Genomic DNA, 72089 nt, shown 5'->3' with positions numbered 1-72089 from the left:
AATTAACTAACGGTTTATTAATCGAAAAACCAAAATACAACATAAATATAGTTATTTAATATTTCAAGGCCAAAAAAAAATGGCCTAAACCGAATGAGGCATCAAGCTTAAATAGCTACAAGTCAAAAGATGTACTCTATTCATAAGCTCATGTGTGTGTGTGTGTGTGTGTGTGCGCGCGCGCTACAAAGGAAAAAAAAAATAGTAAAAGGGTTTTGGGAAGTACCTTGAGATGCTGCCATTTCAACATCTTCCATGCTAACTAGACCCTTCTCTATAGCATCCTTCTGCCCCTAATTTTTTTCCCAAAAAAAAAAGAAAAAAAAAAAACAAAATCTTAAAAATCAATAACAGAAAATAAGTGCAACAACCATTCACTTCACCAAATCCAAACCCTAATTTCACAAAAATCATAAATAAATAAATAAAATTAAATAAAGAATTTACATGTTACAACAAAAAATCCAAACCCATATTTCACAAAAATCAAAACTAAAAATTAAATCACCTAAATGTTAAATATCTAAATCCAAACCCAAATTTCACAATAATCAAAACAAAAAATCAAATAAATAACTTACCAAGCAAAAATCAAAATGGGTATGGGTATAGGTATGGTGAGGAAAAAGGAATAGGTATAGGGATGGCAGAGGGCAGCGGAAGGATTGAGGACGAGAGGAGTCGATAGGCTGGGTTTTGCTCGGTGTTGGCACTAGGTTGGGCTGGGATCGACGGCACTGGGCCAGGCTCTACTCAGCTTGTCGACACTGGGCTAGGCTTTGCTCTTCGGCGCTAGCAGAGCTGTGTGTGTGTGTGTGTGTGTGTGTGTGTGTGTGAGGCCATGTGAGATACAGAGAAAATGAGAGGGAGTTTTGTGTAGTGGGAAATGAAATATTTGTGTAGTGGAAAATGAAAGGTTAAGGCCCCGTTTGGTACACTTACTCAAACACATATTTTCAGTTTTTAAACAACATTACACATATTTCCACACATTTTTTCACCCAAACATATTTCTACACATGTTTTCAGTTTTTAAGTGCATATACCAAACACCCCCTAAGTGGGAAATGAAAAATTTTAAGTGGGAAATGGAAGCTGGGTTTGGATTCCACTGAAAATGCGCCTCTGCATTTTTTCTATGGGTTCTGTGCACTGTTCATGGGACCCACAAGTACGAATTTCAGTAAATTTTTCTTTAAAATTGGGTCCCACAGCATTATTTATACATTTAAAAATTATTTTGCTGCAATGTATTCAGTTTTCAGCTTTCAGTAATAAGCGGCATATACGTTTAAAAATTATTTTGCTACAGTGTTTTCAGTTTTCAGCTTTCAGTTTTCAGCAATAAGTGGCATCCAAACCAGGGATGGAGCCATACATTTAAAAATTATTTTGCTATACTGCTTGATCTCAGAAGCTCATAAAAAAAGAAAAGAAAAGGCCTATAAAAAATTATTGATCTAAAATTCAAAAAACAAATTAGATAGCCCAAAAATATTAACTCAACAACAAAATCAATAATAAAAAGTTAAAGAAAACTTAACCCAATCAACAAATTTTACCAAAAGATTAGCCCAGCCCTTAAAAATATTTGAAACAAAATCAATGTGAATCTTACATACCAAATCATTCCATCAAATTCGAAAAAAAATTAAATAAATAAACTAAAGTAAACTAAACGTGAGAGACAGATAGAGTGAAAGATGCAGCAGCTGTGAGCCTGAGTGTTGAGACTTGAGCTCTTGACAGTGAGTGTCGAACCTGATGAGCTTCTGAGATCGAGCAGTGTATGGATGCAACAATGGTGAACTTCTTAGATCTAACAGTTAAGGAAGTAACGAACACAAAAAAAAAAAAAAAAAAAAAAAAAAAAAAAAAAAAAAAACGTTAAATTTTCAAAATTCACACCCGAAAAAGAGATATATGATAAGTTTGAAGGGTTTTTCTCCAAACTAGTTTGGAGATAAAGTTTGTTCATAAATAAATAATTTTTTTCAAAAACCAAGATAATGGGTAATGGCTATAACCCAGTAACTATAAATAACATGTTTTTTTTTTACTTGACACTATTTTTTGTTTGTTAACTTTTTTATAAGTATTTGTTTACTTTAAACTTTATTGACATTTTTTGTTTAGGTTCGTGGGCCATATTTATTTGGTTTTTTTGGTTAGGCATTAATTTCTAGTAAAGTATATTTGTAAGACATGAAAATAACGAAGCATCTTAAAAATAAATAAGTAAATAAATAATGGTTTTACTTCAATGAAATTGGTAATACTTCATTGTAGCATTATAGTGAAAGTGAATGAGCTTACATCAAGCTTGCTCCCCAAGATTCGATTCCTGGCTCCGTCCCTAATCCAAACAAATCGAGAATCTGTTTTAAAAAAGAACTTGAATCTGATTTGAGGCCTCGTGGGTAGGTGGTAAAGTGTGGTTACAGATTTAAGGGAAATATAAAAATAAAAAAAAAAACAAAAAAAACAAAAAAAAAAAACAAAAAACAAAAAACAAAAACAAAACAAAAATAAAAAAAAAACAAAAAAAAAAAAAACAAAAAAAAAAAACAAGAGTAAACGTGTGTGAGTCAATGAGTGTGACAATTGCTATAAAAGTATGTTATGAAAGTAAGAAAGGTAATGAATAGTCTAGTCATTCTGACATTTAGAACTTTGGTTTTCATATATTTTTTTAATAAACAGTTAAAAGTTGAAAGTTAAATATCAAACTAATATTTATATAATTCAGCAAAAAAAAAAACTATTATTTATAATATATATATATATATATATGTGTGTGTGTGTGTGTGTGTGTGTGTGTGTGTGTGTGGAACTTAAATAGCAAATTATACTTTTTCAACAATTATTAATTAGGAAAAAAAATGAAAAATAAAGAAAATCTTTCATTTTTTTAAAATATTTTCTTAATATAATTTATGAAAAATAAAAATTCACATAAAATTAATTAAAATATTGTAAATTAAATTATTTTTGACATCATCAGTTTGACCATCGATTCAACCTCAGCCGGACCATAAAATCAGTAACCAGTCTCTTTACTGGTTCATTGACCATACCGGTTTTTAAACCATGGTCCCCCTCGCGNAAAAAAAAAAAAAAAAAAAAAAAAAAAGATGGTTTGATTGTGATTTGATTTGATTTCTAGACTTCAAGTAGGTTCAAATAAGAAAGAAGAATAGCTCGTGAAAAGCTTTGAAAAGGTTGTATAGAGAAAGAACAAAGTTTCTCTCCAAACTAGTTTGGAGAGAAATCCTTCAAACTTATCATATATTTTTATATTGAGTACGAAATTTGAAAATCTAACCACTGGATTACATGTTCTTATTATATCCTTCATGCTTGCAAAATTTCAAGAATATCAAAAATCAATTGCTATGTCATCAAACAAATGTTAAAATTTCAAATTTTTGTAATCTAAAATTATGCATAAAAAATAAGTTCATTGATCGAATAGTAAATAACATCCAAATTGAACGAAATTTGACATGCATATTAAGAACATAAGGAACACGAAATTCAATGGTTAAATTTTCAAAATTCACACCCGAAAAAGAGATATATGATAAGTTTGAAGGGTTTTTCTCCAAACTAGTTTGGAGATAAAGTTTGTTCATAAATAAATAATTTTTTTCAAAAACCAAGATAATGGGTAATGGCTATAACCCAGTAACTATAAATAACATGTTTTTTTTTTTACTTGACACTATTTTTTGTTTGTTAACTTTTTTATAAGTATTTGTTTACTTTAAACTTTATTGACATTTTTTGTTTAGGTTCGTGGGCCATATTTATTTGGTTTTTTTGGTTAGGCATTAATTTCTAGTAAAGTATATTTGTAAGACATGAAAATAACGAAGCATCTTAAAAATAAATAAGTAAATAAATAATGGTTTTACTTCAATGAAATTGGTAATACTTCATTGTAGCATTATAGTGAAAGTGAATGAGCTTACATCAAGCTTGCTCCCCAACCCCCCCCCCCCCCTTTTTATTTCATTAAGGTAATCATGATATAAAAAAAATAGTGGTTTTAATAATTAATTAAGTAGAAAATCTTAAAATTCACTTAATTTTTCTTTAAAATGAATGCATAATATATATAGACCATTTTGAGGGAAAAAACTAAACCTAAAAGAAGGGTGTCACTAAATGTTATGTTTTGAAAATAATTTTTGGTTATTGTTTATTTACATTTGGTTATTAGCGTTTTCTACATGTAAGATGTAAAAACTCACATAATTTTTTTAGAAAATATGTTATATATATTTTTTTAACATAATATTATATGTAATAATCTTATTATATATTTTATTGACTATTTTTATAATTTTAAAATTATTAATTAACTATTTATGACATCACCGATTAATGTTGTCTGAAGAATGTGTCAAAAAAAAATGAAAACAAAAAAACCACATTCCGATTAATGTTTCTCCAAATTTTCTACAAAATGCATATGGGTTTCTTAATCGATTCTTGAAAATAGAGGCACATGGACAAATAAAGCCAAATAAAAACTCATGAGATGCTTACAAGAGATTGGTGAGGGCGTGAGTAGCAGTGGGTCCCCAGCGAGCTAAGGTCTGGAGATTTTGAGAGTGAAAGAGATTTTGACAGAGAGAGAGTGAGTGTGTGGGTTTTTTCTTAGAGCTAACGAAGGGAAAATGAAAAGCCACTAAAATGAAACGGCAAAAGTTGCATGTCTATCTCTCTTTTTCTTTTTCTTTTTTTCCTTTTTCTTTCATTCCTTCACCCTTTTTTTCCTTCAATTCATTACTTTTTTTTTTCTTTAGTTCATTCCTGAATGGTTAGTATCTATTTTGAAAACCATTGACTTTTCATTAACCTATCCTTAAAATACCACACAAGTTTTTAAAACATTTCTTCTAAATTAAACCCAATTAACATTAATGTTTATTGGGTTCTAATTGGGTACCCAATTAGACCCAATTATAATTTTAGAGGTTTCAGGTTGTTTGTGGCCATTTTAGAGGTTTTGGGTTTATTTGGGCCTTTTTAAAGGTTTAGGGGTATTTTCATCACTTCATAGGTTTGAGGGTATTTTGGTCCTTTTTTAGGTTTTAGGGGCATTTTGGTCATTTTCTTTAAGGTTTAGGGGGTATTTTGGTCATTTTTTGGGTTTTAGGAGTATTTTGATCACTTTTAGGTTTCGGGGTTATTTCCATCAATTTTTAGGCTTTCGGGTTATTTTGGTCATTTTTTAGATTTTGGGGGTATTTTGGTCATTTTTAGGTTTCTAGGTTATTTTGGTCAATTTTAGGCTTCGGCGTTATTTTGGCAATTTTTTAGGTTTCGGGGGTATTTTAGTCATTTTCTTAGGTTTCAAGGGTATTTTGGTCATTTTTTGGGTTTTAGGGCTATTTTGGTAATTTTCTAGGTTTCGGTGGTATTTTGGTAATTTTTAGGTTTCAGTGGTATTTTGTAAATTTTTAGGTTTTGGGGGTATTTTGATATTTTTCTTTTCGCTAAACCACTACTATAACTAAATCAAACGCTGTTAAAATTGATATATTGCTACAGTTTTATATACCACTGCTATAACATGCCGCAAAATGGTATATTTATTGTGACGGGGTTATAAAGCGCCACTATAGCTATGTCTAATGCCACTAAAACACGTATATTGCGGCAGTTCTATGTCCCATTGCTATAGGGCACTACAAAAGACTAGAGCTACTGCAGCGACCCAATAAAACGCTGCAATAGACCCTATGTATAGCAGCGGTCACAAAAAACGCTGCAATATGCGACATATAGTGGCGGTTTTTGCACCCACCACAAGAAACCTGCTGCAATACTATAGATTTCTTGTAGTGAAACCATGACAACCAATTCACTATCAAACATATATTTATTATTTAAATGGCGATACTTATTGCACATTAGCATGTACGATCAAACAAATGTACAGACAATTGAAATTGTGAGTTGAAAATTCCATGACAACCAATTCAATATCAAACATATATTTATTGAAATTTTGAGTTAAAAATACCATGACAACCAATTCACTATCAAACATATATTTATTACTAAAACAGTAATACTTGTTGCCCACCAATATGTACGGATACATAGATGTGCAAACAGTTGAAATTGTGAGTTGAAAATACTATGGAAATATATGGGTTGTTTCTAGTCTTCTAAAACCAAAATGTTGGATATACAATTAAATGAACTTAACATTAATAAGCACAAAGCTCAACCACGAGGAAAGGCATAAATGAGCAACAAATTTACATTTAGAGTAGGTGAGGTAATCTTTTTGCAAGGAACTAAGGTTACCACATGCTACAATCAATTCCTCTATATGCATCAGATTCAATATTTAGAAAGTTTCTATGAACAAGTACTTGATGCTCATAGCTTCAAATAGTTTTGGGACTGTATTGTCCAACTATCCAAGTGAAATTGAGATTAAATGATGGCATTAATCATATTTATAACCCATATCTGGAGACTTATTTATGCAAAATATTCTTAGCATTGAAGTCTATCAATAAATAAGACATGTGAACATTTGAAAAGCCAATGAACAATATATAAGGTCACACCTAATACATATAAAAAAAAGAGGTCACAGTTAATGAATCTCATACAATAGGGCAAAACTTAAGAGGAACTTGCTTTATAGGTTATACAAAAATCTTAATTAACCTAAGAACAAAGAACTATAATTAAGAGAATGGCAACTCAAATCATGGTGTCCTACTCTCAGTCACTTTATTGAATCTATCGCAAAGAGATTTTCAAAGTAAATCGTTGCAATATATGAAATTTATTGCAACAAAAATCTAGTGTTGCACAAATCTATTGCTTTTTTTTTAAAAAAAAATAACCTATTCCAACGATATTTTCAAAGTAAATCATTGCAATATATAAATCGTTGCAATACATGGAATTTATTGCAACAAAAATATAGTGTTGCGTAAACCTATTACTTTTTTTAATAAAAAAAAAAATAACCTATTGCAATGAGATTTTCAAAGTAAATCGTTGCAATATATGAAATTTATTGCAACGAAAATCTAGTGTTGCTTAAACCTATTGCCTTGGAGTTTATTACAATAGCTTGCATTGACTTTTTTGTCATCGTATTAACACCTATCACAATGACATTACTTGTTATTGCAACAACTTTTTTCGTTGTATTAAGTCTTTTTTCTTGTAGTGTTTGGTTTATCCCAGACATTGTAATTTGACTTAGTTTTAATGAAATTTTCGGTTTACCAAAAAAATAGTAAGTTTTGCTCTCTCTCTCTCTCTCTCTCTCTGAAAAAAATTAAAAAAGTGAATTGATGTTAAGGTCAATATTAATTTTGAAATCACTTATTTTAAGATGGGTCAAAAATTCAAGAAAAGAGAAAAAGTAGAAAGATTCTTTGCAATGCAATTGGTTTCAATAAAACCATACCCAAAAATGGCTTCATGTCCTTTTCTTAGTCTTAGCAATGAATTATTATTTTTTGGCCTCTGCTCCATCCTTTCACCCAAGAACAAGAAGAAAATCCCTTGGTTTAAAAAAGAATCAACTGTCCCAGAAATAACACCATTAACCTATGTACATACCAATATAAAATATGTATCTGGTCTAAAAATATTACGCATAAATCAAATTCCAACATTTTACCCATACTAGTTTCTCTCTCTTATTCTTCCTCTCCACTTGATCACAACTCTCCTTTGGTGGCTTGGCAGCGTGGCTTCACTTCTCCTCCGATCTTATTCATTGCTCACACCCACACGCTAGTTGAATTGGCTGAGGAGGTATGCTCTCCTTTCTGATATGAATTTTTTTTACTCTCATGTCTCACCTCTCTGATCTGAATGATCTCTCTCTGACTCTACACTAAGACTAATTAAAATACATGAATCACTATCCCAATGTATTGATAAGAAATTTTCTCAAATTCTAAACAAAAATGTGACACGTTTTCACTCTAATTAAACGTTTAAGATTCAAATACATGATTCCTTGCATGTTTTTGAGTTTTTATTCCTTGGATATTGATAGATTTTATTGGTTTTGTATATAATTTATACCTTGATATTGATTTTTTTTTTCAATTTTTTTGTATTAGGGAAGTTATGTGTTAATTGATTGATCCATCATTATCAATAGTTAGTGCCTAGTGTGGTTCCTGAGACTTTGCTATTGCTGAATAGTTTTGGAAGTTGGGAAACACTGTTTTAAAGCCGTGTAACAAGGGTGCTTCCAAGTTGGCATCCCTGTTATGAACCCAAAAAAAAAAAAAACACTTAGTGGGTCCTATTTTTAAACTATTGATGCATATCCCACATTTTTTTTCATGAGTGAGGCCATATCCACTAGCTATTCAAAGACCTACCTATGTTGTATTGGTGTGAGAATTATCATTAGAGAGTAGAGAGACTGTGAGGGTACAGTATTAGACTATTAGTAGGAATGAAATTGATTTTGAATTTTTTTTTTTTTGAGAAATAATTACAACATGCTGCTAACTCCACAACTCGAACCCTTTCCCCCCTAGACCCCTAAGCACTTTATGCACTGGGAGGCGCCAATTCAGCTACAAGGCCTTTGGCAAATTGATTTTGAATTTAGTTGAGATGAATGAAATTGATTTTGAATTTATTTTTGACCATAGTAGTCTAATGTGGTTGAATTTAATTGCTATTTATTTTATAGTTGCTTATAGTGACTCTGTTATATTTAATTTCTATAAATATTATTTCTTGTAAATGTCGTCTAATTTTGGTTAGATTTAATGTTTTTTTTTTCCTAAAACTAATGTAGGAAGACATGTATATATGTATATGGGTCATTCTACGGTACCCACCTATTTTTTTAGTGGGTACAGTACCCACCCAAATCTTAGCCGTGTATTTTTACAGTTTCAATCCTGACCATTTATTTAAGTTAAGTAGTAAACCTATTACCGATTGAACGGGTAGTGTATAAATAAAAAACCAAAAAGAAAAGAAAGAAACAGAGAATGAACGATTGGTTAAAAAAAAAAAAAAAAAAAGAGAACGAAAGAGGGCCAAAAAGATGAATGAGAGACCAAGCAAGCAATATTCCACCTTCAGATCATCTGCCACTGTCATTGTTAATCATTTTTTTAGTATTTGAGAAGATGTTTATTTACTTATTTGCTGTGGTTTTTTGGATTGATTTCTTAGCTTCTTCGTGCTGATTCAAATTGATTTTAATTCTGATTCAAATTTCTCGTTTTTGTTTGGCTTTGATAATTTTCTTTTTTTGATTTGAATTCTAGGGTTTTGGAAAAAAATTATCGCTGGAGCACCCAATTTTTGCTATGCTTTTTTGAATTTGTTGTAAGTATTCTATTTTATTCCTGATTTTTTTTTTTTCAAAATTATTGTTTTGTTTTAGGTAATATATTTGATTGATTTTTCTTAGGGTTTCTGTTAATTGTGTAGTTGATGTATATACTGTGTTAATTATGGTTAATAAATGATGATTGAGAATATGCGGTAAGAAGAAGTTGTAATTCCATTGCGACCATTTTAGAGTCTGAAATGCCTTACAATCTGGATCCTTTTGTCCTTGTATGTTGTGGCCCTTGAGCCTTGACGAGTAATTTAAGTCTCATAAACTTTATGTTGTAGTAAATTTTACATTGTTGGATGGTAGAACCACAATGTGGAAAGGAGGGAGGAGTGTATATTATTTATCAAATTTATTGTCAGCATCTTTGCTTCCCTATAAAAGAAAAAGAGAAAAGTCTAAAGGCTTAAGTTTAACGCAATATACGGAAGTTGAGTACAAACTATATTGTGTTCTGTGTTTGGTATTCAAATCGGGATTTTGATTTTTAATCCTTTTCCTCTCTATTTGTTGAAGTCACCCTATAACATGTTACTTTTATTACTAAGATTTGTAAATATCAAATTTCATTTGTGGTTTCATAAGTAATTTCTACTGTTGTTTTATAATGTTCATTTCTATGCATAGATTTGGTTAATGTAGTTCCTGATGAGCAGAACTGATTTGGTCTGGGTGCACAAAGAGGTCGGTATCACTTTGGTTGTTGTTCCTTCTTATTTTTGCAAACCCCTAGTGAGTTTGTAAACTATGAGAATAAAATCTTAAATTTAGTAGGCTTCTTTATTTTTTGGGTTCAAATATCCTCCATTTAATTTTTGTTTCTTTTTGTCCAACTTGTATGTATTACTATGTTATTTATTTGTACACACTATAAAGTTTATAACTTTGTGTTATTTAATTTGCAATGTTTTAGTGGGCATACGTGCTAGGTGTTTGGGAGAATGACTAAATATGTATACTTGCAATTAGCATGCTCTATTTCTGTTTTGTTAAAACTTAAAAACTCTGTGGTCATTGTGTGGTTTAGAACTTTTTAACTTCCATTCGAGTAATATAGACTCATAGACTTTGAAGGAGATAGTGAACCCCATATTTTGTTTTCATTTTAAACTGGTTCCTATCTAATCTATAGGTTTTTTTTTGTTCTCCAAGTCAAGAATATTTCATCTGGGTCTTACTGTTTTTTGTTTTTGTTTTTGTTTTTTTGTTTTCTTGTTTTTTTGTTTTGGCCTTTAAATATAATAAACATGATTACTACTTAGTTTTTGAATTTGATTGAGTTTTCCAGGTTCATATTTCATAGTTTTGGAGATGCTTGAGTCTCTTCCACTCATTGAGTGCAACAACCTGAGAAAAAAAAAAAAAAAAAAAAAAAAAAAAAAAAAAAAAAAAACTGCAGCAACTTGAGGGTTTTTTGATAAACTGCAACAACCTGAGGTTTTTTTGATAAACTGCAGCAACCGGAGGGTTTTTTTGATAAACTGCAGCAACCTATTATTTGTTTGATTAATTGTAGCAACTTGAGATTAGTTCTTTTTCTTCTTCCTTTATTTGGTGGATATATGATGGCTTGAGGGAGATCTACTTTTGGTTGTTGCATTTGGGAGTTTTAAAAAACATTTGATGATTTGTTCTAAAAATGCACACCATGTGTTTGATGTTTTGTTATATAAGCTTTGTAGTAGCCTAGTGGAGCTAGTGTGCCTATCTTATGCAATTTTAACTAACTAATTTACTTAATCATGGAGTAAAAGATTGAAAAAATTTCAATCAAATCTTGATGCAAATAATAGATAGGAGATTGATAATGTTATTTGGGTAGTGTCTTGCTGAAGTGTTATGGCTTCTTTTTCTTTCTCTTTTTCTCCCCTACTCAAAACTTACATTTAATATAAAGTTAAATCATTTTGAAGTCCATGTAACAAGACCAAGCTCTAAAACAGAGCTGAAACATTGATATGCACCTACAATCATTTACATTATTACTCAACTTTTAGATAATAAGAAACCTCTCAATGGTTCATTATAAGATTATATCCTTTTTTTAGCATGTTGTTGTTTACTAGATTTTTTTTTTTTTTTTTTAATTTAATAAACTTATTATATATGATTTTGAATTTGCTAATATTGTCAGGTTGAGCTAGATGAGCCAAAGTTCTTGAATAATAATAGTTATATAAATAAATATCTAAGGCTCTATGCAAAGAGATTTGCTGTTATGAACATCTTTTTTCTTTTTTCAAGCTCTAATAGTCATATCATGTAAATGCAGACATTTCTGTTGCCAGTGGAGTTGCAGAAGGGATAATAAGAAATTCCTACAAGTTAAAAGTTACCTTATTGAGAACTTAAGAATGAATGATCCAGAAATGCATATGCTTTTGATTGTCTCTTTCTCAATTGTTGCCATGATGTTATTCAAATATAGATGTGAACAAGACACATTGTGGTGGATTTCTTTTTAAATGAATTTTTTCCTTTAAAAATGGATTTCTTTGTAGTTTGTCTACTTCTTTTAGATACTTTGCAACAAAAGACCGGCTTGTAGTTCATGAAAGTGAGTTATATATCAACTCAAGTTATAAATATTATGATATGAAAATTACCATATTTAGATCCAAGTGCAAGTAGGTGGTCTGATTTCTTTGGATCATCTACGGCACATACAAACAAAATTAGTGAATTTTGTTATTTCATATGTGAATTTATGGAAAAGTGATTTCTTGGTAAACAAATTGTGGCATATATATGGAATTTTCCCCTTGTCAATATATTAGTGGTATACTTCTCAATGTTAACGAACCTAGTAATCATAATAGATTTAATATATTTAGAAGTAAAATCTACCCCCACCTTATTGTGTTTAATATGTGTAAGTGCTTTGTTAACTTGTTGGAACAACTCATAAAGCCTAGTTTGCCTATCCAAAAATCTATTCAAAAAGGCATTCATGGCTTCACAATGTCATGTAGTCTTGTACCTAGAAAAAAAATGACTTATCATGGAAGATAATCTTTTGTGTGATTGTCCATAATATCTAGATTGATTATGATTGTCCTCTCCATTGATAATGATTATAATGGAACAATAAAAATTATTTTTAGTAATATGATAAATTCATATTTTGCAAGTCCAAGTTGTTACCAATAGCAAATTATTAGTTTGCTATGATGACAGATTTTTACTCATTATCTTGTCAATTAGTTTATCAATGGCTTTTTCATTACCTCATGTATCTATTAAAAATGTTACTAAAATTAAAATGTAGAAGGTTTAAGAAAAATAATAATTGGAAAAAATATTTTATGATCTTAAATTCAAATTTAAATTTAGGTGTCCAAACAATGGAATTTCAAATCCTTCATTATATAAGAAAACCCAAACAAAGAATTTTAAAATTAATAGATTTCAAATCAGGGCATTTTAAATCCTTGGTTCAAAATAATCCAAAATCCAAATGTTTCCATCCAAATGAATTTCAAATATTTCGGTCATTTTTTAGATTCTAAAGGTAATCTGGTCATTATTTAGGTTTTGGGTGGGTTTTGGTAATTTTTTAGGTTTCAAGGTTATTACGGTCATTTTTTAGATTCTAAGGTTTTTTTTTTTTTTTTGTTATTTTCATGTTCTATTGGTATTTCGGTCATTTTATAGGTTTTAATGGTATTATAATCATTTTTTTAGTTTTAAGGGTATTTCGATCATTTTAAAGTTTCAGGAGGTACTTCGATCATTTTTTAGGTTTTAGGGTCATTCAGTCATTTTTTAGATTCTGAGGGTATTTTGATCATCTTTTAGGTTTTAAGAGTATTCCGGTAATTTTAGAGGGTTTCGGGGGTATTTGGGCCATTTTATAAGCTTCAAGGGTATTTCAGTTATTTTTAAGGTTTCTAGTTATTTTGGTCATTTGTGGCAAAAATACTGTCATATGTAATGTTGGTACCACTTAATGTGATAATGGAACCATCAAATGTGAGGAAAAAAAAAAGAACCACCGAATGTGACAAAAGTACAGTCACGTGTGATGTTGGTACTGCATAATGTGTGTACCATAAAATGTGAGAAAAAAAATAATGAAACCACTGAATATGACAAAAATACTGTCACATGTGATGTTAGTACTGTGTTTTTTGAGACTGGTACCATAAAATGTGAGGAAAAAAATGAGGGAACCACCGAATGTGACAAAAGTATAGTCACATGTGATGTTGGTACTGCGCAATGTGAGGATAATACCATAAAATGTGGAAAAAAAAAAGGAAACTACTGAATGTGACAAAAGTATAGTCACATGTGATGTTAGTACTGCGTAACGTGAGGATGGTACCATCAAATGTGAGAAAAAAAATAAATGAACCACCGAATGTGACAAAAGTACAGTCACATGTAATGTTAGTACTGCACAATATAAGGATGACACCATCAAATGTGAGAAAAAATAAGGGAACCACTGAATGTGAAAAAAGTACAATCACATGTGATGTTAGTACTACACAATATGAGAATGGTACCATCAAATGTGATGTTTTGATAGCCTGATATAGCAGGTTGCCTACTGGTGGGTATCGTACCCCCTAAAAAAAAGATGGGGTACTGTAGAATTACCCTATATATATATATATATATTTGTCATACTTTGTATTTTTCTTGAATTGCAAATCAATTATATACTTACTTTTTATATCATTTTTTTTTTCTTTCAGACAAGCCAGCACTCTACCTCTAATATTCCTCATCTGTGACTACCAAAGCCTTTTTAGAATGAATAAGATTCTACAAATTGTTCTTGTTGCTGCAATGTTACCTAGTTTGTTAGTGATAATTGTTGCTGTAAGCCTCCTATGTTATTGCTACAGTGACAAGCTAGAACAAATTATTGAGCACATTAAGGAGAGAGATCAGCTTGCATATGATAGAGGAGGTGCCCTTGATATAGAGGAAGGGGGTGGTGGACATGGATGAAGTGGCAACGATGGAAGTGTTAGGACATATGTGTTCTCACTTGTCAAGAACATATGCCACTTATTTATGTAAATTGGCTAATCCTTTGACAAAACGCACTCTACTTGTAATTGGGTAGTTCTAGATGTTTTTAATACTTCAAGAAACAAGGTTTCAAGATCAAGTGTTGAAGTCATTAAGTCTGTCCAAGAAAAATCAAGCTGAAGTGCAAATTCATTAAATCTCGACACCTACTCGATAGCTACCTCGACACCTGCTATCTATCGAGAATTACAAAATCAGATTTTTTTGATCTGATTTCCTTGGGATCCGTGAATATGCTTTTGGACCTTCTTTTCTCCAAACCCTAAACATATAAAATGATTGTTTTAAGAGCCGTCAAGTTGTACACAAGTTGAAAAAGTATTGAGCAATCTCTGTTCAAGCAAATTGTGATCAAAGACGAAGTTCTTGACCTAGTTCATCTTCTCTGAAGAAGTTGCTGTGCATTTGCACCAAAGGGTTTTGTGACCAAGCATCTTCCAGATCTTCATCGTGTAGGATGAACTGAAAAACTTTGCAGCCAACCTCTCCTTCTTAAGTTGGTGTTTGAAGTCGCATACTGGGATTTGCGCATTGGTTAGTCACGTACTTGGGAGCCGTGCATCAAAGGTGTGAACTGTCGCTACAGATCAAGTCCAATTGGGTATTGGGGTAAGGGTTCAACTGTAGGTTGGTAAGGTACTTGGGATTCATTTACTTGTAACCGCTTGATTTGATAATAGTAGAGTTTCGGGAATGGTGACCTGAAAATCACCCGGTGGGGTTTTTGCCGCGAGGTTTTTCCCCATTAGTAAACAAATCACCGTGTCATTTAATTTTCGTTGCATATTTAGTTTTTGGTGATTTGTTTGTGCTTCGAAGCAATTGCATGATAAATTGATTAATTAATAACTTGGCTAAGTAATTAATTGGTTTAATCATAAGGGGTCATTCAGATTGTGGCCTATCAAGTGGTATTAGAGCAGGCACACTCTAATTAGATTTAATCTTTGCTGTGTTGATCCATTGACCCCTGTTTGTCATGGATAAAGGATAGTCATTAATCATACCTCCTTTATTTGATGGCACTAACTATGCATACTGGAAAGTACGCATGAAAGCTTTCTTGCAGTCTTTAGATGAGAAGGTGTGGTAAGCTATAGAGATTGGCTGGACCAAGCCAAAAGAAGAACCGGCTGATTGGGATGACGCCAAGATCAAGGTGGCAAACTTCAACAGCAGAGCGTTAAATGCCCTATTTAACGCAGTCACCAATGAGGAGTTCAAGAAGATATCCTCAACTGAAACTGCTAAGGAGGCTTGGATCATCCTCCAAACAACCTATGAAGGAAAAAAGGCTGTCAAAGATTCAAAGTTTTAGAGGCTCACTACAAACTTTAAAGAGATTAAGATGGAGGAAGATGAGTCGTTTGATGAGTTCTATGCCAAGCTCAAGGACATAGTAAACTTAGCCTTCAATCTTAGGGAAACCATCCCTGAACCCAAGGTTATAAGAAAGGTGCTCAGATCTCTACCTGAGAGATTCCATTCCAAGATTACGGCAATAGAAGACTCGAAGGATATTGACAAAATTCCTTTGACTGAGCTGGTTGGAAACTTGCAGACCTACGAACTAGGACTATCTAGGATTGGCAAAACGGATAAAAGCAAGAGCATGGCCTTGAAGGCAAAGAGCAGTTATACAGATGAGTCTTCTGATGATGAAGATTCCAAGATGAAGTCCTACATTATAAGGCAGTTCAAGAAGTTTATGAAGAATGCCAATGGGAGGAACTTCGACAAGGACCGCAGACAATTCAGTTCTTCTCAGTTTAAGAGCCAAGACAAAGGAAAGAAGGATACTAAAGATGGCAGTCAGTACACTGTTCCTGTAGGACCAAAGTGTTTTGGATGCCATGGATTCGATCACATGAAGTATGAATGCCCAACATATCTCAAGAGCATTGGGAAAAGTAAGGAACTTGCTGCAACCTTGAGTGATACTGAGCCCGAAGATGATTCTGATAATGAGGATGACGGAATCTTAAATGCCTTCACTGCTATAGTCAATCCTACTGAAGGGATTGTTGAAGAAGTGGATGAAGAAGAAGAACTGGTGGAGTCAAAATTTGAGAATATGTATGATCAAGATGATATCCATTCAGCCTATGAGAAGTTTTACAATCTCTCTAAGAAGCATGAGAAATTGTATAGGCTGGCCACCAAGAAGCTCAGTGAAGTGGAACTTGATCGTGAAGAGTTGTCCACAAAGTTTGATGAGACGAATCAAACTATTAGAGCACTGAGGTTTAAGAACAACTTTTTGGCTGAGAAGACCAAGAAGCTTGAAGCGAAGCTGTCTCAAGTTAGAGCTCAACTAGAAAGGACTTCAAGTTCAAAGCTTAATGAGATGCTAAACATTTAAAAATCTGCTTTGGATCGAACAAGTTTAGGGTATGATCTTTCTTCCTCTCATATTGCTTCTACTAGTGCTACAATTTTTATTTCTCCTGCTAATAACACTGAAACTAAGAACATTAATGTTAAAACGGAATTAGCTAGTGAGAATTTAGACAATGGTAAATCTATCTTAGGAGCAACCCCTAAGCAAGATAAGAAAGATGCAAATAACCCTAGGGCTAAGAAGGCTAACTCTCAAAAGCCTAAACAAAAGAAGCAGCATCTCTGTCATCATTGTGAAGTTGTCGGTCATACTCGACCAAATTGCTACAAGTGACTAGCCACTCAACAGAGCAACAGCATGATAGCATCTAGAAGCCAAAATCAACTTCAATCCTCTCTTGCTCCTCTTAGAGATCTTCTTAAAGCCCTCATGTTCCTTTTGAACTTGAACAGTTTCAATTCTTCCCCCTCACCACCGGTTCAAGGTTTTAATCAAAGGAAAGGTTCTTCCAAGTGTGGAAGAAAAAAGACTCTAAGTGATTTCATCACTTTCTTTTCCCTTCTTGTTTTTCTTGTTTGATGCATTGCTTGTGTGTTTTGCATGTTTGTTGAGTTAGTCTAGTTTTATGATTTGCTTTGTTTAACATGTTTTTGTGTGTTTACTTTTAGTTTTGTTTATTTTGATTTTAATATAAAAATAAATAAATAAATTGAAAAATCAGAAAAATACAAAAACAGTGTGTATTTTGTGTACTTTGGTACTTGTGTACCTTGGCTGGCTATTGAAACAAAGTTTCTAAACTTTGTATCTCTTGTAGCTTAGATGAGCATCTCTATGCACAACTAAGCAAGTGAGTTTTGTGGCTCTTGTTTGTGATAAGTAAGATTAAGTTATCTCTTAAACTTAACACTCATATCACTCTTTTTGACGGGTAGGACTAGAAAATCCTAAGAGAAAGGCATAAATAACTATCTCACCATTATTGCCCGCCAATCATAATATGACACCTGTATACTTCAGCATAGCAAAAGTGCAGTGTCAAAGACACCTGTATGCTTCGGCATAACAAAAGTGCAATGTAAAAGATATTCGTATACTTTGGCATAGCAAAAGTGCGATGTCAAATGCCTAACATTTTGGGTATTTGTTTTCTCTCTTTTATATGCCCATGTATGGTATGCTAAAATAAAAGAAAATATGCAAAGAAAATAAAAGGCAAAAAGATCAAAAATGCTTTAAATATAGTTGCAAGTCTAGGAGATGTGGGAGTTATAGGATATATCTCGAAGGTGATGGTCCCCATCAAACAGTTATGATTGTGTGTGAGTTAAAGTTATTTTCTCATATCTCAGATCGTCATAACATGTATACACATATGCAATCTTGCAATGTTTTTCACACACAACACGCAATATTTTTTGCTAATTTTGATACATGTGCAGGTACAATGTGATTTGGCCATCACAAGTGTTTACATGTGCTAATGTATGCTCATTAAACTGTCTTGACTAGTTTTTAAAAAATAAAATGGGTTAGACTTGTTTAGTGTGTGTGTGTGTGTGTGTGTGTGTGTGTGTGTTTTTGAGGATCCATGTGCATAATTCTTTGTTGAGAGATGATTTTGAGTGCTTTATATGTTGATTGGATCAATGGTTGAGGTGTATGTTGGATTGCATTCATGTCTGTGTTTTTCACTTCTCGAAAAACTGCTTTTTAAACATATCTCGACACCTCCTTGACACCTCCTCGATACCTTGTTATCTATCGAGCCTCTCAAGCCTTTTTTCTTATCGCAATCTCGACACCTCTTCAACACCTAGTGGATCGATCGAGAAATCTCCTGTCTCCTCGATACCTTCTTAATAGCTTGTCGATCGATTGAGCTTCTGTTCTTGGTTCTGGTGTTCATTCCTCAACACCTTCAGCTGTCGACGTGCATTTTCTCGACACCTACCTTGACAGCTTCCTTGATACCTCTCGACACCTCAACTGTCGAGAATTACTGAGGTGCCTATTTAAGCTTCAATCGCGATTCAGACTTCATTTTCTCGATCTGTCCGTGGCGGTTCCTCTCCCAAACTTGATTTTTTCACTCAAAACTTCCAACCTACTTGATTTTCGGCCATTCCTTGGTTCTAATCACTTGGTAAGACCTCTTTTCCCTTCCATTTTCATGCATTTCATGTTTTGAAGCTTAGGTTTCGAGGTTTTTGAAAATGTTTGGGGTTTTTCAAAATTAATGAGTTTTTCTTGAAATTTTGGGTTGGGTTTTCACTTAAATGTGTTCAAAATGTCATACATTGTATTCCATGTGCATTAGAATGATATTTACATGCATTTAGATGTGTGCTCTATGTATGTGTGCTATTAGGATTGGATTGGGCTGAGCCCATGATGTTTTTCAATTTACATGTCACATGTTCATGCATTCTCATGCGTACATACTCTTTGTTCAATATATTTGATATATGTGAACTGTGTTAGGACTTTTCTAATTATCTCCCTCTCTATCTCTTTCTCATTCTATTTACGTTAGTAGTGTCTATGGCACCCAAACGTAAATCCACTCCAGCTCGAAACCCTTTGCGTTCTGGAGCTTCTTCATCTTCTGATTCTGCTCCTCTAAATCTTCGATTTAGTGATGGAGATGCCTACAAGGCATTTTCGAAGAACTTTTTTGGACGAGGTGTTCATTTGGAACGCCAAGTCATTTTGGCAGACTTCGCCGACACTGACCTTCCCTCTGTCATTCACAGTAGGGGATGGGAGTCACTGTGTGATATCTTGGTCACATGTCCTCTCGTGCTCATTCAGGAGTTTTACTTCAATGTACACGGGATCGATTGTTCAGTACCTCTCTTTTTCACTCGTGTTCGAGATTCGCGCATCCCTGTCACACCGCAGCTAGTTGCGAATGTGCTTAGGGTTCCTAGGATAGAGTTTCCTGACTATCCTTCCTGTGAGTGTTTGAGGACTGTGTCCAAAGATGAGCTCATTTTCGCTTTTTGTCAGCACCCAGCTGATTGGGGTGAGCATTAGTACACATCATATAGACCTTTTGCTAAAGGTCCTAGATTCCTAAACATGGTGAAGACTTTTGAACTCCATCCACTCTCTCACTACAACTCCATCACAGAGCCTCGTGCTCGATTTTTGTTATCTCTTCTTGAGTATCTTACTATAGATTTTTTTTTCTCATTTTATCCTTTCTATCATAGATGTTCATCTAGATTCGGCGTCCCGTGATAAGCTCATCTTTCCTTCTGCTATCACGAGGATCTTACGCCATTTTTCTATCTCTTTTCCTGTATCCGACCACTTCACACACATTTATGTCATAGATGCCGCTACTATAAAACGTAGTGAGGCTCAGTTTAGGTCGAGACAGACAGATTCCACTTCTTCTTCCCGTTCAGCTCCATCCAGATCTTCTCCATCTACATTTGCTCCTTCTTCCTTTATGGGCGATGTATCTCTTGCAGACATCATGGTGCAGCTGCAGCGCATGGATGCTCGCCTCGATACACTCTCCTCTAAGTTGTATCAGGTGAATGTTCGTGTCGGTCGTATTGCACGACGGCAGGCGACCATGGGTGGTTTTGCTCTAAAGGCTACTCCTTCACCACCTTCTCTAGCGGCTTCAGACTTTGAGGATGATAATGATGATGGTGATGATGATGACGCTTCGAATGATGGTGATGGAGATGCTAGCTCTACTGATGAGATGTCTACATGACATTCTACCCTTTGTCACTTGTGACAAAAAGGGAGAGTAGTTTTGGGTTATGAAAGTAGTCATCTTAGGGGGAGAGTTAGTATAGGACATTTTTGATAGGGGGAGTGTTGATATTTTGAGGGATGTAGTGAGGTTTTGATGTATCTTTTCTTTTCTATTCTTTATAGATACATTGATCTTGTATATGAGGTCTTTTGACCAGTTTTACATACATTGTACTTATTTTTTCTATATATGGATGTATGTTTCTTTCACCTCTCTCTTCATGTGTTGTTTCTTCTCTATCTTTATACACATGTTCATTATACTTGTATGCAATCTATTATTTCTGTTTCACACAAGATGCCTTGATGAGTTTTGTTTAAAGTGTTTCAGAAATACAGGTTGTCAAAGTCTACTTGCCATAAACTCTCTTCTTGCAAAGTTTTTCAAGAGTTTGTATTAGGATAGATTTTATTGTATTCAACAAGTGAATATGAGTTGAGTGATTTATGACTTCTCTCATATACTCATTTGTTTTTTTTGGTTTTATCACGGATTGCCAAAGGGGGAGATTGTTAGGACATATGTGTTCTCACTTGTCAAGAACATATGTCACTTATTTATGTAAATTGGCTAATCTTTTGACAAAACGCACTCTACTTGTAATTGGGTAGTTCTAGGTGTTTTTAATACTTCAAGAAACAAGGTTTCAAGATTAAGTGTTGAAGTCATCAAGTCTATCCAAGAAAAATCAAGCTGAAGTGCAAATTCATTAAATCTCGACACCTGCTCGATAGCTACCTCAACACCTGCTATCTGTCGAGAATTCCAAAATCAGATTTTATGATCTGATTTCCTTGGGATCCGTGAATATGCTTTTGAGCCTTCTTTTCTCCAAACCCTAAACATATAAAAGGATTGTTTTAAGAGCCGTCAAGTTGTACACAAATTGAAAAAGCATTGAGCAATCTCTGTTCAAGCAAATTGTGATCAAAGACGAAATTCTTGACCTAGTTCATCTTCTCTGAAGAAGTTGTTGCGTATTTGCACCAAAGGGTTTTGTGACCAAGCATCTTCCTGATCTTCATCGTGTAGGATGAACTGAAAAACTTTGCAACCAACCTTTCCTTCTTAAGTTGGTGTTTAAAATCGTGTACTGAGATCCACGCATTGGTTAGTCACATACTTGGGAGCCATGCATCAAAGGTGGGAACTGTCGCTACAAATCAAGTCCAATTGGGTATTGGGGTAAGGGTTCAACTGTAGGTTGGTAAGGTACTTGGGATTCATTTACTTGTAACCGCTTGATTTGATAATAGTGGAGTTTCAGGAGTAGTGACCTGAAAATCACCCGGTGGGGTTTTTGCCGCGAGGTTTTTCCCTATTCGTAAACAAATCACCGTGTCATTTAATTTTCGCTGCATATTTAGTTTTTGGTGATTTGTTTGTGCTTCCACGCAATTGCATGATAAATTGATTAATTAATAACTTGGCTAAGTAATTAATTGGTTTAATCACAAGGGGTCATTCAGATTATGGCCTATCAGGAAGGGATGGAAGTAGTGAACATGGAGAAGGCAATGGTGATGGAGAGGAGGGGAGAGGTGCACATGGAGGAAATGGCAGTGATGAAAGGGACAGTGGTGATGTAGATGGAAGGGATGAAAGTGTTGATTGAGGAGATGTTGATGAAGGGGATAATAGTGGTGGACAAAAGGAGGAGGCAATGATAGACATGGAAGAGATGAAGGTGATGGAGAGGAGGGGATTGGTGGATCATGGGAGGTAGTCTTTTTATTTTTATTTCTTTTACATAGTATAAAAGTTCTACTCTAGAGTTTTTTAAGTGTTGAAGGATGTGCGGTTGCTTAATACAACAAAAAAAAGTCATTACAATAACAACTAATGTCGTTGTAATAAGTGTTATTGCAACGATAAAAAAGTCGATGCAAGTCATTGTAATAAAACTCCAAGGCAATAGATGTTTATGCAATACTAAATTTTCATTGCAATAAATTCCACATATTGCAACGATTTACTTTGAAAATCTCGTTACAATAGGTTGATTTTTTTATTAAAAAATTTTAAAAATAAATAAATCATTTTTTTAATAATAATTTTTTCATTAACCTGTTTTGCAATTCAAAATTTGTTATGAAATAAAGATTTAACCTATTACAACAATCTAGTTTGATGTGAAATAAAAGATTACCTATTGCAACAACATATTTCAATGTAAAATAAGAGTTACCTATTACAACAACACATTTGGATGTAACATAATAATTATTCCTACAATCTCATATTAATGTAATAAATTTAAGTTACTATTACAACAAAAAACAACCTAGGGATGCAATAGCGTATATATTACATCCATTATTTTATTTTTTTTGTTGCAATAATACTTGTTGTATTATGTCTTTTTTCTTGTAGTATTATTTAATTTGATGTATATAATTAAATTAACATGTGAGGTGGTTACTGGTTATACACCCCCCCCCTTTTTTTTTTTTTTTTGATAAGCTGCGATAGTTGTATTAAACTAAAACTAAAAAACAAGAGAAGGGCAATCAACCTTACAAGCTAACTATAAAGCAATCGGAAGATTGCCATTATTGCAACAAAAAGGAGAGGAAGAAACTAAAGCTAACTTGGCAGCAGCATGAGCTACGCCATTACAACTTCTATTGATCCAGCTAAAAGAGCAAGCAGCAAAAGACACAACTAAACTACGAATATTATCAGTCATAGCAGAGATAGACCAATCTACGGACTGGTACTTTCCCGCAATTGAGTTGAAGCAAATTTTAAAGCCACCCTCTAAAATCACATGACTCCAGCTTTCAAAAACAGCTAACTGGGCAGTCCACTGGATAGCAGCAACTTCAGCAATGAGAAGAGAGCCAAGATGACATAGCTTTCTCCATGCTTTGATCACCTCGCCTTGGTGATTAAGAGCAACAACGGCTAAGGCAGCTTTAGAGGGTGTGAAAGCAACATCAATGTTGATCTTGATCATATTAGAAGGGGGAGGAAAGAATATAATGGAGATAAACATTGTGATTGTGTGTGATTAAGATTACCCTAAATCCAACATGTAAATGTGTTGAATAAAGTTTGTTAAAAACTAACACATATTTCACATTTTCAACCTAATTTTAAGATCAAAAGCATAGTGTATTGAAGAACATGTGAAGAATAATCATGAACATGTGAAAACACTCAAGAACATTCAAGCATATTCAAATAAATCAATAAACTAGCTTGCTTTGATCCTAAATTTATATTAAAACTAGCTTTTAACTTGTGCAATGCACAAGATTTATATATAAATAATTTCATATAAAAATTTAGAATAAATATTTTGTTTAGCTAATGCAATAAATAAAAAAATAAAAAATAAAAAACTTATTAAGAATTTCATATGAATACATATATAATTATCACAATCAAATTTATAAATCATTGAATTATAGTATTTTTATGATATTTGATAACTAATTAGTTAAATATGTACTTTTTTTTTTAAATGAGGCTAAGGTTTTTTTTTTTTTTTTTTTTTTTAAGAAACACAACGAAATACTCATAAAGACTAAATTTCATGAGCAACTTACTTTCTTTTATTTTTGGTTGTGAACAATTTCAAATGACAATTAAATGGGCTTGTGGCCATTGCTTTTGAAGAAAGTTATATAGGGTCTCTTTTATGGAAAATGATTCAGCAGGTTGAGCCCAGTGAAAGACGATAGGCTACTTCCTTTTTTTGTTAAAAAAAACATGGGCTTTAACTAAACTAGGTCATTCGCGTAGTTGGGCTCTTTCTCTTTTAACAAAGACTCTTACTAGCCGTCTAATCCAAGTCACACACGCTATATATATATATATATTATATGTTAATAATTTCTAATGTTGGGGTTGTTAACTAAGGCAAGGCCATCACGGAGGCCCTAGAGTTCTGCAGCCATGGAATGAGTGAACCCAATACTACTAGAGAAATTTCCAATCTAGGATCCCTTGGCAATTCCTAATGAGCATGCCTACACTGGCCCTACGTGGGCTGCCACCATTAGTGTTAAGTTTGAAGAAGCCTGTGGGAGAGAGTTTCCATTCAATGAAGATAGTGTCATTGCGTGCTCACTTGGCCAGGAGTAGAAGAATTCAATTGAACGCCAAACACCCATCCATTCACATCTAGTTGCTTGTGCAAATTCTCACCAAATGTTAAAGTAGAAAACCCATTTTTATTTTAGCTATTCACTTTTTAAATATGCCTTCCATACCCTTTTTTTTTTTTTGTGTGGGTAATACATGATACTAATATATATATAAAAATATAATTTTATTCTTTCTTTGCCACTCTCACTCCCAACTCCCATTGAAACCTGACACCACCAAATATTGGCCACCACTGTGCCCCATGTCATAGGACGCCTAAAGACAATCCTAGCAATGGCCGACACCCAGTGAAACCCCACAATCTTAGCTCAATGGAGAGAGAGAGAGAGAGAGAGAGAGAGAGAGAGAGAGAGAGAGACGCATATGTACAAAACTATAGTTCTTGACATTGTATCGAGAACAATCTTTTTTTTTTTTCTTTTTTTTTCTTTTTTTTTTGTAAAATTATGAATAGTAATGCAAAGCCAATCAAATTCTCAACATAGGAAAATGCACGAGTTATTATGTTTTAAAAAATAAAAAGCATGGATAAATGATGGATTCATATTTTCATATATGGAAAGAAATTTCACGTTTTAGAAATTGGCTAAATGTATATGGTGCTTGCTTGCGGTGTATATGAATATTGTATTTTCACTTGTAGTTACAAGGAAGCCTAGTTCCATATGGGATTGCTTTCTTGAGAAAATTATTGTCCATTGGGTTTGAAAAAATAAATGGATTTGAAAAATAAGTGAACAATATCACCAGAGAAACATCCTGGAAATTACGCATGTAGTACTTCAACAACTAGGATACAACAAATGGTGAAAATGACACATGATATAAATCTAAAAAAGTTGACAATTTCCACCATACTTTCATTTGAAGCTATTTACATCTAAGATGGCGGTGGTCTAGATCTTAATTGAACTTTTTAGCAGATTGCCAAATAATATATTACGTTTGATTAAAATGAAGAATGGGGTCTACTTGCCTTATCAACCTGGTGTTTCAGAATGAATTTCTTATAATAGATCCATGATTTTTTATTTTTTATTTTTGTTGAAATTTTAAACTAATCATTTCTTTTCCTTTTGTCTTTACATTTTTTTTTTTTGGATGATAAATCTATAGTTATAACTTATAATAAGGGAATGAGAGATAAGATTTTGAACGAATTTGTTGAAAACACAAAAGGTACTAATTGAGTTATAAAATTTTTAACTTTGTTTTTATTAGGTAGACGGAAAATTAAAAAAATAAAATAAAATAGTGTAAATTGAAATTATGAATTATAGAATCACAACTTTTTTTGTCATAATTTTGCTACAAATAATTTCTTATTATTTTTACGTGAACTTTTTTTTTTTATTATTACTTAGTTCACCACGTGACTCGCGCGCAATAATGTTGTGGTGGCAAAGTTGTTCGATGTGGTAAAGTTGTGAGAAAAATAGTTGTGTTACTATATTTTCTCTAAAACTATTGAAGCAGTTTATTTTGATTAGCAAAATGCCAAATGAATAGTTTCAGGCTTTGGACATGTGTGCTTAAACCGTCAACGTGAATTGAAATGAAACATTTTATATAGAGCTATGTAATCGCAATTATGGTAAACGCGCAATGATGGGAAAAGACATGATAGGTGAGTGGCAAGGCTGATTGGATAAGGTTTTTTTTTTTTTTTTTTTTTTTTTCACACTATTTCAAATTTCAAGCTTTTTCTCAATTTTGAAAGATTCTTTAGTCCAATATTTTGGCTGGAAGCCTGTAACAGGATAACAGCTGATAGATATTTATGTTGCTTTGGATTTTCCCCTCAAGTCCAAAGCAAATCACATCGAAGTTAGATAATAATAAAAAAGCATTGATCTACCTGCAATCACATACCGGTAAGATAAAAATTAAAATCATCACACATTCATATGCAAATTAGAAAATAGTTTACAGTTCTTAGAATAGGTTTGGTTACTGTTAGGATTTTAATATGTTATCATATTTCGTGTCAAATTTATTTATTTTTGAGTTCTTAATTTTATTGTATCATGTATAATTAGTGTACAACTTCATGCATATGCATGAGTATAATTAAAAATAATTACAATTATTTTTAACATAAAGTATACTTGTTAGGGAACTGTGATGGAGTGTATTTTTTAAGTTAAAAACCCTGCACATCTACAATTGTCACAAGCTTTATACATACTCACATTTGATTTGTTATCATGCCTTCAAAATGTTGAAGAGGTTGATGTATAGAATTGTCATTCAATAGAGGAAATCATTGAAGGGGAGGAAACCAGTGGGGTAAATTCCTATAATGATTCCTAGGTTGCGTCTCCTATACTTATTTTCTTTACCAGAGTTGAAATCCATTTCCAGAAGGGTATTAATTTGTAATTCATTAGACTCTTTTGATGTATGGGACAGAGAAGCTAAAGAAGCTTCTATTCTTAATGGACAACCTGGCTTCTTCCCTCATGCACATCAGCGGAAGTAGAAAGTGGTAGGATGAGCCTAGTTGTAAGAGCATTACAACCTTTTTTCAAGGAAGATAAATAAAAAAAAAATAGCAAAAAATTTTCTGGAACAATTATCTCTCAGGATTGGTCCCAATTAAAACCTTTACTAAGTCCTCGCATTTAGCGCCCTCGTCAAGATCTTCAATGGGTGATAATCGACCCCTTAATTGCTATAGGTCTCCCATCGCCCTAGCTGAGGATTCAGTTTGAGGCTCATGTCGTATGGCAGCCACCAAACATTGCCTGGCCGAGGATTGGTCGCCGCGGATTTCACAAACGCGCCCTTCAGATGGATATTTGATTTTTTGATGTAGAGTGGAGGAAACAGCCCCTAGCGTGTGTAACCAAGGCTGGCTACAATTGCCGTATAAGGGGAATAGACATCTACCACAATGAAGTCCACTTCAACTACTTCTGAGCCAGTCTGTACAGGCAACCGTATCTGTCCTTTCGGAGTAACCATCCTTCCCTTGAAGCTGACCAGGAGAGAACAGTATGGCGTTAAGTCATCGAGCGTGAGGTTCAGCCCCTTGAAGAGGTTAGGATACATGATCTCCACCGTGCTACCTTGGTCCACCACCACCCTCTTCACATCATATCCCCGATCCTAAGTGTGACTACCAAAGCGTCGTCGTGAGGCTGAATGGTTCCAGCTTTATCTTCGTCCGAAAGCCTAAAACGGGCGGGGCAGCTTGTCTAGAGCTCCTCGGATCTAGGCCAATGTCCTCTACTGGTAGCCGAGCCACTGATATAACCTTGGTTCGCCAGGACCCTGTTCTTCCTGGCGCTGCGAAAATGACGTTAATAGTACCTAATGGAGGTTTCGTAGAATCTCTCTTCTTGGACTCAAAATTCGCTTGACCTCCTCGGCCACTGGAGTGGTGTAAAAGATGCCTCAACCTGCCTTCACGGACTAGCTGGTCCAAATGATCCACTAGCTTCTGCAGTCTTCAGTGGCATGCCCATGGTCTTGGTGGTATTGACAATAGAGGTTATGATTGCGTCTCTCAGGGTTCCCTACCATTTTACTCAGCCACCTAAAGAATGATTCGTTCTTGTTCTTTTACAGGACTTGATGAACTGGCTCTTTGAACACTGTATTGACTGCTTAAGCATTTACTGAGCCTGACTGCCCAGCGAAATCTCTCCTCGGCTTATTGTTGCTGTAACGATCCGACCTGAAATCCTTCCTGTCCTAGGGAGTAACCTTATCCTTACCCTTCCCTTGCTGCTGATCTTCTTCAACCCTTTTATATTTCTCAATATGGTCCATAAGTTGACGCATGTTAGTGATAGGCTTGCCGGACAAGGATGTCCTTAAACCATGATCAATGGGGAGACCCAGCTTAAACGTGTTTAGGGCCATTGCATCAAAGTTGCCCTCCATATCATTAAAATCTCCCAATATCTATCCGAATATGCCTTAAGCGACTTGCCTTCATGCATGCTCAAGGATAGCAGAGAAGACAAGGGCCTGGCCACCTTTCGACATGTGACGAAACGTGAACCAAAAGCTTGAGTGAGCTCTTGGTAAGAATCGATGGAGTCTGCTTTCAGGTTGTCAAACCACCTCATGGCCACGGGTCCAAGACTAGAAGGGAATACCCTTGCACATCAGAGCTTCATCTCTGGAGTAGATAGCCATCCTTTGGTTAAAATAGCTCACATGTTCCACAGGGTCAGTTTTACCATTGTAAATAGTAAAGGTTGGCTGGTTGAAACGTCGAGGAAGCTTCGCTCCTTCAATCCTACGCGTGAACGGTGACTTGGAGATTTGGTTAAAAGCCTTGCTCATGGCATCATTTCCCACCCCTCCAGGTGATGGCCTTTGAGGTTGTCTCTTGCGAGGGTGTTCATCCTCATATGAAAAAGATTCACTGATTGGAGTTCGAGACCTCTGTTCATAAGTGATGTCTTGCTCGTCACCTGAGTCGTCATCAGAATGCGAGGCAGCACGTTTTCTCTTCGTATGGCGCAGCTCCCTTCTTAACCTTTCAATCTCTATTTGCATGCTATTTTTCTCTACATGAGAAACATGACTTCCGCCACGAGGTTGAGTTCGTTCAGTGTGTAGTATGTACACTGCCTTCACGGTCTTGTCTCCGCTCCAAATTGAGAAAGGGATCTATATATTGGGACGCCCCAGATTCTGCCGGTTGTTGCCCTGGTTCAGCCATGATCAACTGCTGCTACTTTCCCTTGCACCCAAGCTCTTTCCACAGAGGGCGCCAATTGTAGGGTTAGGATTTGTGGCCCAAGCCCAAAACAATAAACTTGTAGAGTATGAGTGAAAGAGCTAGGGTAGATATGAGATTAATAACAACGAATCACAGCTTTCAAGCACAAGTCAACATGGAACTACACGTGAAGAGCGAATATCCGAAGAGCTATATTATTGATTATATGATGAACAAAGATCTTGGGGTTACAGTCCAGTTCTCTCTTTCTTTTTTATTCTTTTCTTCTCCCCTTTTACGTTAGGAGCTTTTTTCCTTTATATAACCTCCATTCTCTTCATCTCCATCGTCCACTTGTACTTCATCCGTGAATCTACTTGAGTATGTGTCACATCAAGCATCTTCTTCAGCTCCGTGTGAGTGGCGGTAGGTGAGGATACACTGTTCAGGAGTCTTCTCCACATAAATGCGGCAAGAAAAGTTGCTGCAGAACATTAAATACGGTGGTAGCAGCTTTCCCCTTAGATATTTCTTCATCCTTATCATCTCCCAGTGTACTCAGAGCTTATCTTGATCAGGAGGAGTCCTCGGAAGACCATTTTGACCTCTTATACGTTCAATTGACCTATACTATTCTCGTTAGAGGAATATAACCTCTTCGGACAGAAGATGACCTTTTCGGATTGTAATCATTCTTCCTTCTGAGGGTCCCACTTCCAGATGGGCCTTGCCCTTACCATATCCTTCTTCTCGGTCGCACAATAGCTCTCATATGGGCTCTCGGCCCATTATGTTGGATTGAGCCCTTTTCCCTCCCCCCCATATATATATATATATATTAAATGTAGGTAGGTTGGATCGAGTTAGGTGGATTTGTGAATCTTATGACCCAAACCCAACCTGACCCACCTTAAAAAAAAAAAAAAAACTACATAACCCAACCCAACCCACTAACCCTTAAAAACCAACCTAACCTGACGAGTTGGGTTGGATCGAGTCAGTTTTGGCTGGTTTGTGGGTTCACTGTACACCCCTAACTATAGGATTTGACAAAAATTGAATAGTGAGAAATATAGACACCTCATTTTAAGGCCCAAGGTTAACCTAAGTTCCCATTCCCCAATGATGACACCACTTTAAGGCCCAATGTTGATTTTGGGCCAAATCTTGTAAATTCTTGACTTGAGAAGTTCTTTTTGGAAAATAAAACTTATTTTAGGAAAACAAAAGTGTAGGAAACCCTAAGTGTGCGTACACATACATGCGTATGTGCACACATACCCCAAGTATGCACACACATCTAGGGTTCCAGAATTATATAAAAGGAAAGTTTTTTGATATAAATTCATGTGGAGTGAATCCCACATGGTCTGGAGCTGCCCCACACCTCTATATGATCACTATAAAAAGCCCTGAAAGGCACTTTTACAAGGGAGGACGAAACATAAAAGATTCACTATAAAATAGGGAATCAAAAAGGGAGTTTTTTCACACTAAAACATTCTCAAGTCAAGTTTTACTTGATCAGGACCTATTTTGGTCTTGGCTTTTGAGTTCTAAAGCTTACTAACCTTCTTGGTTTTTTTCTTGATTAGATTGACTAAGGGGAATGGTCAAATCAAAGCTTTAGAGAGTTCTTGTGTTGAGGTAAAAGTTTCAACTTTGGCTCTTCACTTATTTTATTTTATTTTATTTTATTTTTTGTTGTTGTTTGTTTGCATGTTTTGATATACCTGTGTTAGCTTAGGTTTATTTTGTATTCATATTGTGAGCATGATAAGCTAATAGTTTTCTTGTTTTTGCTTGTTTTTCTATCAAAGTTTTATGGGTTAGTTTCTAGGCGTTATGCGTGCGCATGCTTAAAGTGTGCGTTAAGCCTAGAAACCCAGTTTCTTGTTTTGTTTGTTTTCTTTCACATGTTTAGCCTTTGTTTCCTTCTCCCCTCTCCTTGTGTGTGTGTGTGTGTGTGTGTGTGTGTGTGTGTTTTAAAAATACTTAGTATTCTTAAAAAAAAAAAAAAAAAAGTGGGTTAATGTCACATTGGAAAATGAGTGTGAGTTAAAGAGGTTTAAAGTCTGTTAGGACATATATGTTTTAACTTGTTTAAGAACATATGTCACTTAGTTATGTAAATTGGCTAATCCTTTGACAAAACGCACTTTGCTTGTAATTGGGTAGTTCTAGGTGTTTTTAATACTTCAAGAAACAATGTTTCAAGGTCAAGTGTTGAAGTCATCAAGTCTGTCCAAGAGAAAGCAAGTTGAAGTGCAAAATTTATAAAGCTCGACACCTCTCGATAGCTACCTCGACACCTGGCTATCTTTCGAGCTCTTCAGCTGATTCTTATCGCAATCTCGATAGCTTCTCGATAGCTGGTCGATCGATCGAGAAAGTTTCTGTCCCCTCGACACCTTCTCGACATCTCCTCGATAGCTGCTATCTGTTGAGATTCATTAAACCTCGACACCTCTCGACACCTCTCGATCGATCGAGGTTACGAGAAATCAGAATTTTCAGCTTTTTGATTTTTGGGCCAGACTTATGTATTTGAGTAGGGTTTCTTTTCTCACAACCCTAGACTTATATAAGGCTTATTTTAAAGGCCGTCACAAGAGAGAATACAAGGAGAACATATGTAAAAAGGTGATAGATGCCTTATTCTCTCTGAAAGAAGCTACTGCGTCTTTGCGCCTTAGGGTTTTGTAACCAAGTGCTTCTTGATCTTCATTGTTGATGAAGTGAAGAACTTTGCAGCCAACATTCTTCTTCCTTAAGTTGGTGAGTGAGTCACGTACTATGATTCGTGCAAAGGAGTTAGTCACGTACTGGGATCCGTGCAACAAAGAGGGTGGCGTTCATATATTGAAGAGTTCAGAGGTTCTGAAGCGGTAGAAGGTTTCTGCTGTGAGTTCATCTACGGGGATTGTAGAGTCTAGGGACAAAGGTTTTGTACTAGATCTGAAACTTCTCTTTTCTATAGTGGATTGCTTTTCGGGAAGGTTTCCCCCCAGGTTTTTTACTGTGAAACTGGTTGGTTTCATTGGTTTTCCTGGGTCATCATATCTTGTCTTATTTACTTTTCCGCTGCATTCATTATTGACATGATATTGATGTTTGTTTGTTTTAACAAGGTTTGTTCATAATAAATCTAATTAACAACTTGGGTTTAAAACTTGTTAATTCTATCAACCGGGGTCTATATTTCCTAACAAAGTCTGTGCAGCCTGTGCTATGTATCCAAGAGTTAGATCCTTTTGGATATACACCATTATCCGTTTCTTTAAGATATTCTCCGCTTTCTCCGTGTGTGTCTGTTAAAAATACTTAGTATTCTAAAAAAAAAAAAAAGTTTGGCCTATGTTTAGTTTTTTTTTCACATGTTTGAGTCTTGGATTTAGTAGACTAACATGTTTTGTTTTGTTTATTTATTAGATGAATGATTAGGGTTTGTACCTTGTTGAATACTATGACCATGCATATGACATGAGCATGCATTGATACATAGGTGTTGTGATGCAGAGAGGTAAGTAAGGTAAGTTATGCATATGAATATACACATGCATTTGTTTGGTTAACTTGAGTTGCGTGATAAGTATGATGAGTATGTTTGGTTGATGCCATGATTGCTATGCTTGGATGCTTGGGATATTTTTAATGCTAATACCTTGTTAATGTACTGCCATGTGATGTGATTGTCAGGGCCGGCTCTACCCTAGATGCAATTGATGCAATTGCTTAAGGCCCCCAAGTGAAACAAGGCCTCTAAATTTAAACCAATAAAATTATCTCTTTATGTGTAAAATTATTAATTAAGCTCCAAATACTAATTGATGCATATAAATAATTTTTTATCAAATAAAAAACATAAAATAAAATAAAAAAATTGTGGGCTATGTAGGAGAACTGATAATCTCTCATCTATATCAAAGAAAAAATAGAAAAAATATCTCTTCGTGAGTTGTGCTCTTGATAGTTCGATCTTTGTGTGGGAGTTTTAATTAGAGTGTACAACTCAGTCTCCCAAAACACAAACAGAAAAATCTTTCTTCCTCTCTCAACAACTCAACAAAGAAAAACTAAGAACAAAAGACCCAAAAAAATCAATCTTAAACCTTAGACTTTTATACTCATTGCTAGAAACTTTGCCATTCTCTCCATTTAAATTCTCTGTAGCAGCTTGAAATGTGTTGTGATTCTGATCTTTCTCCCTTCAGGTTTGGCTCTAAAAAACCTTTCAGATTTGTGTTAAGCTCTCACTCTATTTCTTTTTTCTCCCAAAATTTTGTTTTCTCATGGCGGTGGTAGAAGACAAAACAGAAGCCACATATTGAAAAAGTAGCTTCACTTACTGTCAAGGTGTCACCCCCTCACCCTTTTATTTCTAGTCATTATTCGGTCAAGTATTTTAGTATTTTTAATATTTCTCTTTCTAAACTTATCACACAGCCACTGAGTGACCCATGTGATGTACAGAAAAAAAAATGCTTTATTTTTATTTTTTTTACTTTTCCTCTTTTATTAGATCACATTAGCTAGGTGAATGCTGCTACAATTTTAGGATGGAGTGAACAATGAAGACTAGAGAGAGCTAAATTTTTTCTTTTCATTTTTATCATTAAATGGAAATTTTTAATATAAATTTGCTTATTTTTTTAGTCGCTGATAGTGGTTAAAATAAAATCATATATTTTGATACTTTTTTTTTTTTTTGAGAAGGATATATTTTGATACTCTGATAAATGGTTTAGATTTTTTGATAAAACAAGTTTTAAAATTTTTTTTTACCAATAAATGAAAATTACTTCAATTGACTTATTAAATAATATAAAAAGAGGCCCCATTAAACACTGTCGCCTTAGGCCACAAAATATCTCAAGCCGGGCCTGGTGATTGCTGTCCTTGGATATAATGTGATAGATGAATGCTAAGGTTTAGGGATAATATGCCATGTTGTTTGCTTTAGATGCATGTTAAAGTGTGTGTGGGTGTGAGTGTGAGTTTAGAATAACATATTAGGGGACCTTTTGATGCGATTAGGATTTGGAACATAATGAATAGATGCCGACCTACGGGTTGGGTGAGGTTGGGTGTCTAACCCCTTCCCAACCTTATACCTAAACTCCGGACATGTGCGTTGGTAAAGATTAATCCTTCCACAAGGGCACTATACATATGGTTCTTAGACCTAATCTAAGTGGTGACTCTATTTACATCTTTTGCCATAGTCTATCCTAGGTCGATGTGTACTTCCCACGAGGAAACCAATCGTCGTAGGCGCTTGCGCCCACAATGAAGAGTTAGATGTGATGTGTTTACAAGTGATTTTGAGCTATAGAATTCTCTATTTTGGCTTTTGAAGAGGCAAATGTGAATGCTCTTAATTAGATACATGTTTTTCAAATACACCTAACGTCCATCTCCCTTCTTTCTTTCTTTCCTCCTATTTTTTTTTTTTTTTTCCGTTGAACCTATGAATTAAGGTGGTTGGAAGAGTTTTATGGTCATGAGAGAGAGAGAGAGAGAGAGAGAGAGAGAGAGAGTCATTTAGCAAAGCTATAGTATTCGTTAGATTTGGCTTTGTATTGTAACTAGCAATTAATTTGGCTAGTAGTAAGCTAGCACAATTATTATTATTATTATTATTTTTTTTGGGGATAAAATTTTAATTGAACCATTCCTAATGTTCTAACCATGTATTATTCTTTCTCTTCTTTATTTCTTTTTATTTTTTTAAAGAAAAATAACATATTGTTCTAAATTTCAAATTTATTCAATTCATGCATTCCATCCAATTCCACTAAAATTTTGCTATTAAAAATAATAATTCTCACATGAAAAAATCTATAAAATTAATAAATATTTTATTGATTTTTTTATGTGAGAATATTTTTTCAATATTTTTTCATTAATTAATTGCATACATAACAGATTTTTATTTTTATTTTTTATAATTGAATTGGACAAAAGGTCTGAGTTGAATGAATTTGAAATTTTAATTGAATGAAAATAAAGTTAAACTGAAATGAATTTCAGTTAAACTTAGAAGGTGCATTTGCATTTTAGCCAATATTAAATATACTTTAATTTTTTTTTGAGTGAAAAGTGTTAGGGTCATTTTAGTGTTGGCAAATTCTATGTCAAAGTTTCAAATGTATTTGCATTGATTACTATGTAACCTTTTCATTCAAGTTGTAATCATTTGAGTCATTAAGGAAGATGAGCTAATAAAAAAGTTCAAGTTGTTGTTGTGATGATCTTCAATTGAATGAATTTTGAAGTTTCAAGTGAATGAATTAAAATTGAGCCACAGAAGTTCGCTTGACACTAGCCCTTTACCTAGATTGAGCAAACTGCCCATGAAAATTTCATAATTGTTTTCCAATTTAAGAACAGTCATTCAACCCTTGATTTGTACTCACTATAAGACAAAAAAACCTTGATTCACAAATAATGAAGGTAGAGGCTCCTATAACCTTAGAGGAAAAATCCCACATTCTCACATACCCACCCTCTCCCATTGAACATCATTGAGAGGAGAATTTCACCAAAACACCGAGTATTAGCTTGAGTACTTTGGATCACTAAAAATCACAAAGACTAATTGAAATATTCAAGAGGCCTTGGAGTTTTCGAGTGATTGGACTTACGGTCAGTGTTGTGACTAGCATTTGGAGATTGTGAAGAGAAATGACTAGTGTAGTATGTTGCTAGCATAAGTTAAATGCTTGAGTGCATGTACATTGCATAATTGGAGGTTTTGTAAGTCGGTATGTGTTATGGTTTATTTATTGTTATCTTTATCCATGACACTTGCAAACTAAAATTGAATTAATTGATCACTTGGTTTGAGTGATCTTGGTTAAAATGCAAGTTGTGCTTGGGTCTAAATTCGCAACTAGCAAAAAATATACCCTAACTTATATCCTTGAAAGACTCATTAATCAAATCCAATTTATATTTAAAGATTCATTTTCATAATACATATAATTATGGGTGGCCACCATAAGAGTTTTAAAATTTTAGTTTCGTATGTAAAGTTCAAAATCAATTAAGTTTTTACTTTTGTTTTCAGTCATATTATGCCTTTCTTGTCCCTATATTTTAGGCCTACGTTCAATTTGGTCCTTATATTTAATTACTGATTTGTGTCTCAAAAGACATAAACCTCTTGCACAAGGCATTGTAAATCTTCTTTTATGCTTCCTCCTTGCTAATTTTTTTTTTTATTAAAAAAAAAATCAACCTTGGAGAAAATAGAAATTGAGAAGAATTAAAAGAAAAAGATAAAAAAGAAAAAGAAATACCCTCCAATGACATTGGCAAGTGTTTGGATATAGTAGTTGATTATTTGTTGTTTGGTAGTACCCTTACCACCAGGCTTATCCATGACGATGAGCTAATGCTTGTAGTCTTAACCAGGAGAAGGCCATCTTGGTGGGTGGGCAATTATTGAAGTTGGACTTGAAGTTGTGTGGCGAGTAGGCCGAGCTTCCAAATCAGTTCAAGCGACAGCAAACCAGGGTAAACTGAGACGCGGTAAAGGGGATGATGATATGGAAGAGAGGAGTGAGGAGTTTGCGAGATAGGAAGAGGGTGGTGGGGATGGGAGTAGGGTGGGTATTTGCGGAGAGGGCGTGCTTTAGAGTGGTTAGGTGGTAGAGTGTAGTGGAGGAGAAGGCTTGTGCTAGGGTTAGAGCCTTTTCTTTCTTTGGGATAAGAGAGAGAGAGAGAGAGAGAGAGAGAGAGAGAGAGAGAGAGAGAGAGAGAGAGAGAGAGAGAGAGAGAGAGGGAGAAAACTTGAGATTTTGGGATTACACTTTCTTTCCCATGGGGTTGTGTTGGTAAACAAAAAAGTGAGAAAGAAAACTCGAGAATTAAAATTGGTAAAAAAGAAGAAGAAAATACTGATGTGACTACTAAAATTTAGACACGTTAGCATTGCATTTAATCTTCTAATATTAGGTTGCCAACATTGCAGACCATTTTCCAAGTAGGCACTTTTTGTAAGTGAGATGACAATAAAGACTAAATTAATTGCAAGTTTAACAATGTAAGAACTAAATTGAATGTTGAAAAAAACTTGGAGACCAAATTGAAAGTTGACCCAAAATATAGGGACGAAGGATGTCTTTTTGCCTAATTTTAACTTTCACTTATTCTTTTGAAGAGCATCACACTTATGATTTCTCTCTCTCTCTCTCTGCTAAAGCTCACACTTTTTTTTTTTGAGAAACAAACACACATGCATACACACAAGGGAAAAGAAATGTCACTAAAATTTAGACACGTCAACATTGCATTTAATATTTTAATATTAAGCAGTTAGCATTGTAGATTGTTTGCCAGGTAGGCATTTTTCATAAGTGAGATGATGGTAGGGACTAAATTAGTAGCAAGTTCGACAATGAAATAACTAAATTGAATACAGGAAAAAACTTGGTAACCAAATTGAAAATATGCCTATAGTATAGGAACGAAAGATGTCTTTTTGCATAATTTTAACTTTCACTCATCCTTTTGAAAGCACCTCATGAGCATCACACTCATGAATTCTGTCTCTTTCTTTCTTTTTCAATTTTCGCTAAAGTTCACGCACATTTATCTTTTTAAAACACAAAGATACTACAAGCTCTACTAAAAAATTATGATAACTTTTAAGGGGAGTGTGATAAGTTATATTACACATAACATAATCTCTTAAACAAATGTGGGATGATTACATTTTTTTTTTGGAGAAATAAACACACACAAGTTAGAGGGAATGAAAAACTCCGACACATTGAATATAGGTGCGAGGAATGCATGTGTTTGTATGTTTTTTTATTCAATAAATACAAGAAATTCTAACTTATGATGCTTGTTCATTATTGTTATTTGTTAATATGAAGGGAGGAATATGTCACAAGTGATGATGAGTCATCGATGTACGTTTTATAAAGTAATGTCGCAAAGAGAACCTAGAAAAAGTGAAGCAATTGTACATACACAACAGTAAATTTGGTCGATTCAATTAACTTCCTTTCACAACTCAGTAACGTTTTTTTATTTTTTTATTTATTTTTGATGCCATAATAATAACTCGTTAAAGTTTGTATAATGTACAGATCGAGAAATAAATCATGCATGTACTAAGGGGCAAGCGCTGATGGTTCATGACATGGGTCTAGATAGACAAACAGAGATTAATTAAAAAAACAAAAAAAAAACAGAGTTCAAGGTGTGGGAATGGAGAGAGAGACTTTTGATGGACATAGACTGGCACTTTTTGATACCCACCCCCACCCCACCCCACACTCTCAACTCTCCTTTTCCTTAAGAGGTGACGCCTCTCTAGTCTAGTCTCTACTACACATGAGAAAAGATTGTACATCGAACTATGATAAACTCTCTTAATTATTGGGGAAGACAACAGAATGCGGGAAAGCTACTCTTTCTCTCTCTCCTGCGTCGTACACAGCAAAACTGTCCATTGCAATTTGGGAAATGAAGTGAAAGAAAGTGCACACGCAAACACAAAAAACCCATAGGTGTGAGGTGTGAGGTAAAATACCCATGTAGACTAAACTAATGCCCCTTGCCTCTTCTTCTTCCAGCAATAATAAAACCATAAATATCTTTCTTTTTTCTCTCTTATTATAGTGTTCTCTACCATTTTGTGTTGTGCTAAAAACTAAAACTTGTTGCTGTTGAAGATGCCAAGGCCAGGCCCTAGACCTTACGAGTGCGTTAGGAGAGCTTGGCACAGCGATAGACACCAACCCATGAGAGGTTCCATTATTCAACAGATTTTCAGGTTCTGGGTCGTCTTTATTTTGATTCTTCTCTCGCTCTTTGGACCTCTAAATGTGCATTTAACTGAGTGCCCACCNCCTACCTTGTTTCTTCTAATATCTATGATTGTACGTGTCCAGCTAAGACTCATGCCATATTTGTACCAAATCTGCCTATGAATGCAACTGTTGAACAGCTTGAAGCGGTTTTCAACAATTTTGGGCCTATTAAGCTTAATGGTATTCAAGTTAAAGTAGCAAGATATGTTTCACATTTAACTTGGTTAACTCCATTTAGATTTCTTATTTATAATGATGTTCACATGTTTTTTTTATGTAAATCTTCTATCCAGCAGTAGGGGACATGTTTTGGTTTTGTGGAAATTTGAATCTGCTAGTTTGATTCAAATTGCTATTGAGGTATTGACTTTTTTGTTTTATATTCTTCGCCGCCTAATCAGTTGTTATCTTGTATATTAAACTACCATTGTACAGTTTAAGCTTCATTCTCACATTTTTCACCCAGCAAGGACACACAAAACTTCATCCTCTGTTTTTTGTATGGCTGTCAAGATTAACTTTTCGTACTTTGTGGATATGTGTGGTACGCATGTTAACTTAATGTTTGTGAAGTAACTTATGTGTTTTTGTCTCATGGATTTGGTTATTTTATGTGATGAGAGTCTGGGGTCTTTGAGTGCTTGCTGGATGGGCCATGGCTACCTTTGTGCTGTTTTTTTCATATGGTTGCTGTTTCTTGCAGCTAACAATGACAGAGGGAGGTTTTCAGGACGGGCTGGTTATTGAAATGATAGCTTTAGGAGCCGTGGAAACTTCAGTGGTGGGAATTTTAGTGGAGGCCGGGGCTATGGGAGAAATGACTTTGAGAGGTGAGGTGATTTCTCAAATCGAACTCGTGGTAATGCTGGACGGAATGAAGAAACTGGCCATAGGGTCTACCAAAATGGTGGATGGAAAAGCCACACGCCAAGACAGTCATGGCAGCATGAACTAGGCTATGACTGTGAGGTATCGTCTCCCATTCTTCTTGACGACACACCCAGTCCGTCACTTTAATAAAAAAGAACCTACTCTTCCAAGCTCTATTAGAATCTGGCATCTCAGACACCAATCTCAAATCCTTCTCCCTGACAGCAAAGTAGTACATTCCCTTGGAAGAAGAAAGGTGCCGAGGCTTGTAGCAATAAAAGAATTCGTCTAAGGAAAGCTGACGGTGTCCTCCACTCAGACGACCCCACAATATCTCAGCACCTATAAAGATCCTCCACGAGTTTGGAGCAATCTGACTAACGGACAAACCAAGAAAATCAGCCAGCTGACGGTGTAAGGCCGTCAGGGGCAGTCTAAGCCCCACAACAAACATGGCATTTTTCACCTTCCCTAGGGAGACAAATGGGAATGTGGTCGGGGATTTGGAAACGGACGTGTAACTCTTTAAAAATTTATCAGTCATTTTTGGAAGAAACTTATTTACGGTCCACTCCTTGAGAAGGATGAAAGGATGGTTACCTCCAGGACTTCCAGAAGTCCCTTCACGAGATCCCTCGTCGCCTTCATCCCCGTCACTACCTCTCTCTCCTTCCACCTCAACTTCACTCTCCTCACCTACTACCTCCTCCTGACCGTCGTCTCCATGACTTTCTACCTCCTCGTTAGGAATTTGGGCTAACGTCTCCCTCTTTGACGACCAGGAAAAGCTCCCGGACTCACTACCTGAACCAAATACCTCGTCGTAGCCCGCTCCATCGCGAATCGACGACCAGTCACTCGACGCGTCACTTGACATTTGACTACTTACAAGTGACGGGTGTATTCTAAGCACATAGGATGACGACCTCGCTTTAAAGAAATCAATCAAAATAAAGCATATACAAAGAAAGAAAAAGAACTTTCGAGTTTCTCAAAAAAGGTGATGGTTGAAGAAGTGACGGTAGAAACGTAAGTAACAGTAAGGGAGGATTGACGGAAGATGGGCGACGGATTTACTCTGCAAGAATTAGTAAAAGTGAAATAGGAAAAATAAGGAGAAGTGGACCATATATATAAAAGGGAAAACGCACAGAAGACGAAGCGACGCCTTCGTCTAGAAGCGGAGCCAACCAGAATACGCCACGTGTCCAAACATTTAATACTGGCTGCGTCGCATGTGAGTTATTTTCTCTCTCTTGGCCAAAAGTAAAAGGTAGCAACAAAAAAATATATAACTCCACCTACCCGTTAATGTAAACTGACGGGAATATGGAGTAGGAGGCAACTGATGAGTATAATTTATAGAGGCAAGGCTAACCTGTCGGTTTAACGCCTGCAGCTTATGCTGACGAGCTGAGTTATGAAGAGAGCTGAAGACCCAAAAGGCTGACGACCCTTCATGGCTGAAGGCATGAAATAGGCTGACGGGCCTGAGGCTGACGGTTCTAACAAAACCTTGACTTGGCCACCACGCATAAGTATATAAGGGAATAACTTGTATCCCACGCTGAATGTTAGTTTCCTACAAGGAAAGGGTTCCACGATCTATGGACTCCTATATGGAAAAGACTTCTACTCCAAGGAAGAAAGGTCAATCCTCGACTATTATAAAAACTCCAATACCTTCACAAATCGAGTTACGCATAATCAACCCCTCTCTAGGACTTTAGAGTTGAAGTAAGTTCTAACTTGACCTTCGGAGGGTATTTGGCTGGCACCACACCGATACTCTCTGTTAGGTCTTCTCCTTTTTGTTGTGCAAGTGCTGTTTAGTGTGCAAGTAACGTGTGGCTCACTGGTGGTTTTTCTGGCATCATCAAGCCTACAGCTACTAGGGGTTCTACATTGTGCATCCACCCAAGACCCTCCTGATTCAGATGAAGAGAATGCATTGGAAAAATGACTCATTCATGGGGGAGTTCAAGTTAATTTAGAAAGTCCTACCCAAGACCCTATCATGGCAATCCTTGAGTCTAACATTACAACCCGATTGAGCGAGCGTCCTAGTGATAGTTGTGACGAGCGTCTTAGTAAGAGTAAGCGAGAGTTAATGAGCTCCCAAATGAATGATGCCTTACAATCAATGGCTGAGGCCGCTAAGGCTAGGATAGAGGAATCTAAAGCAAAGGCTGAGAGGTATAATAGGTATACCATTGATGAAGTTAGTAGCAGTATTGCACCTACAAATGACTTCTCCTTAGGCAAGTGCATTAATATCCTTGAGACCATGGAAGAAGTCAATGATGAAATATTTATGAAGGTTGAGAGATACCATTTATGAGACTTTCGAGGTAGGATCGTCTTGAAGGTGCTAAAGAGCTTTTCAATTATAGACACTCCGCTTTTCGTAATGTAATTGAAAGATGTTTTGGCGTTTTAAAGGCACGATTTCCAATCTTAAAAATGATGCCCCGTTATAAACCATGTCGACAAGGGAATGTGATGAGAGCCTGTTGCACAATTCATAACTTCATTCGAAAGGCAACAGGAAATGATCGCTTGTTTACTCAATTCAATATTGATAACCTTACTATTGAAGGTGAAGGTGGGGATAATTTGGGTGAGCCATCGCACACTGTTGACTTAACTGATCAAGCCACTGAAGCTATGGCAGCTTATAGGGATCAGATCGCAGGATTGATGTTGGCAAATAATAGGCATCATTGATGCCACGTTATTTTTTTTCTTTTGGATGAAATATTGTCAATATTCTTACCTTACAATTAACAAAAAAAGAAAAAAAAATTATATAATTTTGAGATCGCATTTGAATATATAATATAGTTTTTTTCCCATTTCTTTTTCAGGGTGAATAATGATTCAAGTCATTTGACTAAATTTGGCTAGCTTTGTCAATTGAGAGACAGGGTAAAGGTGTGGGTCTCCAATCCAACTGCTCCAATTTGAATATATAATAAAGGTTTGGATTGGAGACCCACACCTTTACCCTGTCTCTCAATTGACAAAGCTAGCCAAATTTAGTCAAATGACTTGAATCATTATTCACCCTGAAAAAGAAATGGGAAAAAAACTATATTATATATTCAAATGCGATCTCAAAATTATATAATTTTTTTTTCTTTTTTTGTTAATTGTAAGGTAAGAATATTGACAATATTTTGAAGATTTAATTTACTATTCACAAAACATTGAATCTCCTGGTCTACCATAAATGCACCATTCATGTGAGAGAGAGACTACGCATTTATGGTGCTTCGGAGTCCTCAATAATTTTCCACTTGTTCTTCACGAGTGTATGGTAAGAAATTCTGCCAAAGATGTCAAGCACTAGATAAACAATTTACTTTCTCTCGAGCAAAATACTAGATGAAATAAATCCTTAAATCCTTCACTCTTTCTCTCCTCCTTCTCTTCCGCACTCTCATCAATATGATACTCTGTTTCAAAGCAGTGTAACAGGGGTGCTTCCAAGTTGGCATCCTTGTTATGAACAAATAAAAACAAATTCAAGAAGTTTTTAGCAAAGTGACACAACACAGAAATTCAAGAAGTTTTTAACAAATTCATCATTGTTTCAAACTACTTGAGCTCTTCAAAGGAATCAATAAAAAGATCATTTTTCTTTCCATGAGTACAAATATAATACTTTCAAAAACCGAAACTTGTGTAATAATCACATGTGAGAGAGGAATTATGCATTCATGGTGCTCCAAAGTACCTAATAATTTTCCACCATTTAGAACAAAATTGTTGTGAAGAACAATTCTTCACGAGTGATGGTTTCAAACCAAACAATTATTGGGAATATTTTTGGCAAAAAAAAAGAAAGAAATAAAGTCGTCTAGTTACACCGTGATGATGCCATTAACACAATCATTCGGAGAGACGAGAGCACTGAAACCGGAGAGCTTTTGCGGCCTTGCATTGAAGGTACTAATTTATTGTTTTGTGTTGGATCCAAGTTTGTTAATTTGCTTTCTGGGTTTTCCTCATTGTGAAAGTATATTAGCTCAAGCTTGGTTTTTTACTTTATTTGCAATGAGAACTAGTTCAAAATTAATAAACTTGAGTTTGCAATTTGTATTTGCTTCTTTTTGTTCTCCCTCCTTATGTGGTTCAGCTGCCCTTAATCTGGGCTGTGTTCCGATGAGGGCTTCGAGAAGCCAAAGGCACACTAATCCCAGGAGTTACCTTACACCGAGAACCTATGAGCTCCCTTCTGCACCTGCTGGAACTACTTATGTGTACCAAACAATTCTTTCGCGTTGTGTTCTTATTTTTTATTTTTATTTTTTTGATAAACATCATTGTCAAACTTTTCATTAACTTGAACTCAAACTACAGTGAGATACATCAGCTTGAATTTGGTCAGCTATCATGGGCGGAGTCTCCTCTACCCAGATATTACATTCATTCAAAAACTTGGCTTGTCTAGCCATGATATGAGCAGCCCAATTGCCACTCCTACGAGTGTGGGACACCTCGATGATGTCAATTTCATCCAAAAGAAAAAAAATAACGTGGCATCAATGATGCCTATTATTTGCCAACATCAATCCTGCGATCTGATCCCTATAAGCTGCCATAGCTTCAGTGGCTTGATCAGTTAAGTCAACAGTGTGCGATGGCTCACCCAAATTATCCCCACCTTCACCTTCAATAGTAAGGTTATCAATATTGAATTGAGTAAACAAGCGATCATTTCCTGTTGCCTTTCGAATGAAGTTATGAATTGTGCAACAGGCTCTCATCACATTCCCTTGTCGACATGGTTTATAACGGGGCATCATTTTTAAGATTGGAAATCGTGCCTTTAAAACGCCAAAACATCTTTCAATTACATTACGAAAAGCGGAGTGTCTATAATTGAAAAGCTCTTTAGCACCTTCAAGACGATCCCTACCTCGAAAGTCTCATAAATGGTATCTCTCAACCTTCATAAATATTTCATCATTGACTTCTTCCATGGTCTCAAGGATATTAATGCACTTGCCTAAGGAGAAGTCATTTGTAGGTGCAATACTGCTACTAACTTCATCAATGGTATACCTATTATACCTCTCAGCCTTTGCTTTAGATTCCTCTATCCTAGCCTTAGCGGCCTCAGCCATTGATTGTAAGGCATCATTCATTTGGGAGCTCATTAACTCTCGCTTACTCTTACTAAGACGCTCGTCACAACTATCACTAGGACGCTCGCTCAATCGGGTTGTAATGTTAGACTCAAGGATTGCCATGATAGGGTCTTGGGTAGGACTTTCTAAATTAACTTGAACTCCCCCATGAATGAGTCATTCTTCCAATGCATTCTCTTCATCTGAATCAGGAGGGTCTTGGGTGGATGCACAATGTAGAACCCCTAGTAGCTGTAGGCTTGATGATGCCAGAAAAACCACCAGTGAGCCACACGTTACTTGCACACTAAACAGCACTTGCACAACAAAAAGGAGAAGACCTAACAGAGAGTATCGGTGTGGTGCCAGCCAAATACCCTCCGAAGGTCAAGTTAGAACTTACTTCAACTCTAAAGTCCTAGAGAGGGGTTGATTATGCGTAACTCGATTTGTGAAGGTATTGGAGTTTTTATAATAGTCGAGGATTGACCTTTCTTCCTTGGAGTAGAAGTCTTTTCCATATAGGAGTCCATAGATCGTGGAACCCTTTCCTTGTAGGAAACTAACATTCAGCGTGGGATACAAGTTATTCCCTTATATACTTATGCGTGGTGGCCAAGTCAAGGTTTTGTTAGAACCGTCAGCCTCAGGCCCGTCAGCCTATTTCATGCCCTTCAGCCATGAAGGGTCGTCAGCCTTTTGGGTCTTCAGCTCTCTTCATAACTCAGCTCGTCAGCATAAGCTGCAGGCGTTAAACCGACAGGTTAGCCTTGCCTCTATAAATTATACTCATCAGTTGCCTCCTACTCCATATTCCCGTCAGTTTACATTAACGGGTAGGTGGAGTTATATATTTTTTTGTTGCTACCTTTTACTTTTGGCCAAGAGAGAGAAAATAACTCACATGCGACGCAGCCAGTATTAAATGTTTGGACACGTGGCGTATTCTGGTTGGCTCCGCTTCTAGACGAAGGCGTCGCTTCGTCTTCTGTGCGTTTTCCCTTTTATATATATGGTCCACTTCTCCTTATTTTTCCTATTTCACTTTTACTAATTCTTGCAGAGTAAATCCGTCGCCCATCTTCCGTCAATCCTCCCTTACTGTTACTTACGTTTCTACCGTCACTTCTTCAACCATCACCTTTTTTGAGAAACTCGAAAGTTCTTTTTCTTTCTTTGTATATGCTTTATTTTGATTGATTTCTTTAAAGCGAGGTCGTCATCCTATGTGCTTAGAATACACCCGTCACTTGTAAGTAGTCAAATGTCAAGTGACGCGTCGAGTGACTGGTCGTCGATTCGCGATGGAGCGGGCTACGACGAGGTATTTGGTTCAGGTAGTGAGTCCGGGAGCTTTTCCTGGTCGTCAAAGAGGGAGACGTTAGCCCAAATTCCTAACGAGGAGGTAGAAAGTCATGGAGACGACGGTCAGGAGGAGGTAGTAGGTGAGGAGAGTGAAGTTGAGGTGGAAGGAGAGAGAGGTAGTGACGGGGATGAAGGCGACGAGGGATCTCGTGAAGGGACTTCTGGAAGTCCTGGAGGTAACCATCCTTTCATCCTTCTCAAGGAGTGGACCGTAAATAAGTTTCTTCCAAAAATGACTGATAAAATTTTTAAAGAGTTACACGTCCGTTTCCAAATCCCCGACCACATTCCCATTTGTCTCCCTAGGGAAGGTGAAAAATGCCATGTTTGTTGTGGGGCTTAGACTGCCCCTGACGGCCTTACACCGTCAGCTGGCTGATTTTCTTGGTTTGTCCGTTAGTCAGATTGCTCCAAACTCGTGGAGGATCTTTATAGGTGCTGAGATATTGTGGGGTCGTCTGAGTGGAGGACACCGTCAGCTTTCCTTAGACGAATTCTTTTATTGCTACAAGCCTCGGCACCTTTCTTCTTCCAAGGGAATGTACTACTTTGCTGTCAGGGAGAAGGATTTGAGATTGGTGTCTGAGATGCCAGATTCTAATAGAGCTTGGAAGAGTAGGTTCTTTTTTATTAAAGTGACGGACTGGGTGTGTCGTCAAGAAGAATGGGAGACGATACCTCACAGTCATAGCCTAGTTCATGCTGCCATGACTGTCTTGGCGTGTGGCTTTTCCATCCACCATTTTGGTAGACCCTATGGCCAGTTTCTTCATTCCGTCCAGCATTACCACGAGTTCGATTTGAGAAATCACCTCACCTCTCAAAGTCATTTCTCCCATAGCCCCGGCCTCCACTAAAATTCCCACCACTGAAGTTTCCACGGCTCCTAAAGCTATCATTTCAATAACCAGCCCGTCCTGAAAACCTCCCTCTGTCATTGTTAGCTGCAAGAAACAGCAACCATATGAAAAAAACAGCACAAAGGTAGCCATGGCCCATCCAGCAAGCACTCAAAGACCCCAGACTCTCATCACATAAAATAACCAAATCCATGAGACAAAAACACATAAGTTACTTCACAAACATTAAGTTAACATGCGTACCACACATATCCACAAAGTACGAAAAGTTAATCTTGACAGCCATACAAAAAACAGAGGATGAAGTTTTGTGTGTCCTTGCTGGGTGAAAAATGTGAGAATGAAGCTTAAACTGTACAATGGTAGTTTAATATACAAGATAACAACTGATTAGGCGGCGAAGAATATAAAACAAAAAAGTCAATACCTCAATAGCAATTTGAATCAAACTAGCAGATTCAAATTTCCACAAAACCAAAACATGTCCCCTACTGCTGGATAGAAGATTTACATAAAAAAAACATGTGAACATCATTATAAATAAGAAATCTAAATGGAGTTAACCAAGTTAAATGTGAAACATATCTTGCTACTTTAACTTGAATACCATTAAGCTTAATAGGCCCAAAATTGTTGAAAACCGCTTCAAGCTGTTCAACAGTTGCATTCATAGGCAGATTTGGTACAAATATGGCATGAGTCTTAGCTGGACACGTACAATCATAGATATTAGAAGAAACAAGCTGGGTATGAAAAGGGAAGTTTGTATAACATCTCAAATTGAACACCATTCCAAGTACAATAAATCCTTTATAAATTCAAAAATAAGACACCCTTGCCCAAACAAAAAGAGGCAACCAGAGAGAATGAGACCAAAAAAAGAGTGCAAACAAATGGAAACATGACACTTACTAGGATCAGTCATCAAAGGAGCTTTTGGAGCACTTTCTTCAATGTGATTATTTGCCACAGTATCAACCTCCACAGATTCAGATATGAACATAAAAACATCATTCAAGACAAAGTAGCCATTCTCTTGAGGGGCTAAAAAGAAAACTTGATTGAATTTCCAGTATTCTCTTGAGGGGCTAAAAAGACAAAGTAGCCATTCTCTTGGGGGTGTCAGCTTTGTTTGACCTCACACGGGTAAGCCGTCTCCCTTAACTGGCTTTTTTCTTATCTCTTTCCCGTTTAATGACTGATGGTTATATCCTTTTATAGGCCTTGGTTCGCGTAAAGGCGCTTTAGGACTGGTGCGTGGCGAAGGAGGGTGTCGTCACTCACGTCAATAAACATAATGCTAATATGCTAAATCAACAGGCTCAGTATAAGGAGGCTATGCGTCTATTGAATGTTGAGCTGAAAGAGACGAAATAGAAGTTAGCGGAGGCGGGTCGTCAGTAGGAGCAATTAGAGCAAAAGCTGATGGCTTTTCGTAAGGAGGTAGAGACGGCTGGGGCTGACGTGGTCCAGGAGTTCAAGGAGTCAAAGTCCTATATCAATTCCTGCGGTGGATACTACGGCGTTGGATTTGACGACTGCCTGCAGCAAGTTGCGTCGGCCTTTCCTAAGTTGGATCTATCCGAGATAACTATAGATGGGCTCCCACCAGCGACGCCTGCTAATGACACCGTCACTGTCAAAGGTGGCGACATGGTAGATCCTCTTCAAGGTGACGGCATTGTTCTAGCCCAGCCTGCTACGAACCCTCTCGTCACTACTTCCAATCCTTCTGTAGAGGTTCTAGATGCAGTTGACCCTCCTGTTCAGAAAAAGTAAACAAGGCTTCAAGTGACGCACCTCCTTCCCGGCCATAATTTCATTTTTTGTAACAGTTGTATTTTATTCCGCCTGCAAACAATATTTTTAAGTGCCCCTTTGGTTTTTGGGGCTTCTATTTGGACTTAGTTTATTTTTGCTTATGATACCTGTCGTTTTTAAACATGTATGTATGGCCATTTGCTTATGCGCTTCTTTTTCTTGCTTTGTAGATGCTAAGGCTACTTCCTAGCTGTAGGTCGAGGTCGTCAGCCTAGTCATCTTTACACACCCTCGGACCTGTGTATCCGTCAGCTTATTAATACTTTTAACTTTGACTATTTCTTATAGTACTTAGAGTCGTTAGCTTAGTAAAGTCGTCAGCTTTGACTTATTGCGAAGCCGTTTGCCCCTTAAGGTGAAGTCGTCTGTCGGCTTCTTGTTTATCCTGTTTATCTTATTCTTTGGTTGAGACTATCGCTTTTATGGGACTAATATAGACTTGGTGAACTATCGTTTTTTTTCTTTTTTCTTTTTTTTTTTTCAATCGTCATTTTGATGGGACCGTCATTTTTGAAGACCGTCATCATTCTTTTGGGATATTCTTAGAGCCTATCAGCGTTTGATGATTTTTTCTATTTTATTGAATGTTGGGTTCCTTCACTTCAAGGACTTGTCTTCGTTATAGATTTTCTATCTGTCGCTTTAAGGAGTTTTAATGGTATTCTATTATCCAGGGACAAGGTCGTCCACCTTATGGACTTACCATGTTTTGATAATTTATTACTTTTTAAAATGAGGTCACTTATGTGGGACCATCGGCTTAATAGCTTCCTCCCTTTTGTGGACTTGGCCAACGCCTTTTATTAGACTGTTAGCGTTTTGGTTCGTCCCTCTTGTGGACTTGGCCAACGTCTTTTATTAGACCGTTAGCGTTTTAGTTCGTCCCTCTTGTGGACTTGGCCAACGTCTTTTATTAGACCGTCAGCTTCTTGGTTCGTCCCTCTTGTGGACTTGGCCAACGCCTTTTATTAGACCGTCAGTTTTTTTGGTTTGTCCCTCTTGTGGACTTGGCCAACGTCTTTTATTAGACCATTAGCTTTTTAGTTTGTCCCTCTTATGGACTTGGCCAACGTCTTTTATTAGACCGTCAGCTTTTTTGGTTCGTCCCTTTTGTGGGTTAAGGTCGTCCACTTCAATATATTTTTAGAATTTGAACTTGTAAGTAGAAACTTCAGTTGTTCTGAATAAACTCTTCTTATTGCCATGCATTTATATAAAATATAGTCCAAAAATAAAACCTGCCCTTTGGGCTTATTGTAGCAAAAACTTAAAAGTAAATAATAAATATGAGTAAATTATAAATAGAGGGGGGGGGGGTGTTGTTCTTCACGTAGAGAGAGAGAGATTGTGAATTGAAAAAGAATATAAAAAATAAAAACCCTTTGTGACAACTTAATCACAATTGGTTGTTTAAAAAGTTATGCAAAAATTCAATCCAAAATTGATGAAAATTTTAAAATTTTGGATAAAAACTTAAATTGAAACTTAGCTAATAATTCTTTCTTCTCCATTCTTCTGCACTTTCTTTCTTCTTCCTTTAGGCATTTTCTTTCTTCTTCTGTAATTGGTACCCAAAACCAAAAGTCTTTCTTTTCTTTGCCACCAAACTATGGCAGACACTAGCCTGTTTGGTAGACCAATTCGAGTAATGTTGTTTGTAATTTTTTGAAATATGTATTGGTAAAAATGTGTATAAAAATGTGTAATATTATTTAAAAACTGAAAATGAGTGGTTTAACAACTTTATCAAATAGGCTCTAACCCTTCCCAATGAAAAAGTTAGACATGTGGCCATGTTGCCCCCACTCATTCGGTATGAAATTTTTTAAAACTTTTTTTTTTCATTTAATTGCATTTTTAACTGCATTATTTATTGGATTTGACCCGACTTTGATTCCTAATGACTAATACCATAAATCCACGTATTGGTATATTAAATTCATATACTGTTACTATAAATTTAAGATTTATATCATAAATTAAACAAATGCATACAATATGTATAATATTTTTTTCTCAAATATTTATTAAATATATATATAATATTATACACATTTGCATAACAATATACAATGTTGTAGACATTTTTTTTTAATTTACTATATAAATCTTATCTAGATAGTATAATGTAAGATAATAATTTTTCTTTTTATTGTTATTATTTTTTTAACAGTTAATAATATTTTGTTGATTTTTGAAACACTATAATGAAAGTTGTGGTATAAAAAATACATTTTAAAGATGGTATTTATATTTATTTGAATTATTCTAGTCAATGTTTTTATTTATACTAATTTAATATATTTATTTATATTTTAAATAAATATTAAGTTAATTATAATGTCATCACTATTTAAATTTGGTTGGACCTTGGTTTGACCTTAAAAACATTGAACATTTTCCTTCTCCGGTTCTTTGAACAATCCACGTTTCAAAATCATGATATACTCTCAATATGTCTCATTGAATGGAAATAGCATTGTTATTTGTTCACTTTATTCTATGATATTAGGAGGTTCTCATGAATTTGGTAGTTTTTCTATTTTCTTAATTTGATTAAAAAAATATAATATTTCTATTTTGTAGAATTTATTTTGAAGTTAGATCAAGAGCTCTATATTGAACATATTAAAGTCCAAGTCCGTTATTAGCTACTATTAATTTATAATGATATTTTTCTGATCTATAAGTTTATTTAATGCATTGTAAAGAATTAAAAATGTCCTTTAATAAATAATATTTATGTTTAAAATAATATTATTTGATTATTGTAAATGGCTATACAATAATCTTTTTGTTTAAAAATATTACTTGTTGTAGGTTCTTGAAGAGCTCATCAGCTCATCCTACCTATAAAAGTGGAAAATTTGAATGGAAAAACATTTATTTCCCAATCAGAATTAAATGACTATAAACTCTATTATAGAATCTAACACAGCAATTTAAGTTTGATAAAATGACCCCAAAAAAAAAATATATTACTAATTTGGTATTTTACTTCTACATGTTATATTTTATTACATTCACAAGCTTATATTAGCGGTACTACAAATGATTGTGAGAGCAACCTATCAAGTGAACAAAATAGTAATTCTACAAAGTTACAAAAAAATTGATGTTGAAGGCAATGTACAACTCACACCACTCAAGGAGAACAAAATGAGTTATTCAATGACCACTACGAAGTAAGAAGCAACAAAAGAAGAAGATACAAAAAGTTATTTGAAATTGCAAAAAAAAAAAATCACAAAAAATTGTATAATGATTTTTTTTTTTTTTTAAATATTGTGTTGACGTAGAAAATTGTTAAAGTTTCAGAGGTTTCAGTTGTGTATATATATATATATATATATAAACTATTATTATGCCCGTGCATTGCACGGTTTAACTTATAAATGTTTCGTATAATTTTACCGAGAAATAATAAATCAAAAATCACTTGAATCTAGATTATATAAATTGCATAAAAATTATTGTTCTTAAAAGTATCAATCAATAACACAACATATTTATATGAAAAAATTCCTAAATTTAATAATTAAAAACCCATGGAAACTTAACCAAAGGTATTTCATTTGCCAAAAAAATAAACATAATTCTCTTCTAACTTATCAATTGTCTTATAATCACATTTTTGTAGTGCACACATATAATATTACTAACAACAAAATAAAAATGAGAAATAGTAACGTAAAAATTTTACTATTCAAGAAAATTAATTTAATGTAATAATGCACATATAAGCATAACTCAAATACAACCTAGAAATAAAAAAAGATAAACCCTTATTGTAGGAGGAAATACAAAATTTGATAATTCTTAAATAATAAATAGATAAAGCCTATGAGAAAAAGGAAAAAAAAAAAAGATGAATATAAATAATTCATAAATGCAAAACCAAACAAAAGAAGAAAAAAACTAAATATATTTTGTAGGATAAAAAGGAAGAATATTATAGAGATAGAAGGATAAATCTCCATACCTTTAAGTTTAACTCAAATAATAATTGATGCTGACAAATCATGAAGGTCATATATTTATAGAGTTATATAGTATATTTCATGGATTTAAATTACCTTTTAATGACTCATAAGCAAAACCATAAATAAAAAAACACACTCACACACAAAAATAACAAGAAGAGAAACATACCTATAATAATATAGACAGTGGCTTTGATAAAACATTCTACTACAAACAAAACCAACTCAAATAATAACTAATGCCAGATAGATCATGAATGTGTAATATTATATAGGCTTATATATGAATTTCATGGATTTAAAATTGACTTTATAACTCATAAATAGAACCATAGAAAACAAAAAAAAGAGAAGAACATACCTTTAATAGTGTGGATGGTGGCTTTGATAAAACATTCTACTACAAACAAAACAAACTCAAATAATAATTGATGCTTGAAAAATCATAAAGGTGAAATATTTATAGAGGTTCATATAATTGATTTCATGGATCAAAATGCATTAATGCTGCACCCATTAAAGAAAACAAAGAATAGAAACAAACTTGTAATATTGTGGTTTTAATAAAGTATTCTACAGTCTGCTGCAAACAAAAAGAGATATAAAAACTTATTATTAATAATGGGGAGAGAAAAAATTGATGAGAACAATAAGTAGTGTTTCTATCTCCAAAAAATTTAAATTAAAAAAAAAAAAAAGGGAGAAAGAAAGAAGCTGTAAATGAAGAAGTTGTGCACATAAATATATAAGAATACACTAAAAAAAACATATATGTGGGGACTCATTTTAGGAAAGTTCCCCAACAATACATTTGTAGAGAGTGGGTTGAAGGTTTAGGCACTCACAGGCTCACAACGGAGCACCAACCACTTTTCTTTTATTGAAGGGTAATAAGCCCAATTTACAACTTAGAGTAGCTCCTCGACCAATGGCCGAGGAGGTTTTCCCTCCTCAAACTGACATCGCCTAGGAGCCATTCTATCTCCCCCCCTTACTCTTTGCTCACTTTTCTTATATATCTCTCTTCCTCCTTTCCCCTTCTTCCTTCTGTTGATCATCTATTGGCCTCTCTTCTGACCGTCCGTTCCATTAGAGGTCTTATCCGTGCTCAAGTGGCTTACCCTGATCGATGTTGCCCTGCCAAGGGGTTACATCCCCATTAATGCAGCCAGGAGGGTTAGGTGAGCGCATTCAATGCAGAGGTGATAGCTCGCCCAGGGCTTGCCCCTTCACCGTACTTCTGTTGCTGACGCGTGGCACTAGGCCCTCTCCTCCTCGGAAGGCCAAGGAGTCTCCTTTGGTGGAGTGGTCCTTATGTTCTCCCGAGGTCTCGGACGCCTGAGGGCGGGCCCTCCTCGGATATGTTCCTCGGGGGTTGGTCCTCGCTCTTTCATCCTCGGACACCTCCCGTATCCTCGGCGTGGGCCCCTGGGCCTGGCTTGGAGTGGGCCGAGGCTACCTGATTTTCTGGCCCCACAGTATATATAGAGAATTTTCAATTGTGAAGATGTTAAATTTCTAATCAATTTAGGAATTATAAGAGAAATAGAATTATTAGTAAAAAGATATATGTATTAAGAAAATTATCACAATTAACATTTAAAAAAAAAAAACATAAAACACTAAAACTCATCACTTAGGATGCATGTTTATACAAAAAAACTTGGAAGTTAGGACTTGGGAGAGTTTTATTAGACATATAATTCAAATTATATTGAAGTTAAATTATAAGAGAAATTATTAGATGGTTTGGAATTAAAGAAACACCTATCCTATATGAAATTCTAATCAATTATATATTGTTAAAAATGTTTCTATCCAAAAAATAAAAATAATAATAATAAAACTTAGGGGTGTGATGAAACAATTATTTCACCATAAACGTTTAACGCTCATCACACCCCGAGGTTTCTTTTGTGATTGGAAAATATATTAATCCAAAATTATAATTTATGCAAATTATTAATTTTTATCCAATAAAATAGAAGAGCCTCTGAGCACACGTTTATGCACATGCTTAGAGGCTAGTTTTAATTATGTCCATACTCGTGGGTAAATTTATCAAGTATTCTTGGAGTATAATGATATGGTAACCCATTTTCTCATATTCATAATGAATTCTATCACGAGTACTTAATAATTACTTATTTTCAAGCTTAGCAAGCTTGTACCCAAGTAGGGTATGGAAATGGTTGAAAATAAATGTGAAATTGGCTTGGTTGGCTGTGTGATCTATTAGTTTGGTGTTGACCTTAGCATGCTTTTATATTCTTTTTTTATTATTTAATATTGTTCATTTTATATATATATATATATATATATATATATTTTTTTTTTTTTAATTTCAACAACCCACCTCAAAATCGAAAACACACTTTCTCTCTCTTTATATTAATTTTCTAAACACTACTCTCTCTCTCTCTCTCTCTCTCTCTCTCTCTCTCTCTCTTTATGACTTTTTGAAACTTCTTTCCTTTTCTCTACCAGTCAGTTTCTTCTTCCTCCCCTCTTTCTTTATCAAAAAACCCATAAAAAAAATTTCTAAACTTCTTTTTGATGGGTTCTAGTTAGATCAACTGATAAAATTTCTAATGGTTAAATAAAAACCTAGGGTTCAATCTCCGCTTATACCAAAAACCGATTGGTGGCTTGATTTGATAATAAAGAGTTATCATCAGGAGTGGACACCATAAGTTGAAACTCTCTCAAAAAAAAAAAAATCACTTCGACACAAAACACATATCAATCTAAGTCCATTTTTAGGATTTTTAGACAAATCTGAGGTCTGACTCTTCATATTGGTTTTTTTTTAATTGGTTTTATGTTGGGTTCAGGTCTAACTCTTCCATGGCAATGGTGACGACAACATCAAATTGGGTTTGGGGCTAATTTGGGGTTTTTGAATCGGTTTTATGTTAGGTTTGATTTGGGTTGATTCCTCCTTTTTCTAGATTGAATTGAGTTAGAGAAGAGAGAGAATCAAGGCAGTCGAAGAGAGAGAGAGAGAATAGGGAATGAGAAAGGAGAGAGAAAATATATTTAAATACTCAAATTCAAAGCTACAATAACATTATATATTTACACGGGTACTGTAGTATTTCGTAAATGAACAGTATTATAAACCCACTAATGTGGGTAGTTTTTTTTAGCAAAAACGTGTAAAAAAAACTATCACTTTTTTCTATTTTCTAAAGACTAATGCAATTTCTCTAATAATAATAATAATAATTACTCGTCAATAAAAAATACATTTTTCCTTTAAACAATATTTTTCATATTAATATTAATCAGTTACTTGTTTTTGCTTTAAATAATAACCCTAAAACAAACACACTCACAAAGTTACCCACAAACAAAATAATGAGCTTTTTTCTAATCAAATAATCTTGTGTAAAAAAAAAAAAAAAAAAAAGCCATATGGTAGTCACAATTTCTATATTGTTTTCAATAATTTTTCACAAGGTATAGTATGAATTTTCTATTTGAGGATAATTGTTATCATTATGGTTGGTTCATTTTTTATGATTCTCTTAGTATGCCTCCTAGTCCCTTTATATAAGGTTAGAGTGCTAAAGTTTGACAATGAAAAATACATGAAAAAAGGAGAGGGAAACTAATTTGTATGAGATGTTTTCTTTCCTTTGGGTAGTTTGCCTCAACAAGTCATTTGATTCCTTGCTTTTACACTGGTAATGTAAGGAAATTTAACCCATTTGATCCAACTTGCCAAACAATGTAAAAAGTTTGATAAAGTGGGTGTTGTCCCACGTCGCTTAAGTGTAACTCTTTTCCATTACTTAAAACTCCATTCTACTACTACAAGAGTTACGTCTTTTTGTTATGGTACTTTGAATTAAGTAATGTGTTTGAGTTTGGTGAGAGAGTGTAATTAAGTGTGTGTATCTTTGGTAGTTAATATGTTTCTAATATATATATATATATATACACACATATAAGAAGGCAGATTGTTTGAGCAGGTATGGTATGTATAGGCTTTAATGAAGGTACTAAATGCCAATTTTACCATTCATAAAAAATAAATAAAAAATGCCAATTTTACAAAGGAGAGGAGAAGGACTTTTTTTTTCCTTAAAACCAATTAAGTGATTAGGGACGTTAAGTAAGGAGAACCTTGTTGTATTGTGCACTAGCTATTTCAGAGGTCCATATGACCATTTGTGACATATCAAGCTTCATGTTCATTATCAGTTTTGTGGATCATTAGAGCCATGAAATCACACTCACTTTTTGGGCCCTCCAAAGTATAAATTACAAAAAAAAAAAAAAAAAAAAAAATCCCATGAAAACTCATGGGCTTAGACCATGAGCTAAAGGCTTGAAGTGATTTTCTCCTTTGTTAGGTCTTTTTCCTCCATACCCATTTTGTGTAAAATATAAGTCTTTATTGAAGAAGCCCATTATGTAAAGAGAGATCATACTTGGTTGTCCATGTATATTTCATTATTAAATAGTATCATTTCTTATTTTCTCCACTTGGATTTCATATATAAAATTACAATATGATTTATTTATTAAAAAGAATCAATTCAATACATTAATTATTTAGCCATATGTGTTATGAAGAAAATGAATCCTTTTATTGAAGGATCAAAGAAAAATGAATTTGAACATATTGCGGGAATGATTGGGAAGATCTAGAACCAAAAATGGTATTTCTTAGCAATAACATATTGGAGGAATTCAATCAATACAAATTGATTGGAATTTGAATACAGCGGACAATGAGCTATTGATCCATTGAGGAGAAAATATAAGTTTCGAATCGAAATCTGCATGACAAAAGAACTATATGTCGTGAACCCATTCTAAGATGTAGATAAAAATTTTGGGTTGTGAGCCTTTTTTGTGGAGTGAGAATAACAAAAGCCCATTAAATGGTATAAAAAAAAAAGGGCGTGAGACCTTATCATGAAGTGAATAAAATTGTGGGCCATAAGCCCAACATACTAATGGTAAAAATTTTTGGATATTTTGGATAAAAAGCCAACCTGTATGTAATCAAATTAAGATTAAATAAGGATTAGATGGATTATATGAAGAATTTGAATTGTAATCAAATTAAAATTTTTATCAAGTTAAAGTTAAAGAAAAATTATATATATATATATATTTTAAAATCTAAACAAAAAAAAGGTCACTAGACATTCTATACGGGCATTAGTGTAGATATAAATAACTCTTGGGGCATTAGCACGAGAGACACAACTCTTGAGGCATTAGTGTAAGTATAAATAAAACATCACTTCTTTTTTTTATGTCTTTTCTCCTTCACAATTTACATATAAATTAAATTTTTTTTTTTTGGTAACCAAAAAAAAAAATTTTTTTTTTTCTTTTAAGTTTTTAACTTCACAACCCGATAAACACTCTCTCTCCTGATAAATCATAAACCCTTTCTTCCTCTTTGCCGTTCTCTCTGCCTCTCTCTGTTCTCAAAACCCCTAAACCATAGCACATGGGCGCTCTCTCACTCCTTCAGTGGCAGAAAGTGCCAGCCTCCCACCGGCCACCACCGTCATATACCGCCAAAGCTGCTACCAGTGCAGGTATTTTTAAACAAGAAAATTGGTGTTGTATATGATTTAAGTTTTGTTATCTCAGATTTAGGTATTTGGATTATTGGTTTGATTTTCTTTAATTTAGATATTGGGATAATTGGTTTTGATTAAGGTTGAACCCGTGCAAAATCGAAGATATCTACTTCTTCTTCAACTCTCTCTCAGCCTCTCCATCTTTTCCCTGGAAAACACAAAACACGAACTGACCTCTGACTTCTAGGTTATTGGTGTTATATACCATAATTTTATTGCTCTTCATTTGTCTAGGTTGATTGGAATAAATAATATTTACTGGTAATATGTTATTATGCTATAAATTGTTGTTAATTTTAGTTAATTTTATTTATTTACTGGCCTTCTTGGGCCTCTGTTTAATGTGGATTTTTCCTTCCTTTCTGTTTTAATTTTGTGTCAGTTTACTAAATTATGTGTATTTTTTAGATGGTGGTTTGTTCTCCTTGATTGAGTCGCAAAGCCGAGAGTGTTTTGAATGAAAAACAAAGTTACTGATGAAGGATCTGTCAATTGCAAGCCACAAAAACTGCATAAGTTTGCATACTCTCAATTTGGCTTTTGATATTGGTCATTTTCCCAGCAGGCTATACAGCAAGACTTCTTTTGCATCTCTCACACCCAAATGAACCACATTGTGAGTGTCCTTTCTGTGTTTTTCTTACTTTCTCTTTGTTTGGAAATTTTTTGTATACTTCATTGTGTGTGTGTGATAAATTACAGTGGTTAGATGTTAAATACTTAGTAACTATTTATACATTTCTATTTTGTTTAAAGTTGTACTGCAAGTTGAAGATTTTGGTTGGTGACTGTGTTATCTGCTCCCCAAAGTGTTTGTAAAAATGCCTAAACCAAACTTTCCATCACTTAGGAAGTACAAGGTAAAAAATCCAATAGAATACTTTCCATCCTTACTGAAAGTTATTTTGAATCTTAACTTCAATGTGAAGGGTTCACTGAATTTGTTCAGATAAGCTTTCACTTTGAGGAAAATATTTCCAATTAATATAGCAGTCCTATACTCCTATTGTTAAGTGCTCTGCTTATGGGGATATTTAGATTTGCTTAGGAATATGGGAACTGTTTTTTGTTAAGGTGGTGCTGTCTTTGTTAAAAAAAGAGGAAAAGGAAGTTTATAAGAAGCCTAAATCTGAGATAAAGAAAGGGTATTTCTTTCCCCATTGTTACTTCCCAGAAATGCCAAAAGTAACTGTTTCATTTGAACTTGGGACCTATATGGCTTGAATTTAGAATAAAGCATTTTAGTTGGTTGGTTGGTGTTGTTGAATGTTCTTGAGTGTTCTATAGTGTCACTACTTTTTTGACTTTTGCCTGCAGAGCCATCTTCTTAGAAACTCTCCTTAATTAATTTTTCAATATTTATCAAGGACTGAGTATTTTCATTGTAGTCCTCCACTAAATATATATGCAGTATCAAAGCACACTTTCCACTATATGTGTGCTGTTTAAGTAGATAATATTTTTGAAGTTTCTTCAATTTTTTTTCTTCATTTAAATAACAAATTTCTTTTATTAGAAACAGGACTTTAGATATTGATTTGCCATACTTATTATGTGGTTTCAATGTTTTTATTGTATTTGATGATATTTACAAATGCAAGTTTATTATTTTAGTTATTGAATAATTAACTTTCTGTTGTAGATTATTGAATTATTTTAGCCTCATGTGGATTTGTGGTTAATTATATATACTTGGTGGCAGTATTCAGTTTTGATCTTAGCCTCCCAATCCTATAGGTTTTGCTTTCATGTGTTTTAGTTTCATGGCTTTTTTTTGGTCAACTAGAATGTTTTTATTGTGGAGTGAATGTGACAGTGGTTTTGGGTTTTAAAGGTTTTCTGTTTTACTATGATATGGACATTAGCAAAAGATTTTTAATTTTGTTTTGAGAGTGACGTTATGGTTAGCTCAAAAACCCTTTAATGTTTGTCCTGCCCTATATTTATATCTGGGTTATGCATTGTTCTCATTGTGAATGATTAATTTCATTAAATGTCTTTCTTATATTTGGAGGTTTTTTAAATTAAAAAAATTAAAGGTTTGGAGAGTTGACAGGTTTTTTTTACTTGAATGAATTGACAGCAGATTTCAATGTGATAGTTATAATACACTATTTGATTTGCAGTATCCATTTTTTGGCAAAAATGTGGTTGAGTTGGGGGGTGTTGCCATTCTTCGTTACTAGGAGTTTTAAAACCTGTTATCGATTTATCATAGCTAGCTTTCATGATGTTCAATAATAATTGGTATTTGGTAGTTGATTTCATGCTTTAAATTTCTAATTTGTTAATGCTCTATCTAAAAAAAGAAAAGGTTTAATTTGTCTTTTCTATTTCTTTTTTTCTTTTTCTTTTTTTGTAAATCTTGATGAGTTTTTGTAATTGAAACCCTCATTAGAGAATGTTATTCAGTCTGTTCATTTTGTTTTCTTTTTAAGGAAGAGAGATGCAAATAAAGATGCTTAGTGAAGTGCAAAACAGGAATTCTAGGAAGTCCTCCATGGACATTGAGCATATGTGGAATAGGTGAGGCCCTATCACTGTTGGTGGGGCATCACACCATCACTATAAATATATATAATGGGCAATTTGTAATTTAAGTTATTGTTTAAATACTTTGAACCAGGTTCTCATGTTGTGGTTGCTTTATGGTTAGAATTATTAGATATATATGATTTATCGTTAGATATTCCTTTTTTTTTTTTGGTAAACAATTTCCACACCATGTCGTTGTTGATTAGTCATAAATTTAACTAAGCTATTTGTATGTTAGTGAGAAGAACATATATTTTCTTGTTCTATGGTTCCAATAGACGCTTTGTACTTTGGAGATATGTTTGCATACGAAAGAAGGCGTTGCTCTACAATTCTACCAAATTACTCTCAGTTCTTGGTCTGCAAAAGTTTGTGTCTTCCTCACTCATTTTAAGGGCTTTAATCATTCAATATAATGCTGTGAAATAAATGTCTTTGATCTTTAAATTTAAGGTAGTTGTGAATTTCCAATTTGTGTCTTCCTCACTTTTAAAAATATTGAACAATTGCATTTTTTCGTTTTACCCTATTAAAGTTTCACTGATTACTAACTGTTTGGCATAAGGTATATATTAAAAAAAAAAAAAAAAACTAAACTGCTAGAGAAAGAGATATAAACGGAGATATATCAATAGAGAAAAAGATATGAACGGACATATCGATGATTAGAGGAGCATTCATGAGACACAGAGAGAGAAATCTAATAAGATGTAGAGAGAGTTGGAGAGAGAGATCTGAGGGAGGTCTCTTTGCTTTTGTTGGACTGTTCTCCCTCCATCTTCCAGTTCCACACAGTTGTGGGTAAGTTTTATTTTCTTAATATCATTTTTATTTTTAAAACCCTGTACGATAGTTCCTCCTCTCTCCTCTCTGTAGTTGTCTCATGGGCAAGGGCTATTCAACTAAGCCACAAATGCTTTGCCTCATGGTTGCAGAGTCCTACACCTTGGTTACTGCTTCACCAAACTGCACAACCAACCTAACATCAGACCGCTGGAACAGCTATAGGTAAAATCTTTTATATTAATTTTGGGTGTTTAATAGGATTTAGGTTTGGCTAATTTGTTTGGTTTTGATTTAAGAAATTGGTTTAGATTTTGTTTTGATTTAGAATTGGTTTTTATCAATACTTGAAACCCTAATATAGGCTCTCCCTCAATTTTGGTTCCTTTCAATATACGACCCTCTATATACATTCAGCCTATGGCGAATCATTAGAAAGTGAATATCAAGTCAACCCTGTGGTAAAATTTGATACTATACATGACAAATAGATCATTATTAATTGAAAAAAATTTATGAGTATTGGAAGTTTATTGTGCTTTGTTTTTGTTTTTATTCATAGAGAAACTGAATTTTAGTGGGAAAGTTATAGTAACAGTAAATAGCCTATAGCAAAATCATTTGACAATGACTTAATAAACTTCATGATGTTAACAAACATTTACATAGAATCAACCAAAGTTGTCTTTCATGATCAATGTGAGCCACAATCGCTGTCACTTCTCCTCATAACTGACTCTTCTCTAATAAGCCACAAGACATTAAAAGAATGAATCCCTCTCTATCTCTCTCTTCTTTTTAAATAACTGTATTCCAAATGACCATAAAATTGCATTAGAAGTTTTTAGGATAATTTGATAGAAAACTTTCCGTCCTTACTGAAAGTTATTTTGAATCCTAACTTCAATGTGAAGGGTTTCACTAAATTTTTTCAGATAAGCTTTCACTTTGAGGAAATTTTTTCCTATTAATATAGCAGTCCTACTAGTAAGTGCTCTGCTTATAATCCTTTTGGAGCTTTTGGAGATTACTTTATGGGGATATTTAGATTTGCTTAGGAATTTTGATTCATGGGAACTGTTTATGTAAAGGTGGTGCTGTCTTTGTTACGAAAAGAGGAAAGGAAGTTTATAAGAGGCCTAAACCTGGGATAAAGAAAGGGTATTTCTTTCCCCATTGTTAGGAAATTTGAATATGCAAAATATTGATAACCTAAATTTTTGTCAGTGATGTTGTCGCTTTTGTTGGTGTCATCAACCCAAAAGGTATAAGGTATAGTGATTGATGATCTAAAGTGCTTATTACTTCCCAGAAATGCCAAAATTTGAATTGTTTAAGTACTTGTATGTCTGAAGCAATTGATCTAAAGTGCTTATTACTTCCCAGAAATGCGAAAATTTGAATTGTTTAAGTACTTGTATGTCTGAAGCAATTCAATAATAATTTTTATACATTTTTTTTATACTACTTAGTTTTTGAAGATATTTTTTCATCTATTCTTTGTTTGCCAATATCTGTTTCTTTCTATTGGTCAAGGTTTCAGTGAATACTTCTTTGTGCTATCAATGTTAAAGTTGTTCTCTATATACAGGTGCTGAAGGTATTATTGGGGCTGCTGCTTCTAAAGATAGCATCCTAAGGCTGTGGAAGGTAATTAGAAGAAGCCAATATGCTGTAACTCAAATAGCAAAGAAGGAAAGCTACTAATTAAAGTAATAGAATGAACCCTTTGTGCATAAATGTTTTTTTTTTTTTGGTAGCGAATGCCTAAGTTTTGTTGGCTTGGTTCCTTATTTCTTTTGCAATAGTCAAACATTCTCTATATTTGGTTTTGCTGTTTATATGTTTCGTTGGCTTGGTGAGTGCAGGGGAAGGTTTCCAAATTCTTATTAAACTTGCAAGATTATGAGTACCCACGCACCATTTTGATATATAATTCTTTGTCGCTCCCAATTCAGTTATGTCAATCTCCCAAATTATATTTGTACAAGGTCAGTATTATGCGGAAGCAACAAGTTGATTCATGTAAGCTTCAAATAATTTTAGTCACTGATTGCTATGTGAGTTTCATAGTTTTGGGTTGCAGAATTCGTAATTTTTAAAATTGAATACAATTGCAATTCACCCTAATTGTTTTGGTTATTTGTTGTGTTATAAGAACATAATACGTTCACTATGGTGATTTAAAAGCTTTCCCATGCTTTCAAGAGGTGCCAAATCAAATAAATATAAGACATGTTGATGAGTAACAGTTGCACAATACCTCTCTTTGTATCTTCCTAAGAAACATTGTCCATTTGATTTACACCATCTTTGTTTGTTTTTTTTCTCTGCTTTGTTTTTATTTTTTTTTTTTTTTTTTTTTTGACAGACGAGTGGTTCTGTTCGAAAAAACTTGAAAGATTTGTTCAGTTTGTATAAATTGTAAAATTTGACAGTACATTGTTCTTTGTACAAAGTCGATTGCTTTGTAGGTTTTGGTAGATATTTTATTTATTTTTTGGAAGAGAATGATGGGTGGCAAAAGCATATGAAAAGAGGGGTTCACACTTCACACACTGAAGAAACTGCAATACCAGATTATATGTCTTTAGTAAACTTTGGTACTTGGCCTTATTATCTTTTGATGGTGGGCATGGTATTTTGTTTTTATTTCAATTGTGTTATATTGATCTTGGACTTTCAAGTGGGGAGGAGATGGAGCTACTCAAGGGAATAGATAGCATCTTTCTCAAATTATAAAGGAATTTGTCCCACTTTATTGCTTCTTTTTGGTACTATTTATCTATTTCATTATGTCATTAAACTCATTCCATGCCTTTTAGTTTCATAATAAATAATATTCTAGAGTATTTACTTGAATGCCAAAAGAAAATTATAGTTGTATGGCTTATTGTAATTTTTTTAAGTATGTGATTTTAGTTAACTTCTATGATAAGAGAGCTGCACGATTAGCATACCTTACAACTCTATGACATAATTTATTTACTATTACGTGTTAATTTATTTTGTTTTATGACGCGTAGAAATCCACAAGTATCACAAATAGTACCAAACTCCTAACTAAAGGCTCACATTCCCAAGACTTGCTAATAAATGTATGAATAATATGCAATTTGGAAAAATCTTGATGAAATTTTAGAAGTTTAAAATCTTAGTATATATAGTTTTTTAGAAAATATTATGATGGAATATGGACTGTATGATTTATTATTTTTGCATGTAGTTTGAATAAGTTGTTAGAAAAACTAACAATATGTTTCTTAAGTGTATAATTCTTTTTATTTTTGTAAGTAAATCGTTTTTAACATTTGGAAGAATGTTTAGTACTTAGTACCACCACTATCATATAAATCCTATTTGATCCAACATTTTTTTTATTCTTCATGCTTATTTTAAAATTTTTTGATAATTCAAGAGGGGCTATTTGAACCTGACTAAATATAGTTATAATGTTAAATAGATTTTGTAGATGTTCATGCTTTTCTGTGCGGGTTAGCAACTAGTGTGTGTGTGTGTCTATATATATATATAAAGCGTGTGTGACTCGGATTAGACGGCTAGTATGAGTCTCTCTTAAAAGAGAAAGAGTCCAACAATGCGAATGGCCTATCCAACAATGCGAATGGCCTAGTTTAGTTAAAGCCCATATGCACTGTCTAATAAAATTAGAGCCCATGTTTTTTACAAAAAAGGAAATAGTCCATCCTCTCTCACTGGGCTCAGCCTGCTGAATCATTTTCCATAAAAGAGACTCTAACGCTCCGTTTGTTTCAATATAAAATAGTTTCAAAATTTTTTTTTCCAATTTTACGGTATTTGTTTTGCAGTAAAATATTTGATCTAAAGTAAAATATTTTCAATCAACCAAATCAACCTAAGCAAATTTATATAAAATATTTTACACTTAAAATTTTGGTAAAACAATTTTACATTTGCTCACTCCCTCACAACCTGATACTTGCCACTCCCGCAATTACTTTTGTGCTTAAACACTCCCTCTCATATTTCTCTCCAAAAAAACCCAGCCATCCTCAGACTTCTCTCCAAAAAACCCAGCCACCTCCGGTCCCTGTCCGGCCAATCCCCAGCTCCAAGGTTCAAGGCACCACAGGCCAGCTCCAGCTTCCGCCAGCGCCGCCCATCGCCGGCAAAACTAGGTACTTTTCTGCCTTTTTAGATTAGATTTCTCCTTTTCTTTTCGTTTTTCTTCATCTCTAACCCATCTTTAGTTTTTCTTAGGTTCGATTTCTACTCCTTGCTGGAAAAACACCTCAAAGTTTCAGGTATTATTTTTGATGAATCATAATTTTTACACATTTGATTTCTTATCATTTTTCATATGGGTTTTTCGGTGTTGATTTGATAGTGTGAGATTTATTTATTTTTTTGATGATTTTGACATTGGTTGTTTGATATGAGTTAGGGTTTATGATTTTCAGATCTGGGTTTTTTTTGGGGGGGTTTTATTTATGTGTGGCATAATGATATTTTATGATGAAATTATTGTATACTAGTTTATGATATATGTTTGAGATCCAAGATTCCTTGTTAGAATTTGAAGTAGCAGATCTCATATGAATTCAATGTTTGATTCCCTTTGAGGCCATGTTTGCACTTTGTTCCTTGGATTAAAGGCTGTTGTTTATATTTTATACCAACCAAAGCATTAGCTAAAACAATCCAAAATAGGTCATATCAATCAGGTGGGTCTGAGTTAATCAACTATGGGCTTCAGTGAAATGATAATTTTTAATAATTCTCCTTGTGAATCTGATATGTAGTTATTTAAATAATAACTATTTAACGGGAGGAATACCAGCACAGCTTGCAGATTTGACCAAATTGGAAATGTTGCAAGTATTGCTTCTCTCCCTCCCTCCCTCCCTCCCTCCCTTCCTGTGTGCGCGTGTTTGTGTGTGGTTGATAAGAATGTTGCTCATCATTGTAAACCATATATTATAATATTATCTTAGCTATGTGTATGAGGTTCTGATTGTTGATTATTTTGGTACTCATAGTTACCTCTCCTACAATAAAATTTCTGGAGCTGTACCAACTTGACTTGCTAATATTCCTAAATTGATCTACTTGTGAGTTCTCTTTCAAAACTTTTATTTCTATATTTGATTGGTTATTGTTAAGGAGTTGACTTTCATAGAGATGTGAAGGACCTATTGCCCTTTTTGGTTGTAAAAACACATTGGCAGCCTGGGGCCCTGGTTGGCGGCGGCTGCTGCTGCTGCTGCTGCTCTCTCTCTCTCTCTCTCTCTCTCTCTGGGAAATGATTAGGTTGTTTAAGAGATTATTGGATTAATTAGTGTTTTTCTGATTTGATTAACTTGACCCTGGTCCTATGTATAAGGGAATATATACTTCTTATAAATGAAAAAAATAGCTGAATCTTTTTATCTTTAAATTTGATTTTGCATTTGTTGTTGCTGCCTTGCTGGTGCTGCATCATTTTAGCCGGAATTAACCTTTTGACATAATGTTCTTATGATTTATATAAATGCTGTTTTACGTTTTGTAATATTCAGTTTGTTATTATTTTCACCTGCTTGCTATTGGCAACCAAGACAATGTATTATCAGACAAGAATGATAATAATTAAATTTAATGGGAATGTCTGCCTCACTTCACAGTCTGTTCAGAATTATCCACACTAATCTTCCTAACTTTGTGTCTTGGTTGCTGCCTTCACTAGGATATATGTGTTTTAAACTATACCAACTAATAACTATTCATCATGTAGTCGATCATAAAAAAAAAATAAATAAAAAAACGTAAAAATCTACAACCACTCACCTTTGATCACTTATTTTATTTTAAGTTATGTAAACAATTGTAACATGCAATCTGACTAAAAGAATACAAATGCATCTTCTTCATTGTGCTAACCTCTGCTTTTTGATTGTGTGGCTGGATTTTTCTATTTTGTTTTAGTTTTGTGTGGCTAAAGAAAAGTTAAAAGAGCCCATTATCTTGGTTTTGTTATGTAGATGGATAACCAAAAAATTTGAGCAGCAGTTCTTGCCACAGTTGCATCTGTCCTTGCTGTGGGAGCTATAATATTAGAAGATATTAGGTCTAGGAGATTTATAATTAGGCAACCTCGTGTGAACGGGGATTATGAAAGAGAGGGTTTTATAAGTGATATTCTTCATCGAGGTGATGCACGTTGCAGTTTTATGATAAGAATGAGACCTGTAGCTTTCTATGAATTATGTAGAATTCTGATTGACATGTTTTGGAGTTATTATGGAATAATGTTTATATTTTGGATTCAAAATATAAACATTATATTTTGGATTAATTAGTATTATGATAATGTTATATTTTGTCCAGAAATATTTTGCAGGTTTTGCTGTTTTGGTTGAGAAATATTTTGTAGGTTCTTTCATTTTGAAATAGGTCATTAAGGACAAGATACTCTCCTTGGATTACCTGAACTATCAGGTTGAAATATTGACTGTTGATTCTGAGCTTTCATTTAACAATGGGGTGATTGTTCTAGTTACTGGTATTTTTACTGGAAAGGAAAATACTGGAAGGAAATTCAGTCAAGTTTTCTTTTTAGCCCCTCAAGAGAATGGCTACTTTGTCTTGAATGATGTTTTTATGTTCATATCTGAATCTGTGGAGGTTGATACTGTGGCAAATAATCACATTGAAGAAAGTGCTCCAAAAGCTCCTTTGATGACTGATCCTAGTAAGTGTCATGTTTCCATTTGTTTGCACTCTTTTTTTGGTCTCATTCTCTCTGGTTGCCTCTTTTTGTTTGGGCAAGGGTGTCTTATTTTTGAATTTATAAAGGATTTATTGTACTTGGAATGGTGTTCAATTTGAGATGTTATACAAACTTCCCTTTTCATACCCAGCTTGTTTCTTCTAATATCTATGATTGTACGTGTCCAGCTAAGACTCATGCCATATTTGTACCAAATCTGCCTATGAATGCAACTGTTGAACAACTTGAAGCGGTTTTCAACAATTTTGGGCCTATTAAGCTTAATGGTATTCAAGTTAGTAGCAAGATATGTTTCACATTTCACTTGGTTAACTCCATTTAGATTTCTTATTTATAATGATGTTCACATGTTTTTTATGCAAATCTTCTATCCAGCAACAGGGGACATGTTTTGGTTTTGTGGAAATTTGAATCTGCTAGTTTGATTCAAATTGCTATTGAGGTATTGACTTTTTTGTTTTATATTCTTCGCCGCCTAATCAGTTGTTATCTTGTATATTAAACTCAGATTCTCATTCGCTGAATTTTTAATAATGTGATTGTAATGTTGAACAGGGAGATAAGAGTCAGCGAGACTCTTGGATGGAAATTCCTTGCCTGAAAAAATATGGTTAAAGGTTTTCTTTCTTTTAGGTTTTCGATTTGGTGTTTCTTGATTTGATGATTGTTTTAAATTGAAGAAATCTTATTCATGTCGGTTTCTCTCTTTTTTAGCAACAATTCTCTATTGGGGTCAATGATGTCACTCGCGTCCTTGAATGCATGGCGCCAAGTGCTCAAGTGGGAAGCTCTCCTCAATTGCCCTCTTCAATCAGGAACAATTGTAAAGCGCCTTTAGTTCAGCTTCAAGTAAGTTGCCTCATTGTTATGTTGTATTTTTCTGTGAGATAATTTCTTCAATTGAACTGAGAAACCTGCTGTCATTACAACTTATTCTCACTCACACACTCGTTACATAAATCTCATATTTTGCTATTTCATTTGCCAATGCATGTTTCTGTTCCGTAGTTGACAAAAGAATTTGATGGAGCACTTAGTTATCCTAGATCTTTCTCATGTTCTCAACTCCAGTTTCAAGTCATTAGATTTTATGAGTCTGTGGATGGCGGATTTGGTAGTGTGGACTCTAGATTACTGTGACTGAACAATATGTTCCATATAAAATTAGGTGGCAGTCAAAATTTCTTTTGTTTGGTATACTGTCCGTCGAAGTGAATGCAATATTCTTATTGAGTGTTTGTACAATGGTCCTGCAATTACTATTATGTGAGTAGATATTCAAGAATTGTCTTTTTTCTTTGCTAAGGTAATCAATTATTGTCTTGTTTAACATTTAATATGAAGTGGGCAATCACAGTGTACAATGTTCTAGCTAAGGCACATTGTTGGTCGAAACTTATTTCCAAAGTCGTCATTGCTAAATTAATTTTCCTGCAGATTTTTTGTTATTTACTTTCGACAAGAACTTAGTAATGGATAATTGTTGTTTCACACTTGCAAATGTGAAATGTTTCACACAATGTCCACATTCTCACACCAAATATCTAAATTTTACACATGATTTGAACGAATGTGGATGTGAGTAAGTTGCTCATGAAATTTAGTCTTTATGAGGAGTATTTCGTTTTGTTTCTTTAAATTGATTTTCACATGGGTGCAGGTCCTCAGACCGTAGCAAAATCATAAGAAAGCCACAAAATCAATTTCGGGTTGAAATGCATAGTTGGACTAGAATTTTGAAACTCCGCAGGAACAACTAGAGTGTACATATATATAAATTCCACAGCCACCACACATTCTTGTACGCTTAAAAAACTCTAGAGTAGAACTTCTATATTATGTAAAAGAAATAAAAATAAAAATAGAAAGACTACCTCCCATGATCCACCAGTCCCCTCCTCTCCATCACCTTCACCTCTTCCATTTCTATCATTGCCTCCTCCTCCATTTCCACCACTGTTATCCCCTTCATCATCGTCCCCTCCATTAGCACTCCCATCCCCTCCATTTGCATCACCACTGTCCTCTCCACCACTGCCATCTCTTCCATGTGCAGCTCTCCCCTCCTCTCCATCACCATTGCCTCCTCCATGTTCACTCCTCCCATCACTGCCACTTCCTCCATGTCCATTGCTCTCGTCCCCTCAATGTCCACCACCTCCCTCCTCTACATCAAGGGCATCTCCTCTATCATGTGCAAGCTGCTTTCTCTCCTTAATGTGCTCAATAATTTCTTCTATCTTGTCATGGTAGCAATAGCATAGGAGGCTAACAGCAACAATTATCACTAACAAACTAGGTAATATTGCAGCAAAAAGCACAATTTGTAGAATCTTCTTCATTCTAAAAAGGCTAGCTTATCTGAAAGAAAAAAATAAAATATATATATATATATATATATAAGTAAGTTTATTATTGATTTGCAATTCAAGAAAAATACAAAGTATGACATATATACATGTCTTTCTGCATTAGTTAAAAAAAAAAACATTAAATCTAACCAAAATTAAACTACATTTACAAGAAATAATATTTATAAAAATTAAATATAACAAAGTCACAATAAGCAACTATAAAATAAATAGCAATTAAATTCAACCAAATTAGACTACTATGGTAAAAAATAAAATTCAAAATCAATTTCATTCATCTCAACCAAATTAGACTACTATGTTTTTTTTTTTTTTTTGGGGGTCCGGCTCCCCTCCCGTTCAATTATCTCCCGTTCCCTGCCATTTTAAAATAGGTGAATGACATGTGGCACATATATAATCTAAAGTTAGGAAAATGGACACGTCAAACCCCATTTATTTTTCAAACTCCCTACCCTCCAGATGAGTTTATTGACATTGTTTGGGCGATCAAAGATAACTACGGTGAGTTTAATTGGGAATTGTTTGCTATCACTGCCTGGAGTCTTTGGAATAATAGAAATATTGTGAGACACGAGGTACTGTGTGAAAGCCAGGAAGTGATTGCCAGGGAAGCAGTAGAGTATTGGAAAGAAGTACAGTCTGCAAACCAGCCCCAGGAAACTTCCCCTGCACCTAATGAACAACTTTGGGCACCCCCTAAGCAGGGGTGGTATAAAGTTAACACAGACGGAGCAATCTTTGAGGACATTGGGTGCTGTGGTATAGGGGTGGTCATTAGAAATGAGAGGGGTCAATTAATGGGGGCTATGAGCAAGAAGGCGGAACTGCCTT

The 72089-nt window shown here is 34.6% G+C and overlaps 5 long non-coding RNA genes across 16 annotated transcripts; 4 read left to right on the top strand and 1 right to left on the bottom strand.

The window, feature by feature from the left end:
* The first annotated feature begins 8921 nt into the window (after positions 1 to 8921).
* Positions 8922 to 11981, top strand: LOC136062233 (uncharacterized). Its single transcript, XR_010624041.1, has 2 exons — positions 8922 to 9360; positions 11646 to 11981. It is a non-coding gene; the product is annotated as an uncharacterized LOC136062233 (long non-coding RNA).
* A 27243-nt stretch (positions 11982 to 39224) lies between these two features.
* LOC136062226 (uncharacterized) lies at positions 39225 to 40074 on the top strand. Of its 2 annotated transcripts, XR_010624035.1 has the most exons (3): positions 39225 to 39528; positions 39604 to 39712; positions 39872 to 40074. It is a non-coding gene; the product is annotated as an uncharacterized LOC136062226 (long non-coding RNA). The 2 variants fall into 2 exon arrangements; XR_010624034.1 differs by lacking the exon at positions 39225 to 39528 and having other exon boundaries at positions 39535 to 39712.
* Positions 40075 to 47279: 7205 nt separating this feature from the next.
* Positions 47280 to 48463, bottom strand: LOC136062225 (uncharacterized). The gene is made up of 3 exons (XR_010624033.1): positions 47826 to 48463; positions 47642 to 47750; positions 47280 to 47482 (listed from the first exon to the last, which is right to left on the bottom strand). It is a non-coding gene; the product is annotated as an uncharacterized LOC136062225 (long non-coding RNA).
* A 10091-nt stretch (positions 48464 to 58554) lies between these two features.
* LOC112004944 (uncharacterized) lies at positions 58555 to 64262 on the top strand. Of its 3 annotated transcripts, XR_010624030.1 has the most exons (7): positions 58555 to 58769; positions 58894 to 59075; positions 59223 to 59430; positions 61253 to 62150; positions 62285 to 62357; positions 63724 to 63844; positions 64001 to 64262. It is a non-coding gene; the product is annotated as an uncharacterized LOC112004944 (long non-coding RNA). The 3 variants fall into 3 exon arrangements; XR_010624031.1 differs by lacking the exon at positions 58894 to 59075 and having other exon boundaries at positions 58557 to 58769; positions 63724 to 63782; XR_002882159.2 differs by lacking the exon at positions 58894 to 59075 and having other exon boundaries at positions 58557 to 58769.
* Positions 64263 to 64485: 223 nt separating this feature from the next.
* LOC136062218 (uncharacterized) lies at positions 64486 to 71337 on the top strand. Of its 9 annotated transcripts, XR_010624027.1 has the most exons (6): positions 64486 to 66292; positions 66375 to 68844; positions 69051 to 69149; positions 69259 to 69325; positions 69439 to 69500; positions 69598 to 71337. It is a non-coding gene; the product is annotated as an uncharacterized LOC136062218 (long non-coding RNA). The 9 variants fall into 9 exon arrangements; XR_010624029.1 differs by having other exon boundaries at positions 66375 to 66418; positions 67154 to 69325; XR_010624023.1 differs by having other exon boundaries at positions 66375 to 69149.
* Positions 71338 to 72089: the final 752 nt, after the last annotated feature.

Source organism: Quercus suber, unplaced genomic scaffold (genome assembly GCF_002906115.3).
Source record: "Quercus suber isolate HL8 unplaced genomic scaffold, Cork oak 2.0 scaffold_393, whole genome shotgun sequence".
Lineage (NCBI taxonomy): Eukaryota > Viridiplantae > Streptophyta > Magnoliopsida > Fagales > Fagaceae > Quercus > Quercus suber.
Note: the sequence above shows the minus strand (reverse complement) of the source record. Positions and strands in the feature narration are given on the sequence as shown.